Source organism: Neltuma alba, unplaced genomic scaffold, assembly GCF_004799145.2.
Source record: "Neltuma alba isolate B1F8T4 unplaced genomic scaffold, ASM479914v2 tig00010875_pilon, whole genome shotgun sequence".
NCBI classification, from domain to species: domain Eukaryota; kingdom Viridiplantae; phylum Streptophyta; class Magnoliopsida; order Fabales; family Fabaceae; genus Neltuma; species Neltuma alba.
In genome coordinates this window covers 1,308,035-1,368,982 of record NW_021635666.1, presented here as the reverse complement: position 1 = coordinate 1,368,982, position 60,948 = coordinate 1,308,035, and the positions used below count along the sequence as shown (strand labels likewise).

The 60,948-nt window shown below is 33.6% G+C and overlaps 3 protein-coding genes and 1 pseudogene across 7 annotated transcripts in view; 3 read left to right on the top strand and 1 right to left on the bottom strand.

The window, feature by feature from the left end:
• The first annotated feature begins 7,528 nt into the window (after positions 1-7,528).
• Positions 7,529-15,346, top strand: LOC114759646 (cysteine protease ATG4). Of its 4 annotated transcripts, XM_028948854.1 has the most exons (10): positions 7,531-7,750; positions 8,485-8,659; positions 8,753-9,004; positions 9,100-9,185; positions 9,335-9,385; positions 9,591-9,970; positions 11,431-11,569; positions 14,546-14,601; positions 14,681-14,751; positions 14,853-15,346. In XM_028948854.1, the coding sequence occupies exons 2-10, from the start codon at positions 8,542-8,544 to the stop codon at positions 15,071-15,073; spliced, it is 1,374 nt and encodes a 457-aa protein (XP_028804687.1). In that variant the 5' UTR covers positions 7,531-7,750; positions 8,485-8,541; the 3' UTR covers positions 15,074-15,346. The 4 variants fall into 4 exon arrangements, with proteins under 4 accessions (XP_028804686.1, XP_028804687.1, XP_028804688.1 ...); XM_028948853.1 differs by having other exon boundaries at positions 7,529-7,750; positions 8,485-9,004; XM_028948855.1 differs by lacking the exon at positions 7,531-7,750 and having other exon boundaries at positions 8,522-8,659; positions 8,763-9,004.
• A 17,312-nt stretch (positions 15,347-32,658) lies between these two features.
• Positions 32,659-38,957, top strand: LOC114759613 (heterogeneous nuclear ribonucleoprotein Q). 2 transcript variants are annotated; one of them, XM_028948824.1, is made up of 12 exons: positions 32,659-33,240; positions 34,056-34,624; positions 34,719-34,808; positions 34,913-35,152; positions 35,423-35,644; positions 36,737-37,019; positions 37,102-37,439; positions 37,566-37,675; positions 37,752-37,855; positions 37,968-38,044; positions 38,124-38,220; positions 38,331-38,957. In XM_028948824.1, exons 1-11 carry the CDS (start codon positions 32,928-32,930, stop codon positions 38,217-38,219), a joined length of 2,442 nt encoding a protein of 813 aa, XP_028804657.1. In that variant the 5' UTR covers positions 32,659-32,927; the 3' UTR covers position 38,220; positions 38,331-38,957. The 2 variants fall into 2 exon arrangements, with proteins under 2 accessions (XP_028804657.1, XP_028804656.1); XM_028948823.1 differs by having other exon boundaries at positions 38,400-38,673.
• Positions 38,958-47,111: 8,154 nt separating this feature from the next.
• Positions 47,112-50,616, top strand: LOC114759633 (tropinone reductase homolog At5g06060-like; annotated as a pseudogene).
• Positions 50,617-59,272: 8,656 nt separating this feature from the next.
• Positions 59,273-60,948, bottom strand: part of LOC114759632 (probable WRKY transcription factor 31) — a 2,407-nt gene continuing 731 nt past the window's right edge. The window contains exons 3-5 of the mRNA XM_028948837.1: positions 60,704-60,948; positions 60,485-60,598; positions 59,273-59,919 (exon numbers count right to left, since the gene is read on the bottom strand). The exon at positions 60,704-60,948 is cut by the window's right edge and continues 295 nt beyond it. Coding sequence (XP_028804670.1) covers positions 59,362-59,919; positions 60,485-60,598; positions 60,704-60,948 — 917 coding nt within the window. The 3' untranslated portion in view covers positions 59,273-59,361. The remainder of the gene's footprint in view (positions 59,920-60,484; positions 60,599-60,703) is intronic.

The following is a 60,948-nucleotide window of genomic DNA, read 5'->3' as shown; positions in this document are numbered from 1 at the left end:
TACATACATACATACTTGAGTATTATGTACTTACCATGGAAAAACATAACATCATAACATAACATATCATCTCAACCTTGCATAAACCAAAGTATACATGCATGGAGGCATCATGGCATAACGTCATAACACATAGCAATGAACATACAATGTATAGTAACTCTAACAAGCAATGGAATGCAAAAGCTACCTTGTTGGCTTTCCTTCCTCTTGAACTCTTTTCGCTAGACTAGATCTTTGCCTCTTTGTTGTGTATAGCCTATTAGGCAACCAATGACACAACATTAAGCATTACTTCAACTCCATAACTTAACATAACCCCTTAAACCCCTTTTTTCTTGACTTTTAGGGTTTATTTTTCTAGCTTTGATTCTTGAACTTTCTTGGGCCTTTCCTATATAATTTTTCATGTAGAATCCATTTACCATATTAGTGTTATGAAAATCCAATCCCTTCCCATTGAACTTGACTTGGCCGAACCATAGGGATAAATGGGTTCAAAATTTTCATTTCAATTTTTAATGCTACCAACATCCCTTTCTTGGTATATACCTACACTAAATCATCATTTAAACTCATTGGAAGCATCAAATTGAATTGAAACATATTCCCTCCTACATTTCTCAATTTGGCCGAACGATATATATAATTATAGGTAAAAGGATTCTCAACAAAACTAATCATGTAATCACTTAATCCTTAACCTTTAACCATGCTTAATTTTAACCATACTTCATCTAAACCATTCCCTATCATTTTGATAAAATTTGGGCAGCACTTCCCCTTAGGAAAATGACTTTCCATCATCATTAAAATAGCACAAAACCCACATATCATTATTATACTTGAAATAGGAGAGCTGTGGAAGCTTACCTTGCTTCCAAATGACTTTCTCTCACTAGAAATCTTCTCTTTCTCTCTCTAAATGAAAACTTGCAAGAGGTTTCCTACTTGAAAGGCTTCACACAAAATGAACATGTGGGAGGGGGTATTTATAGGCTTCCTTTTTCATTAATTCCACATTTGCCCTTCTTGCATAAGACTTAATCTTAGCCCTCCAATTTTTACCTCTTTCTACATGTACAAATCTTACGCTATGTGGCTTAATATGTTGACACTTGGATGGTGAGTCATTAGGGCTTATGTCATCTTTCTTATCCATTAAGATTAATTAGGCTTTAACTAAGGTTAACTCTCGTAATTCCTTGATTAACTTGGCTAATTACCCTTCTAGAAACTTTTGACTTTTTAAAGATAGATGGTTAAATCCTAGCCATCCAATGAACCATGTTTGCCACGTGTCACGATCCTACGGAAGATGATTTAACCATAATCATTTTACTTATCTCTAATTAAATTTTAATCTAACTTGATTTAGTATTTTCTTTTCCTTTTCCTTTTTATTTTTTCCCCCTTTCTTGGCCAATTTGGGCGTGACATGTGTCTTTGACATTCTGTCAGAAATTTTACCACCCCGGTTATCCTGACAGTCTGCTGTATCGTAATATAATATTGGTTTATTTTATATGATAGTTGAAAAATTCTAGTATCTTAGAATTCTTATATCAGATCACCATTAATTATATCTCAGTAAAGGGAACTTCCTTGATTAATTTCATAATGTTTCTCCCCATATAACTCTTTAAATTGCCGTTTCCGTAAAAATGAACAATCTACCAATATTAATTTAGCTTTAAATTCAATTAAATCTAACCTCCTCATCATTTAGGGTTGGAAATAATTTTATAAATCTCCATAATTCCTAAATGAATTTCCTTTAATTTTTCATAAATTTCTGAAATCTCTAGGTATTTTTAATAATTGATATTGGCCAATAAAAAGCACATATATGGCGCCACCTTAAAGGAGCAGAGGGGGAAAAATAGTTAACACTATTGACCAATATTCAACCTTATTGAGTCACATAGTAGAAATTTTGCTCTACCGATTAGATAGGGAACTGTCTAACACTTACCCATATTGCATTCTAACTTTTTTACTACCCATAAAATATCTTTTGGTGACTCATATGATGACACATCACCCTCATAAATGAAGCACATAGGAAAGAAGAAGAGAATTCAAGTTGAACTTGACTTCTTTAAAATATCTGAGATATTTTCTAACTTTGTCTCCTAATTAAGGGATATTAGTTATTTAACATTTGACTGGAGTATTTTATCCAATCCTAAACTCCAAATATACCATAAAATTCATTTAATTCTGTAGAAAATCTATGAATTTTCTCAGATCATAACTCAGACCATAAGTATTTCTTTTTAAATTTCCCATAACAAACCCATAAACTGCAATTCTGGCCTTAAAAAATATTAAAGCCATTTTGCTGGCCTTCTAAGATTGAGACTAATTTTATAAATTCTATAGCCTCTTAGATCATACATCCCCATTTTATCATAATTTTCTGAGGTTTCCTTATGACTCAAACAATTAAATCTACCTCTATACCTCAAACTGAGCCATAAACTTATAAATTCCTTTTAAGTCAAATCAAGGTCATTTTCGTCATTTCTCCTCATATACAGGCCTTAAAATGTCATTTTCTATTTTTTGGAATTTTCTAGAATTTTTAAGTATTACTTTCATTTTTACCCATTCCTGGCTCGAAACTTTCTAAAAATTACGGTTTTGCCCCTGGTCAAGTGAACCTCATAAATCACCCTATTATGGCCTCTATCATAACCTTTGGTCTGAACTAACCTTTTTTCTCATTTCTAGGCCTTAAGACTTCACTAGAGCCTCTAATTTTCTTTACATTTTAGTCCCTAGAACTTTCTCTATTTACAGTTTAGTCCCAGAAACCCTTCAATATTCCTTTTACATTTCTGGGACTCCTGCTCATAGAAATTTAGTAGCCTACCTATCTTAGGTTAATCCGTGTATTCTTAGGCCCAAAAACTTGGGGTGTGACAACAGCAAGATCAACTTTCATTATTTATGTGCTAATGACCAACTCAATCCTTTTCTCCGTATACCGCTCAAGAACCTATCAAAAGCAAAAAAGTAGAAACACAAAAAATATATGTAGAATCTAAAAATGATAAGTAATCGAGCAAAGATGAGTAATTTGGTAGCCAAGCAAGAAGCCAAACTTAAGATGAACAAGGATAGATAGCAAGAGCAAAATAGCACAATGCACTTCTTAGATCCCATCAAAATGATATTTAGAAGAGAAAACTTAGGGAAGACACACTCAAGAATAATTCATAGGTTTAGAATGAAATATGCATCAAGAAAAACAATGAAGCGAGCACCAGAGATCATGTATCATTCATGGCTTCATGGGTCTTAGATCTTCTTCCTTTTGTTGCCTCCCTCCTTTAAGAACTTCCTGAGCTTCTTTTCTATCGATGCCTTTGTCAAATTCCAAAAATTTTCATCTAGGAATAGAGGATCAAAAATTGGGATGAGAGTCAATGTAGGAACCAGATGATGAGATAAAACAAATTTTGATGTGGAATCCCAAAAAGGTCTGAGCTGCCATTTCTGTAATTATCGATCTAGGAAGAGCAAAATGGGAAAATTTAAGAAAAATTCCATAAAATCCCTGAAAAATGGAAAAAGTGTAGAGTAGAGGTTTTGGAAACTCGATTAAGGTGTGAAAGGTACAATTTCACTGAAAATGAATTATTATGGAATTTCCTGTAAATGGAGGTTTTTCGGGAAATTATTAGGAAAATGAAGGAAAATAATTATTTTAATGAGTTAGAGGCTTCAATAAATTTGGGAGATTGATGAAAAATTAATACAAATGTTTATTTGAATTTATAAAATTATTTTTAGGCTTTGAAAGCTCAGGAATTAATTTTAGAGAATTTATTTTCTCTCAGATTTACCGATAAAAGTCTAATCAGAGAAAATTCAAAATAAATTCCTAAAGGTGGTGAAATTTTCTGAAAATTTTCAGATCATATTATCATATTAAAAGGTGAATTATCATGGAGAGAAATAAATTTTTGGAGGTCTGAAAAATTTATGGAATGTTACTAGTGAATAGTAACCGATAAAGTTTCAAATTGGTTTGGAATAGTGATTTGGCTTGTGGGCCATATTTTTGGAACAATCTAAGCTATTTTTGGAGCCCAAAATATACCCATTAAAGGCCCAATTTCGTGCACTTTCCATATTCCACCATTTTTATTAAATAAAATACAAAATTAAAGGATATTTGTGTGGAAAAATCTAGAGAAATGCCACATGGTGAGATCACTTGATGGCTGCCAACACACCTCCTTATCTGTCATTTGGGCGTGCTAATTAGGGGGGAAAGTGGCATAATTTTTTATCTATAAATACCCTTTGAAAATACAAAGAAAATGTTAGAAAATTGGGAAAAATAAGGAGAAACTCTACCACTGTTCATCCAGCCCTGTTGCATAAAATTCTTGAGGATTTTTAGGCAAGAAATCATCCAACTTACTTCAAGGAAACACTAAGATATGTCCAAGCATCACTATCCTTAAGTTTTACATTACTTAAACAAGGATTTTTGCTTGGAAAAATACTGGAAAATTCTGAGAAATTCGGTTGAGATGTGTGATGCTTAGAGAAGGATAGAAACCTTAATAATCAAGTGGAATAAGGAAGATTAAGTGGTGTATGGATTTATTTTTGGATGAAATCAAAGTTAGGATTTAAAGGGAAATTTTCGGCCAGCACCGTTCATGCAGGAGCTGATGGATTTTGCTTGATTTGATGATTTTAATGGCTTTAAAACATGTTTTTGTGTAGGGATATGTTGTTAGAAAGTGTTTAAAATCATTGGAATCAAAAATAGAATTTTTAGAAGACTAAGGACCCTTATTTGGCCAAACCAGGTTCATAGGGAAGGAGTGTGATTTTCAAAAATCTAATTGCACCATTGGATTCCTCATGAAAAATTGTGTAGAATTGAGTCATGAGATGGTTGATTCTAAAGAAGGAATCAATTTGTTAAAAATCAAAGAAAAAGGGGGGAAATTGTAAGGTAGCTTTGAATTATAATTTGACTATTTATCTTGCTTGTTTGTTGTGATTGTTGTTGCTTGGATTGGAGGAACTTTGTAGTGACATTGATTGTTTGATTGACATTGGTTATGCTTTGACCAAATGCTTTATGATATGTCAATATGAATAATATGATGTTCTTCTCCTCGCATGATATTTGGTATGAATTCCTAGAAGTTGGGAATGATTTGGATTGCATGACATTTCACAATTAAACCTGCATTGATTTACATGATGATTATAATTTATATGCTACTAAGATTTCTTTGAAATCTCATTCCTCCTATGTTATTTTATGTCCTAATTAGGAAGTGGACCAAGTATGGATCAAGGGAAGGAATTGGCCTTGGCATGAAATGACTTTATGAATATTATATTATGTTAGAAACTTTTGCAATGTGTAATAAACCTTACATGAATTTTGTAATAAGTTATGGATGATGTTTTGATGTAAATTATATTTTTATCCCATGTTCCAATGTTAGAATTATACCTGAGGCATTGTGGAAAGAATGTGGTTGAAGGAAAAAGGGGAAATAAATCAAGAAAATGGTAATTAGGGGATAAAAATTTCCTAAAAAGTACCAAACTTGTAGCACATGAAATAATGAGCAATTGTTGGAGTTTGGACATGAAATTTTATAGACAAATAGATATCATTTTTAGCTTTAAAACAAATGGTAATTCATTAAATTTGGAGTTGTGTGCTAAGTTATGTCCTCCCAAAATTAGGCAAAAATACTGAAAATTCGAAAATTTATCAAATGAACAGTACACTTTGACGAATTTTCTGGAATTAGTGTGGATGGAATTGGACCTAATGATTATTTTTCCTCCATAGAACTCTTAGAAAGCTTCGTGTGGAAATTAGAACCACTTCGTTTTGATTTTTCTGGATTTAGTTATGAATTTTCAAAATTGGCCCATTTTCGGATAAACAGTATATGGATAAGATGAACAGTAAAATCCTGAATTTCAAACTTTTCATCCAGAAATGTTACGAAACGACTTACATTGGTTCCAATTGACGTATAATAGCTTATAAAGAGAGGTGTGACAGCCTTCTTTTTCAGCTTCTTCTCAGCAGTCTTTTATGATCTTAAAAGCGTGAAAGGTGATAAGCAGTAGAGCTTCGATGATGCTTGAATCTTAAAGGAGTAATAGGAATAGAAGAATCAAGAGCAATCTTACAATGGGGTCAGGTATCTTGCAGCATGAAAGACGAGATAGACGACAAGTAAAGAGGTACAGTGCTGCACTGATACCTTTAACCTTCTCCTCTACCTACAAACTTCAAAGGCAGTGGCTGGAAGGTAATGTAAGAGAACCAAGAAGCAAGAGTCCAAGAGCAAAGGAGAATTAAGAAATGGCAAATTCGTTGCTCTCTTGGATGTACTTTCGATTGGGCTTGGCTTGGCAGTAGGTGCGAGCTTTGACGACAACTAGATTAGTATCTGAAGGAGGATTTAATAGTGTGCTTCTACAGGGCCTTGCTTAACGGGGAATACACACAAGATTGAATCAAGAAGGCAGTGAAGACGAGAATGAAGCGATAAGAGACTTAGGGTTTCAAAGTCAGGCAACAACATCTTTAGGATGCTCCACAACAAGAACGAGAAGAGATATGCTTCTAGATTGGCCTTAATTATTTAAGGTTGAACAACTAGAAACAAAATCAACTCTAGACGAAACAAGAAATACAACTTGTCTTAACATATAATTCGGTCCCACAAAACAATTAACCAAATCTAGATTCTAATACCATGTAAACTATATTAATTGAAAAGAACACAATACTATGGAGAAAATATCTTCATTTACAATGTAGCCACAAGCTCATTATAAACTGAATTGATCCTAAAATGTTTGGGAGAGATATGCCCATGTTATCCTTTTTTCACAGTTGTAGTGGGGATGCACATTGCATAACAATAAGCACTCAAACCAAAGACCCTTTATAGGAAGCATCTATTAACTACCTAATGACACTTGTTATCTCTAACACTAGTAAAGTTTTTTTTTAAAAAAGATATTGTAACTTAAATAAATATTTATATTTATATTACTCCTCTAATCCTTATTGCCTTAATATAAGATCTAATTAGCTAATTTAAGGAGATTAAAGATGTTAGTTAAATTAGTTAATATGATTTTTTTTTAAAACACTTTAAATATCTTTCTTAATTCTCTCTCTCTTCTACTTGATTATTGTTGGAAAATATTAATAAGATTAATTTGAAAAAAAATTGATAAACATGTGAAATAAGTCTTATATATATAGGACTAAAATCAACTTGCTAATTAGATTTTATATTAAAAACCGGAGAAGTATTGTTCAAAATGGGTAGACAGAACTATATTTTCAAATTCTATCAACGAAATTCATGTGTTTGTATAATTTTATGTGTGCACAGAATTTTCTAAAAAGAAAAAGAGAATAGTTCATCCTCATAAGCCATAACTACTTAAAAAAACGGGGGGAAAAAAGAATTTAGAAGAGGCTCTTCTTCGATAGGGAAGAATAAAAAATCGGGAGATAGCTTGGAAGAGCAGGGATGGATAAAGTATTGACTGAAGCGTAAATTGGCGTAATTCACCTTCAAACTCAAACTTAGAAGAAATTGAGCGACGCAAGGAAAGAGAGAAATTGGAGCTGGAGAGTCCGAATTCTCGTTGCTCTGGTGAGGATCGGACTTGTATCTTCGCCGTTCCTTCCTCGTCTTAAGATCTTCGCTCAATAATTCCTGTGAGTCTCTTGTCCTACGATAGTCAGTTTGATTATCTGTTTCCCCTGTGAAATTTATCGTTTTTTGGGCTTCGTTGTTTTAAATTATACCCCCAGTTGTTTGGTTTATGCCTGAGAAACGTTTAATATGGGTCCGGTTTTGCAGATTTCCTTATGAGGTCTTTACGTCAACGCTAGGTGGTGTTGTGATTGTTGTCGTCATAGGAAATATTTTGGTTGCTTCAGAATTTGGATATAGTTTGGACAGTCCATGTTGTTCCTCTAGTGAAATTCTGATGAGTAATGCGTGGCATCCAATGAATTCGGGGGCCTTAAGTTTATTTCATGGGTAATAAGGTTCTGTTCTTGATAAAAATGGATCTGCGACAGGGGATTAGTAGTTTTGGCAAGAATCATGACTATGCTGGATAACTAGTGTATGATCCTTTTCAAAGAGAATAATAGTTTCCTTTTGGTCTTATCTTTTTCTCTTTTTTATTATGGTTACTTGTTATTGTTACATCAGGCAGGAAGAACTTTTTGACCGCTTATATTTTTCCCTCATTCAATCATGCCTAATGCCTATTTGATGTAGCTGTAAATGCAGCTCGTGTTATCTTCTACGGTAGTTCACAAGAAGATTTTGTTTTTGTTCTTAGATATTTCCTTATGATTTTAGATTACTAGTCTATAGTTATGGACATATGTTTCTGGAGTCAGGAATTTGTTTCATAGTTGTGCCTATTTACTGGCAGATATTGGCACAAGCTTTGTTTGCTTCATGAGCCAAATTGCTTCTCTGTGGCTTCATAATGGTAATGAAGGGTATCTGTGAGAAGATTGCTGCTGCTAAATGTTCTTCTAAAAGTTCAACAGAGACTTTGGATAATAACCAGGGGCCTGCTTGTTCACAAGCAGGGTCTATCGACAGTAAGTTTCCCAAGGCTTGGTCAAGCTTCTTTTCATCTCCTTTTACAATCTTTGAAACATATAGTGAGTCATCAGCTTCTGAAAAGAAAGCAGTTCATTCTAGACATAGTGGGTGGGCAGCTGCCGTGAAGAAAGTTGTTACTGTTGGCCCAATGAGGAGATTTCATGAGCGTGTCCTAGGGTCAAGCAGGACTGATATTTCAGCCTCAGATGGTGATATATGGCTCTTAGGTGTCTGCCATAAAATCTCACAGCATGAAACACCTGGGAATGTAGATACAGGCAATGGATTTGCAGCATTTGAACACGATTTTATGTCAAAAATCTTAATGACATATCGGAAAGGTGTGGTACCTCCATTTTTGGGAATTTTTTCGGATTACAGGCAATAGTTGACTGGAACATTCCTAAAAAGTTCTAAGATGCGTGCTTGCCTATAGGTTTTGATTCTATTGGGGATTCAAGGTATACTAGTGACGTAAGTTGGGGATGTATGATTCGAAGCAGTCAGATGCTTGTTGCTCAGGTATATACTATTTTCTTTTCACTCACAATTTTAAGTCTAGGTGTGTTGGGGCCAAAAAAAAAAAATTTAAGGTGACTGTCACCTGGTTCCAGGTGATTATCTTCATTTATATTTTAGACTGATGCTTTGATGTGTTTTCATTGTGCCAGGCATTACTTTTTCATAAATTAGGTAGATCATGGAGAAAACCTCTGCAAAAGGTCAGTGGCTGTCATGCAATGTAGCATTTCACTAAATTTACCTTTTTCCTTTCCTCCATCTTTCTTTTTTGTTGGTTTGATATATTATTTCATTCTAATTTAAATTTCCTTGTTTTCTGGTAAGTTGTGATTAAATAATTAATCTTGCTATAATAATTGACTTGATTCCACATGGGCTCATTGTGGTGTTTTTCATAACATGCAGCCACTGGATCGAGAATATCTCAACATTTTGCGTCTTTTTGGTGATTCTGAAGCATCTCCTTTTTCTATCCACAATCTTCTTCATGCTGGTAGAAGTTATGGCCTTGCTGTGGGGTCATGGGTGGGCCCATATGCCATGTGTCATGCATGGGAAGTTCTAGCCCGCAGTCAGAGGGATGCAAATGACACTGAAGAACAGCCACTTCCTATGGCTGTATATGTTGTTTCTGGAGATGAAGATGGGGAGCGGGGTGGAGCACCTGTTGTTTGCATTGAAGATGCCATCAAATGTTGCTGTGAGTTCTCAAGGGGCCATGCTGATTGGACACCCCTACTTTTATTGGTTCCTTTGGTTCTTGGACTTGATAAGGTTAATCCTAGGTGAGTAAACTTTACAAGTTTGTATTGTGCTGTATGATTTTCATTTGACTTTGGCCATTTAATGGGTTATTTAATTCATTTTGAAATATTAAAAGGGGCCATCATGTGGAAGTGATTCATTCATCTTCTCTATTAAAATTGTATAATCGAAGACTTGAGACTTTGCATAACATTCTACTATTGGTTTACTCTGAAATTGTGAACAACTATATTTTATTCTCCTTTGAACCCACTCCTTTATGTCTCCAGTGTTCGTCCAATGAATGTTGAATCACGGCCTACTGAAATCTGTCTAATAGAAAAGGAAAGGAAACGAGAATGTGATGAGAAATGAGTCTAGTACCCCTACATCAGAAAAAATAAGATGGGGTAGACACTGACCATACATACCAGACATTGCCTGAAAAAATTGCCTCATTTTTTGTGCAACCCTACTCCCTCCCCTTATTATGGCCAAACTTATAGCATTTATCTTGAACATTGGAGGAAAACAACTGTTGGGTGTTGACTGATATTTTGCATTCTGATGTAACATGTTACGTTAATAGAAGAAGAAAGAGACAGAAAGGAGGGAAAGGAAAGAGAAACATAGAGAACAGGGGAAGCTAGAGGGAAGAGAGAGAAAGATAGAAGGTAATAGATGGAAGAGAAAGAGAATGACAGAGAAAAAGAGGAAAAGAGATACAATCCATTAGGCCGATCACAATACAACACACTTACAAATGAGAGATAAGCCTATTTATATAGGCAAAGCCCAACGGCTACTAACTGCTTATTATTCTAACTAACTCTTGATTCTGTTCTTTATTTATTGCAATGTCATATCATAACATAATGAATTGTTCCTCTACCTCATGTTACTAGCCAAGATGGGTAGAGAGAAAGAAGGAAGGAAAGTCTTTATCATAATGTGAAATCAGAATCTGACTTAATAAACAAGAAATACTTTTACTAGAATATGAGCAAGAATCTTAAACTCATAATACTGATAAAGCCCAAGTAGAATCTCCCAATTTAAAATGGATATCAAAATCAACATGCCTATCTCTACTAGTTATTGCCTTATTTATAATTTATAATTATAACATAAAAATAGATATTTAATTGTAATTAAATAAATCAGAAAATAGACAACTATATCCTAACCACATTGACTGGGATAAACAAATCCTAATTGACATATTTATAGATAATATTTCACTCTTAATTGCAAGTGTAACTAAATCAATAACTCCCAAAAATATGCTAACAAACAGATCCACTAAGATTTCACCCTCTATCCCATGATCCCTTGTGAATATGGCGCTCTATTATTTTACTAATGAGTGAAAAGAGATAATAATTGGGAATCATAGTCAAAGACCATTGATGATGTGTAATTGGATTGTTAAGTTTAAGCTTAAAATTAGATTATATTCTTTAATTCCAAGCGCTGACAAGTTGAACATGTGAATTATTAGGTATATTCCATTATTGCACTCAACCTTTACGTTTCCCCAGAGCCTTGGAATATTGGGGGGCAAACCAGGTGCTTCAACATATATTATAGGTGTTCAGAATGAAAAGGCATTCTACCTTGACCCTCATGATGTTCAGCAGGTATGGCACGGAGACCGTGGAAATTGTTAACATATGGGTCATATGTTTGATTAATCAGTCATATATACTAAATGAATAATTTTTATTGTTAATGCTGCTTGCTTATCAGTCTTCCTGATATCTGAGTTAACAAAATTACAAAGCTGAAATCTTATTTGACGTTCTCTTTGGAGGAAATAGAAAAATTATTTTATCATTAGTCAGGTTCTTTTGGAAAGTTTCAGCATCTCGTGTATTCTGATGAAAACAGTCCCTGTAGTGTTGTTCAATTCAATGATAAAATCCCCTAGGGTGCAAGTCTAACGGAGGTAGCTTTCTACAAACAAAAAGAAATAGTCGCAGCACTGCTATACCCCTGTGTATTTGAGAGACACAGGCTTTCCCGACCAACTTGCCAAAATCGTTAATATGTCTCTCACACAACCATCCCTTACCGCTTACTTCTTCTAACTGTCATACACAAATGACCTTAATTGCCCTTGGACTTCTTCCCAACATGAACCAAATCAGGTTTACGCCCATCACATTTCTTCAGGATGCTGGTATATTTGTTTGGTGCCTCTTCCCGGATATCAGCATGTCATAACTCTGGAATTGCTCTGAATCTTATCACATTAAATTCTTGTGATTGACTCGTATATGCACAAGTTTTTGCTGATGAAATGAGGTCAAGTACATTTTATTCAAATGCATTCATTATATTTGTTTTCTGACATGATGATGACCATAATGTAGTTTAACAATTTTAGATATGAAATCTTTGTTTGCCTAACTAAATGTTCTGTATCAGTAACTTTGAACCATTTCTTGCCAGATGCCGTGTCAAATTGAATCAAGTCAACTATTCCTTCCTTGACATGAACTTTTTAATATTATTTATGGGCATTTTTGGTCTTTTAACACTGACACAGATGGAATGGTTCCCACCCATCAGTTGTGTTAATTATGTCACTCGATTCGAGCACTTGTGCTTGCTTGAATTCAGTCTGAATACGAAATTGTGCTGCCACCTATTTGGACTGATTTATTATTTTCAAATTCTTGCTGCAGAATATCTTAAACACTTGGACCATGTTTGGTATGAGGGAAGGAAAATTCAACAAAGGGAGAAGGAGAGGGAAATCTCTTTTAATTATTTGATATACAATAACTAAAATTCTAAAGGATTAGTGTTCCTCTCAAACAAGTGAAGTATGGAATCTGCTCTCCCTCTTCCTTTCCTTTCACATCCCTCAAAAATAGCTTCATCATACTAAACTTGACCTTAGGATCAAAAGGTAGTATCCCCACCAATATCTTCACCTAGTTTTGGTCTTTGGATGTAAACAAGAAGTGGAGATAATCTTTTTATGGCACTTCACCTCCCCACACATACCAACATAGATAGAGCCCTGAGATGAACCAGTATTTAGAAGGGAAGGGGAAAACATAAAAAGATGAACTAAAATGAGAAAACACTGATAAAAACATTAGTCATGTGGTGGATAAGGGAAAAAAAAAATTCAATCTCTTTGGTGGGTTGGCCCCTAATGGCTTAATCTCAACCATTGAAAAAATTCAAAGGCTGAGAAATGATGACTGCAGTGTTTTAAGCTGGATATTTTAAAATAATTATGTTTTCTCAATGAAAAGGGCAAGTACTAATGGCTTAAAGTTACAGAGCAACATTAAACTCGTGACCTCCCAGGCTCCCACTGGCTGGGGAGTTATGATGCCGTTAAGCCACAAGGCCGTTGGCTACAGTAATTATGTTTGCTCATGCAGTTTGGTAAAATTCTTAGAAATGTCCAAGTGAAGGTGGTTTATGTGCAGTGCCTTTTTTTTTTTCGCTTTCTAGGAAAATGGATTAGCAGCATACTAACCAACACCATTGTCTTGGCATGTAGCTAGTAACCCTACTGGTGGTCCATAGTAAATGTAGCTGTGCAAGAGCTGCCTCATATTAGACCGTATTAAACATTCAGCTGCTGTAAATTCTGTAAAATTGAATATTGACCAGCGCTATGCGACCAGCTAATGAAGTATGGTTCACATGAATGCCTACCAAAAAGTAAACGCAAAACCACCATAGTACTATTATGATCATATTTAGCAAATTATGCCCAGCGCGGTGTGCATGCAGAGGCCAACTCCTGCAAGGGCTAGCCATAGCCAGATAAATTTAGCTTATGGTGCCCAGAGCTTATTTCTCATCTATCAGGATTCAGCTTGTTAAGAAGATGGGCTTCAGTGTTTATTTTGTATGGGTCTACCTTGTTGGATCTTCTTCCATATGCCTCAGACATAATAGATGAAAAATATATATAATGCCAGGGCAAACATATTAAAATAAGTCTAAATTTAGATTGTGCAATCTGGATAATTTCTTTCCTCCATGGAGCCTTTAAGTGGTAAAATAATGCAATTGCTTCATTTTCAGAAACATATTGACATAGTGGTCCCGTAAAAGATAATGAGCATGCAAAAAACAAAAAAACAAAAAAAATAAATGGTGAACTCTGTATTTTCTACCTTCTTTATCTTCTTTTCCTGCATACTTTAGGGCCTGGTCAATCGTTTTCCCACTTTCTTCATCTCTGCCCCTATTTCATTAATGCTGGAATAATAATTTCTTTGAAAGAAACCCCCACTTTCATCATCTCTGCCCCTATTTCTTTAATGTTGGAACCATAATCTCTTTGAGACTCCCGCTTTTAACTTGAGCTGATCCACAATCAATACGCTTCTTATCATGGGGTTGGATTAGGTAAAATATTCAATGTGTTTAAGTTGCTAGCTGGATATGATCCTCATTATTGTTGTTTCAGTGGTGTTACTGGTGCCAAACTTTGTGGATGTGGCACCAAAAACTGATCTTTTAAACGCTACTGGTTGACAATCTAAATGCTGCATATGATTGATCATACTGTTTGTTGACATCGTTGGGGTGGTGTTTTTGCATTCACATCTGACCTAGCGTGTTTTGGTTATGGTCAGGTTGTAAATATCAATGGGGACGATCAGGAGGTTAATACTTCGTCGTACCACTGCAAGTAGGCCTGCAATCAGTATTTATCTTTGTTTTCCCACAGCTTGTTCATTCTTTGTCTCTAACATTCATATTCCTCCCAGTGGCATTAGGCACATACCACTGGAGTCAATTGACCCATCCCTGGCCATTGGATTTTACTGCCGTGATAAAGGTTTTCTGACTACTCTGGCTTAATTCCAAGAGTTCTTGCACGTTGGCTTATATCTAACCCTTTTCTTGCCTCCTTTTCTACTTGTCAATGGTGTTTCCCAGATGACTTCGACGATTTCTGTTTCCGGGCTTCTAAGCTGGCTGATGAATCGAACGGTGCACCATTGTTCACTGTGACTCCATCGCGACGTTCCTTGAGACAAGTCGCTGGCAGTGATGTATCAGTTGATAGTGGTAGACTCTACAATGATGATGCCACTGGAATGGAGCCTGTGGATGATGCTGGGGGCTGTGCCCATGAAGATGACTGGCAGCTCCTATAATGGTAGGTTACTGCGTGGGTTTGAAGTAAATGGGCAAAATGGTTAAATGACTCTCATTATTGTTTGAGATTGCAAGTTTGGTTGTGCCTGGGATTTCCACTTTATTAGGTCTTTGTAGAAAGTAAATCACTCATCATGATTCTTTAGCTTAAATTTTTTTATTTTGTCAAAATGTTGATATAGTTAACCAAGTATTTATTGTACATTTACATAGCCAGCTTATTCATGTTTGTTGCCTTCACTCCATAAAACGTTGCTCACATTGGGCTATAATTCTCTCTGTTCGTATGCCTTCAGATTTTAATCTTGCTGGTTTATTCTAGAAAATATCATCAGTATAAATATTAAAACCGAAAATTCAGAGTACTTTTCACTAACCAGCAAAAGGGTGACTCTTTTTCACAATTCTTATTTTGATGCAGTGCTCTTCATTACTTTTTTTTTTTTTTTAATTATTACATTCAAAGTACAAGTCACATGTAGACTATCCGCGTTATTTTCGTCAAATTCTAAAATTTATAATTGTACTATTCCGTCTCTTATTATAAGATATTTTTAACTAAATTGTGTGATTTAAGAAAACAGTTAAAATTAGTTAAAAGTAATTAATATGTAGTAAATATAATTGTTTTTCCAATGTGAAAGAGTAATAATGAGATAAATGAAGAAAAAGAATATATTAAATGTATTAAATTAGGGACAAAATAGATAATAATGTATTAAATGTTCAAACAAACTCAAAAGGGATCTTATAAAAAGGGACAAATTTATTCAAAAAAGTAGATCTTATAATAAGGGACGGAAGGAGTAATTCTTTCAAAGATTGTTGACAGTAAAATATAAAATTTATAACAAGCTGGGTAATTCACTAATTATGAAAGTATAATTTATTTTTCATCCTGTCTAATATGAGAAAACATATGTTCAAGTGACGTTGATATTAATTAATCGTTTTTAAAGAAATTCTAGCCTAATTGATCCGCAACTTTTGAGTTTGGTTATTCAGTTAAAAATTTTGGAGAGGAAGTCCCTCCTCTGCCCTCATTTTGGCCCTCTTAAAGGGAATAAAAAAAAAAAAAATTGACTTGTCTCTTACGATTTTTGTGATAAAATAAACTTCTCATTTGTTCCAGACATAATTTGAATTAAAAATGAAAATAAAAATTTCGTAATTATATTTTCATCATAATTTTTTGTTATATTTTGTGAATACCCATGTCAAAATCAAAATAAACTCCTCACACATTCTAGACACAAAGGAAAAATTAATTTAAATTTAAAATTAAAAATATAATTTCTCAACTGGTTTGGCCTCAGGATTTTCGTGATATTTCATTTTTAAAATATACATTATATTAATTAAAAATATAATATCATTATATCAGTTTTTATAAAAAAAAAAATTGTTGGGATGAGAATGAATTTTAATTATGCAATTTGAACTAAAGTGTAAAAAGAAAAATATACCAGGTCAAAGAAATTTTTTTAAAAAAAATATCCACATGGACTAATGTAAAGATAGAATGATAAATTAATCATTATCGTTCCGTCCCTCCTCCTCTCCTCCAACGAAAACCAAACATTATCTTCTAGGTTTTAGGCCTTTTTATCGATACCTGTATAGCAGAAAATATTATCAAAATGCTACATTCTTGAAAATATTTATCAGAAGCTATTTCTAAAATTGCTCATGGTTGGAACGAGTTTAATTTTATATAGAAATCATTCACAGCAAGAATAATTTTTATCTTGAGGCAAATGTATATAAAATTTTCTTTCAAGATTAGTCCTAATGCAGATAATATTTGTAACCAATAAGGATGCCGAGAGAAAAAATATAAATCTAAAAAGCAAATTAAACTGAAGTTTTATATTTAAAATTAAAAATAAATTAGTTGTCTAATTTTTATATTTAGGATTAAACCAAAAGTAATAATAAATGGCATTTTATTGCATGGGGGTTATGAATAGCAAGGAGTTTCTAGGATTGGGAGATTATTTTTCCTGGTTTACAATTACTAACATTTATTATCTTTCAATATTTTATTTACTAATTAGTTTATTAATTTCTCACTACCAATTTTTGGGGAACTAATGAGTTTAATTATGAAAAACAAAAAAACTTAGGTCAACTTTTTTATATCCATTATATCAAACTTTCCAATCATATGTAGTTATATTTGTTTCATGTGAATTTATGATTAAATGTTAATATTTCAAAAATAAAACACATAATTATATATGATTGGAACTTGACATAAATAAAGAACTTGATGTAAGTATTATCTATTAATTATAATGGAGTTTATCTATATGCCAAAACTTTGTTGAGTTTGGAGATGCGGCCCGCCATGAACTCATCCTATTCCTCCTTGTTTTTTAAGAAAAAATTATAATAAGGTCCCACTCAAAAGAATTAAATATAAAAAAATCTCTTAAAATTATCAAATTAATTTGAACTCCCAAGTAGAGATGGGAAAATAGGCCGGCCAGCTACAGGCTCGAGACCATGCGTGTCGGTCCTAAAAGGACCACCTCCTGGCCGGCTCACATTTTGCCAACCACCCAGCCAAGGCAACCTGCCAACCTCCTTTTTAAAAAAAAAAAAAATTTACACGTACATTTAAAAATTTTTAAATTAAATTATAAATTTTTATAGACTATATTCTTCTTATTCTTATATTTTCATATAATTATATAATTAAATTAATCTCAAAAGTTAAAATATAAATACATAATTCATTGTTAATAATTATTTTATTAGTATAAAAATAGTAAAACAATAAAGAAAATGAAAAATCAAATTTACAATTAAAGTATCTAACAAAATACAAAGTTTTATGTAACTTAAATGAAAATAATAAAACTTTTTCTTATTAAAATTAACATAAAAATTGTAAAAAAAATTTAAAAAAAAAAAAACAGGCTGGCGGGCTGTGAGTTGGTGAGTGCTGGCTGAAAAAGATGGTATCAAAATTGTCTCTATTTTTTTCAACCCAACCTGCCCTCTTATGGCGGGTTGAGCATTACCAGCTCAAGTCCTAAGGGACCTCATTACAAGATATTTTATTTATTAATTACTAAATTGCCTTTATTTTTTTAAAAATATGTATTGACAATTGAAAGAAGAGTCGTTAACAACTTAAGGTATAATAATTAACAACTATAGTGGTAGGTATTAACAACACATTTTCTCAATGCATGAGTTGTCAATACTTGCATTAAGAAAATGTGTTGTTAATACTCTCATGATAGTCATTAATCGTTACACTTTAAATTGTTAACGACTACTTTTTCAGTTATTAATGTATACTTTTTAAAAAAAACAAAGGTAATTTAGTAATTAAACAAATAAAATCTCTTCTAGTGGGGTCCCTTAGGACTTCACATTAATTTTATAATTTCAAGGAATCTTTTTATATTTAATTCTCTTAGGTGGGACCTTATTATAATTTTACCTTTAATTTTTTTTCAATAACCTTGCTCCTCTTTTTCCACTTCCTCTCTCTTTTTGTGTTAGATTGGTTCACTGAAGAGAGAATTAAAATTGGGAGAATCACTTTGAAGTCCTAAGTAAGAAAAATAATTACTAAATAATCTTAATAACAAGTAAAAAGTTATAATTTCTTACTCTAAAACTTATCATTACAGGCTGACTAGTAATCATTATGACTTTTTAATAATTATGTTTCTTCTCTAGGACTTTATTACATTTCTCCCACAAAGAACCATTTCAAATTTTCACTTGAAATGAAATGTAGATGTTAGATTTGCCACCAGATGACAATCATTCTTATTCACGAGTATTAACAAGTAAAGAAAGAAAAGTTCCTAACTTATCAAAAGTAATTCTAGACCAAACTATAAGAAATAGAATTGAAAAGAGATAAATAAAAGGAGAGTTTTATTTTAAGAGCAAAAAAGGAATATTGAAGAAGTTTATTTATATCAAAGGCAGCCTTTCGTACCAAAAAAAATTGCAAGCAGGAATCTGAGTTTAACATCAGTTTAGATGTTTGAATCTAGCAAAGCATAGCCCTCACACATCTTAGGAAAAAATCTGTATTGTGAAAGAAAAGCTTGGAGAGGGATCATAATAATAGATATAACTATGAAAGAAAACTGCGGATCAAAATTTTCTTTTAAGGAGAATGAGATGTATTGTGAACGATTTCAGTATAAAATTAAACACATTCCAACCGTGAACAATTTTATATGTAACATCCTAGTAAATATTTTCAACAATGTAGTATTTGGGTAATATTTTTTGTTCTGTTCATAGGCTCATAGCACATCATTCAAAAAGCCTTGTCCTCCCCTCCCTCCCCGCTCCTTGCTTACCCTTCCCCTCAAGCCAAACAAACCTTTGTCTCTAGAAATTACAATGATGATTGGTGAGCTTTATAAGCTTGAACGCCAAAGATACCCCTGAAAACTAAAACGAAAGAATTGATTTACATAGAATTTTTTTTAATGATAAAAATTCATATTGATAAAATTTCAAAATTATATTAGACCATCGTTAATAATAAAATTCGCATTTGGCAAGATTTCGTTGAAAAAGTGGGCCTAATAAATTTAAACAAATGGACTTAAGTTCTGCCTACAGGTAAACTCACGAAAGTTTGATTAAATTGATTACTAACGTTTAATTACTACATATGTGACTTTGTTTAAGAAAAACAAATAAATATAAAGGTTAATATGCAAAAAAAAATACCCATAAAATATTTTGTTAAGAGCTGCTGGCATCCTCAATTCAAGTATGATGTAATTTTATCCATTAATTATCAAAATTGTGCAAATTCCTCAACTTGTGAAAAGGTTAGACATCCGTCGAGTGAGAGTTGTAAATCCCACATAATATGCCACACGTAAATAGGTTATGGTCGAAAATATCCATAAACTTTTACATTTTTATGCATTGTCGCCTATCAACCCGAAAAAATGATACAAAAATCCTTAATCTAAAACAAAAGCATACGTTAACCATAAATGTTAGAGAGGTTGATATTTTATCTGATCTGAAGTGCAATATAAAAATACATATATTTGAAGTAATCCTAACTATCCAACCACAAACAATAATTTTGAGACGTTAAAACTCAAACCAGCTAAATATGGTACTTTACAACTTTTGGAATATTTAGAGCGACTCCAAACTTGAGCTTGTAACCTATAAAACTAGCCAATCACATTGCATTTGACAAACAAACACAATCATTCATCCCATGAGCATAAAAAGCTTACCGAATACAAATCCATCTTCCTGGTCCTCTGTGGTCTAAAGGTCACCTGTGAGGCTGTGACCACTATGTTGCACATTCGCACCAAGCTAATCAAAACACATGACAAACATCCAAAAGTTCAGGGAATGAGTATACTAATCTTCTTCCCCCTTCTCATACAACATCAACCACTAGAGGCACTACGGAGAAATATGAGCTACTGTGATAACTAAAAATACCATATGTTACATTCATTTACATACAGTCAATTATTCATAGCATATTTTAATCCTCTCTTTCTTAGTTGTTATGATTTATTTAGCACGTAATTGAGCTTCATTGTTGAGTATTTGATTTTATGAGCTTAATTGGAATTTACATAATCTTTGGATAATTTTTAGAAATTTATTTTGATCAATTTTCCCATATCTAAATATTATAAAATGTGTTATTGATTTTATTCTAATGATGAGCCTGGGAAAATAACATTAGTTTAGAGAACTTTCCCTTGGGTTACAAATAACGTCTGACTTGGTTTCTTACTTTGAAAAGTACTTTACACTTCCGGACCTTAAAACCTTTTGATTTTCAGTTTAGTTCCTAAAACTTTTCACTTTAGTCCCTACAAAACTTTTTACTTTTCTTGCAGTCCTTAACACACCACGCTTTTGATATTTACATTTTGGCTTTAGCCATCAAGGCAACTTTTTATATCTAGGTACTAGGTTCATCACATCAAATGGAGCTAAGTGGCTATTTGGATTAGCTTTTAGAAGCGATTTTACCATATACGAGTTAAGTATATAAGAGAAGTTTTGTCTCAACTTGCGTGATAACTTATTTTTAAGTGTTTTTAGGGGGTTACCATAAATAGTAAATTATGGAATTTCCACCGTCCTTCTAAATTCTTTTATATTTGCTTGAGAAGAATTTAAAATTTTGGTAAACAGTAATTTTAATAATTAGATGCACTTTATTGACTTTTTGCCTCAACTTTTTATCCCTTAAATTTTGGAAGAAATGTTGTAAAGTCTCAAGAAAAGAACATATTTATTAAAAAATCTTAATAACAATAGAGCAGCCTATAATAACAAATTCTAATATAGGAAATAATAATTTTTTTTACTTGTCATTAAGATTTATTGGTAGTTATTTTCTTTTTATAGGAATTCATTATAATTCTCACTTGAATTTTCATCAACCATAGATTTTAGGTTTTCACTAACTCTTCCCCTTGTATAGTTCTTAGACGTTTTCGCCTTTTAGCATTTTACTATTCACATGAGAAAATTATTTTACTTTTATTTTTGGGGTTTCAGTGAGCCTTTTCATGATCAATATTTCTTTTAACATTTTCACAAGCAACTAGCACCCATGCATGCCGTTACTAACATCTTAGTTGAGATAGAGCACTATAAATGCTAGAAGCTAGAATGCTGGTATACATAACTTCAATATGCTTGGTATAAGGAATTTGGAAGGAGAAGAGTGATTTTGCTCCTCTCCTTTTATTTGGCTTAATAAAACTTCAAGGAGGGGAAAGAAAACTGCCTACACTCCCGTCCTAATCCATAATAAGGGGGAATTTGGAGGCGATATATATATATATATATATTGTCCTATGGTGACTAAAATGATCTTTGCTTGTACTTTAGGTGCTCTGTGTTGTTTGTCAAGATGAATACATGAAAACACTAATAAATACCACTATCAAAAACTCAAAAAACATAAGAAGAGAAGGAAGAGAATGAATAAGCTCTGCTAGGGTTTGTGATTTTCGACTTTTAGAAGCATATTTGAGCTTTTAAATTTTTAAGTAAGTGATTCTAACTTGTTTTCTACTTTTTTTTCTTATTGATTTTTCATATTGGAAAGTTTTGTGACTCTAGGGTTATTTGAGATTTTAAATGTTTTGGGTTTATTGGAGTTATTTGGGTTAGATAAAATGTTTAATCAAGTTAGTATTTTTAGATTTGGATTTATATGTGATTTTGACGTTACGGTTTGTTGTTGGAAGAGGGGTTTGCTAAGATTTGACGATGTGGTGATCTAGATGGTGTTAGAAATAATTGGGTTTTGTTTATTGAAGTTAGATAAGAGTTTTAATTGGTTTAGATTGTTAATATTGATTGATTTGTAAAATTGGGTATGATGGAGGTGAAAGTTTCTAAGTGTAAATTAGAGAATTTTTATGGACCATTGAGGTGGAGGTTGTTTGATGATTTCTTTGAGTTGTTAGTATTAAGGAAACAATACTTTGACCTTGGATTGAAGATGGTGTGATTTGAAAGTCAACTAATGGTGTTGTTTGAGGCTGTGAGGCATTTGTGTAATGGGTTTGGTTTTTTTTACTTTGTTGAAAGCTTAATTGTTGTGTTTAATTGTGATCTACAATATAAAGTAGATTAGCTTGTGTTCAAGCTTGGTAGAGTGGTATCCTTGTGCCCAGCTAGTGCTAAGTTTGGAGTTGAGATAATCAGGGTTAATTTAGTTTATGTGAATGTTGTAAATTATAAGGTGTTTTCTCTACATTTCCTAGGTGAAGTTATAAATATGTTGATTTAAATATGTGTAGACTTGTAATGGTGTAGTGATATGTTATGTTTTGATATCAAATTGATGTTAATGTTATGAGTTTGTTGGGGAATATGTTTGTTATTAGAGTGACTCTTGATTTGATATATTTATTATAGGAATAAGGTACTTAAAGACTCCAGAAGTATCCACGTAAGAGTATCCAGCACCCGGAAGTTTTTTTTGTTGTTGTTCTTATATGCCCTAGAAGTTTATTTTTATAGCAAAAATACCCTCAACCGTTATCTGTCGTTAAGTTTAAGCATTAAATTATGCGGTTTGATTAGTGTCTTGAATAGTTAAACTTAATGGTAGATAATGATTGAGGACAAAATTGCTAGAAAATAAAACTTTCAAGGCATATAAAAGCCAAAAAAAAAAATTTCAGGTGCTACGTGCTCCTTCTTGAATACTTCTGGGATATTTTACCATCTCATCCTCTTATTATACTGTGATCATGCATTGCATTCATATATAGAGATTGATATTTATTATGTGGTGGATAATTGTTCTTGAAGCTCATAAAATATGCCTCTAATATTGTTCACAGTGTGTTGGCCCTATTATTAGGCCTATGTATAGTTCTTACTTTTCCCTAGCTCGAGATTGAGAATGAGTTCTTAGATAGACATCTCTTACACTATAATTTATTATCGGGTGGTGTAGGCATAAGATGAAGCCTATTGACTTAATGTGAGTGGGTGATCTTTGGGTGGGTTACTCAACACAGAAGGTGTGTTCTTATCATGGGGCTATAAGGAAGAGTATAGTGGATGTGATGTACATTATTGTTATGTTATTGTATACAAAGTTGTATATTTGATATCTTAAATAATTATGTATGGCACTACTTCACCATCTTTTATCCTGCTTATATATGTTGTAATTTAATTCTTGGTTACTAAAACTTAATTTTCTTTCCTTGTCGTCCTTAGCTAGAGGCATAGGCATGCATAACCTGTTATGTATCTTGTGGCTTGGGCTTGTGATAATTTTTATATTATCATCTTAGGACACATGCTTTTGTATTGACTTGTATACCCACTTTCATTATACCTTTGGATTACTGTATTTTAATAGAGTATTATTAGAATAGCCGAAAGCCATGTGCTTCTTTTGCATGTGACTATTTGTAGATCCACTCTCAACTTCTTTGAAAAACTTATCATATTGGGTTGTGATTAAAGGATTTACGAATAGGTAGGTAACTCGTAAGTTTTCTTGTGTGCAATGCAATGAGGCCTTTGTTATGCTCTTGAAATAAGTTAAACTCTTTATAATTATAATAACGTTCTCAATACTCTAGTCTAATTCTTTTTCTACTAAAGTTAATTTTTTTAAATTGTTTTGTGATTTATGTATGAAGAAAAGGTTTTTTCAAGTTTGAACACTTTCCTTGGTAAATAAGCATTCAGCATCCTAGAGTTCTTTTTTTTTTTTAATATCACTTAGTATCTTAAAATAATTTTTTTTAGTAACACTCAGTATTCTAGAAATTTTTTTGGTCCACTCATCCTCCTAGTATATTTTTTCAATAACACTCAGTATCTAGCATGCAACATGAAATATTTTTTTTTAGTAGTACCCAATATTTCAAACTAATTTTTTGTGCATCCAACCTCATTTCCCACATTCTCATCCTAATTTACAATTACAATTAGCATATTTACAACAATGCATAAGGAAATTTGTAATCCTATTTCTCATATTTTCATCCTAATTTACAACTACAGTTACAAAATTTAAAGCAACATATAAGAAAATTTATAACTCCTATTTTTCATATTCTCATCCTAATTTGCAACTACAATTAACAAATTCATAACAATACATGAGGAAATTTACAATAATATATAAGAGAATTAAGATGTAAAAAAGAGACCTAAGATTGTTATACAGACATACATACATACCTACATACTTACGTATATCAATTATATGTATAAGTCAGTGTGATGGGTTGGCGGCCATCAACTTTATGTGGTACCAAGGCATTATGGGTTTAACTTTCCTTATATGTTGTAAATTTTTTGTGTTGTTGTTGTTGTGTATGCAAAGGGGTGTGTCAAAAGTGAAGTCCCACATTGCCCAAGAGAGAGGGAGCTCAAGTGTATAAATACTATCACACTTTATTGGGCTTGTAAATGGGCTAGAGGAGAAGGAGGGTCTCGCGCACACAACAATAGCCCACCAGGAGGGAAACGCAGTTGAAAACTAGCGATTCCCCCCCTGCGCGTGAATTAGAACAGTACCGGGCACCTTTTGTAAATCACTTTTGCAAAATTAAACTATAAAATAGTGTTAGGAGAGCTTATCAGAAAACCCTTCTTTTGACCGTTTATTTTTGTAACAGCTGAAGGTTATTGAATGTTGGGAGTTTTCGAACCGTCATTGATTCTCCATTAATCCTCAAACCGTTTCTCATGGATTAATGCCTGGTAACGTCTGACATTTATTTCTTAAACGTACCCAACGTTCATAACCGACGGTATAATTACAGGTTAATGCAATAACGTATGAAACTGATAAGTTAATCGTGTTTATGATGGTGCCCAACGGTTAGGTCCCCGAGGCCTATATAAAGCGGTCCAGGACAGTGTGTTCTGCACCCCGCTCTTGAGCTTTCGAGCATCTGTTCCTCCTCTACATTTCCCTTCTTCCCTCTCTGTGTTTCTGTGGTGCTGGGTTACTGTATTTTTCTACTGCTCTGTCACCCTGTTTCCTGCAGGAAGGGTTCGTTTAATCCTGGGGAGTGCCGCACTCACATTTACCTACGGTTGCGGAATAACTCTTAAGGACAGTGTCTGCCGGCACGACTCGAACCTAGCTGATACACAACTCCAGTTTTCTCTACAATCTTAAGAGTTATTATGGAGTCCCGTAACGATGCTGCTGCTGGGAACACTGAACCTACTGTCAACGTAGCCCATGCTCCTGTCTTCACTGCAGTGCCACTACCCAAGCCATTCCCAGATGTCTCCAAGATTGACGTGTTTGACGGAAAGTACTTTAGACGGTGGCAGGAACGTGTGTACACTGTCCTTGACATGCATGGAGTCACTGCTGCTCTTACCCAACCTGAACCCCCCACTGATGCTGACCAGGCCCAGAAGAATGCTTGGGCAAATGCCAACAAGGTTTGCCGACATACACTCATTAGCACTTTATCTAATGACTTGTTCGATGTCTACTGTGTATACAAAGAGGCACACAAAATATGGGAGTCACTAATCGTGAAGTACACTGCTGAAGATGCTGGAAAGCAAAAGTTCGTGGTTGGAAACTTTTACAAATGGGAGATGGATGAAGAGAAGGATATAAAAATTCAAATCAATGAATACCATAAGCTACTGGAAGAGCTCCGAGCTGAGAAGATAAATTTACCAGATGAGTTCGTGGCCGGGGTCCTGATCGAGAAGCTGCCAAACTCATGGAATGACTATAAGCAACAACTGAAGCATAAGCAGAAGCAACTTTCATTATCAGACCTAATCACACACATCATCATTGAGGACACAAACCGGAAGGCAATTCAAACAGCTAGAGGAAAGGAGTTGGCAACAAAGGCAAATTTGGTAGAAGCAAAGCCTAATGATAAAAGGTACAACACTAAACCCAGAAATAAAAACTTTGATTACAAGCCTAATGATTCTAACCCCAAATTCAAGAAGAAAGGAGATTGCTTTGTGTGTGGAAAGCCAGGTCACCACGCAGCTCAGTGCAGGAAAAGGGCTGGTAAAAACAATAACCGTAAAGGCAGAAATCCTCCTAAGCCAAACGTAAATTTGGTGGAAGGAGATGATGATGAGATTATTGCTGTTGTCTCACAAGCCCTTGTGATCTCTGATATGAGGAAGTGGGTGGTAGACTCAGGTGCTACCAGGCACATCTGTGCGAATAAGGACATGTTCACCTCCTTTGAAGAAGGAGAAGACCATATTTATCTGGCTGATTCCCGAACCACAAAAGTTCTGGGAAAGGGAAAAGTTGTCCTGAAACTCACATCTGGAAAGACCTTAGCACTGAATGAAGTTCTGTACGTGCCTGATGTTAGAGCTAACCTGATTTCTGTGGCTCTGTTAGGGAAAGCTGGGGTTAAGGTGTCATTCGAATCTGATAAGATCGTAATGACAAAGAATAATGTTCTTGTTGGGAAAGGCTATTGTAATCAAGGATTGTTTGTATTGAACATTGCTGAAATGAATGGAAATGCTTCTTCTGCTTACTTGCCTGTGTTCTATGTTAATTCCTTTGATATGTGGCATGCTAGATTAGGACACATAAGTAAACCTTATATAAAAAGGCTTCATCATCTAGGACTAATATCAGGGATTAACAACAGTATTCCTAATAAATGTGAAGTGTGTGCAGAAACAAAACAAACTCAAAAATCACATTTTCCCACTCTTGTAAGTACCAGACAACCTTTGGGGAGAAGCCATTTTGTCTGCTTGTTTTCTACAAAATAGAATACCCCATAGGAAAACAAATAAAACTCCTTATGAATTATGGAAAGGCTTTGCACCTAGTCTTAATTACTTAAAAGTGTGGGGGTGCCTTGCAAAAGTGTTATTACCTGACCCTAAAAAGAGAAAAATAGGTTCTAGAACTGCTGATTGTTTATTTATCGGGTATGCTCAGCAAAGTACAGCCTATCATTTTTATGGTTTTAAAAAGTGATATTTTGGGTCAAAATACTATTATTGAAACTAAAGATGCAGAATTTTTTGAACATATTTTTCCTTTGAAAGCTGAGCGTATCCCTAGAATTGTTGAAATTCGTCTGAGCAAACCCAAATGAAAACGTAGTAGAAAGTTTACGGAGAGTAAAAGGCAAAGAAAGGAAACCTCCTTTGGAGATGATTTCTACACTTATTTAGTACAAGATGAACCTAGAAATTTTTATGAAGCGACCTCTTCTCCAGACGCACCTTTTTGGAAAGAAGCAATTCAGGCTGAAATTGATTCTTTAAAACAAAATAAAACTTGGGTCCTAGTTGACTTGCTCCCAGGAGCAAAACCAATTGGCTGTAAATGGGTTTTTAGGAAAAAATATTTTCCTGATGGTTCTATCGATAAGTACAAAGCGAGGCTAGTAGCCAAAGGTTTTACACAGAGAGAAAACATTGATTACTTTGATACCTTTTCCCCAGTGACAAGAATTTCTTCTATAAGAATTCTTATTGCTCTGGCCTCAATTCATAAACTCTTTATTCATCAAATGGATGTTAAAACAGCTTTTCTAAATGGTGATTTAGAAGAAGAGATTTACATGGTACAACCTGAAAGGTGCGTTGCCCCTGGGCAAGAAAACAAAGTCTATAAACTTGTGAAATCTTTGTATGGCCTAAAACAAGCGCCTGAACAGTGGCATGAAAAACTAGATCAAGTCTTAACTAATGGCGATTTCACTACTAACGAGGTAGAAAGGTGTGTTTATACCAAACTTGTGAATAATGACTGTGTGATTATCTGCTTATATGTGGATGACATGCTAATCTTTGGTACTTGTCCAGATGTTGTGCTTGAAACTAAAAGTTTTCTTGCTTCTAATTTTGATATGAAAGACCTGGGTGAGGCAAAGGTTATTTTGGGTGTTAAGATAACAAAACTGAAAACGGCATTTTATTATCTCAAGAGCACTATGTTGAAAAATTCTTAGAAAATTTGGATGTGATGATGATCCGTTGAGTACTCCTTATGACTCTAGTGTGAGGTTGTTTAAAAACAAAGGGGAACCAGTTGCTCAATCTAAATATGCACAGATTGCTGGGAGTCTGTTGCATTTAGCGAACTTTCACCAGGCCAGACATAGCATATGCTGTGTGTAGATTGAGCAGGTATACTCACTGTCCTAGCAGTGAACACTGGGTGGCCTTGGTAAGAGTATTGAGATACTTGAAAGGTACCATAAGCTATGGTATCCTCTATAGTGGATTTCCCGCTGTATTAGAAGGATACAGTGATGCTAACTGGATCTCAGATTCAGAGGAGACCAAATCCACTAGTGGTTATATATTCACCCTTGGCGGTGGTGCAATATCGTGGAGGTCAGCCAAACAAACAATTCTATCTAAATCCTCGAGGGATTCAGAACTAATTGCTATGGAGTTGGCTGGTACAGAGGCTGAGTGGTTGAAAAACTTCTTGGCCAATATCCCATTGGGAGAAAAACCACCACCATCAGTGTCTTTGCATTGCGATAACCAAGCTGCAATAGCTACAGTGAAAAACAAAACCTTCAATGGTAAAAGCAGACACATACGATTGAGACATAATATTCTAAGGCAGCTGCTGCTCAAAGATGGAGTAGTCTCAATCGATTTTGTGAGATCAGAAGTGAATCTGGCGGATCCATTTACGAAACCCCTAGGGAAGAAACAGATTATCGAAACATCGAGGGGATGGGGACTTAAGCCAACATGAAATTAACAACGATGGAAACCCAACCTTTGTGATTGGAGACCCATGAAAAGGTTCATATGGGAAAAACAAGTTGTCTGTTAGTTCTGCTAGCACTACTGTAAATTCATAGTCCCTTCCTAGGATATGAGAAAGTGCTAGAATGCATTTATTAGCGAGGCTGGGTGAAAACTCTTAATGATTTCACAATCCTACGGATGGTGTGCTCATTGCAGGTACACTTGATGAAATCACCTCTACGAATGTGGAGTGGGGCTGCTCCCATGAGATTGTGGCAAAATCTCTAGAGCATTCGTTAAGAATCGGGCACGCGCATGGCCGTCATAACGCGCAAAACCGCCGTAAACAGTAGAAATTGTGGGGGTATAATCTGACTCTTGATACCTCTAGCGCATACCAAGAGCTGTTGGTTCATAGAAGCAGGCTTCACTAACATCTCTATGTGCTAAGTATTATTGGTCTAGATCTGGTTCATAGTCCGAAAGACACTAGACTCGAAATGGTTATATCCATGTGTAACCCAGTTGTACGTGTTCCCTTTTGACACATGTGGGGGATTGTTGTGTATGCAAAGGGGTGTGTCAAAAGTGAAGTCCCACATTGCCCAAGAGAGAGGGAGCTCAAGTGTATAAATACTATCACACTTTATTGGGCTTGTAAATGGGCTAGAGGAGAAGGAGGGTCTCGCGCACACAACAACAGCCCACCAGGAGGGAAACGCAGTTGAAAACTAGCGATTTCCCCCCTGCGCGTGAATTAGAACAGTACCGGGCACCTTTTGTAAATCACTTTTGCAAAATTAAACTATAAAATAGTGTTAGGAGAGCTTATCAGAAAACCCTTCTTTTGACCGTTTATTTTTGTAACAGCTGAAGGTTATTGAATGTTGGGAGTTTTCGAACCGTCATTGATTCTCCATTAATCCTCAAACCGTTTCTCATGGATTAATGCCTGGTAACGTCTGACATTTATTTCTTAAACGTACCCAACGTTCATAACCGACGGTATAATTACAGGTTAATGCAATAACGTATGAAACTGATAAGTTAATCGTGTTTATGATGGTGCCCAACGGTTAGGTCCCCGAGGCCTATATAAAGCGGTCCAGGACCGTGTGTTCTGCACCCCGCTCTTGAGCTTTCGAGCATCTGTTCCTCCTCTACATTTCCCTTCTTCCCTCTCTGTGTTTCTGTGGTGCTGGGTTACTGTATTTTTCTACTGCTCTGTCACCCTGTTTCCTGCAGGAAGGGTTCGTTTAATCCTGGGGAGTGCTGCACTCACATTTACCTACGGTTGCGGAATAACTCTTAAGGACAGTGTCTGCCGGCACGACTCGGACCTAGCTGATACACAACTCCAGTTTTCTCTACAGTTGTAAATTTGGTAATTGTAGTTGTAAATTAGAATGAAAATATGTGAACTGAAAGCTCTACATTTCCTTATACGTTGTTGTAAATATGCTAATTGTAATGGTAAATTATGATGAGAATATGGAAAATGGAAGTGTAAATTTTCTAATGTATTGTTGTGAATTTAATAATTGTAATTGTAAATTATTTTCTAGTTAACACTTACCACAACTCCTGTAGCTGGAGGGCCGCTGGGAGATGAATTTTTTTTTGGTTGAATTCTTTTTTCTTTTAAAGAATAAGAACATCAATGTCTTTTCATTTATAAAATTAAAATTCATTTTGATTCTTGGGGTGTTATGAAATTTCAGATTTTTTTTTGGTGACAAATAGAAATTAATTGGCTTTTATGGGATCTAGTGAAATTTCTCCATACTGCTGTCAGATGGTCGTTTTTTTAGCCAACTTGGCTTAATGTTAATACTAATTCTAATTACAAGAAACCATCTGTAGTTTGCTTTTTTTTTAAAAAAAAAAGAATACAAATTTTAAAACTTGTCTCTTTTAAAAATAATAATTAGAGTGAAATATTCTGACTGTCCTTTTAGTTTGCATCAATTATGCAGACCTCTCCTCTATTTTATAAATTTTGAATTATAAATTTAAATAATTTATAAAATCTTTCAAACTTCTATCATTTAAACTTTACAATAAACAAAAACTATGTATTTGAAATATGTTTTTTACAATTTAAAAGAAATCAAAGTAAATAATTTCTAACGAATGTAATAAAAAATTAAAATTATAAAATCTTATCATTTAAATTAAAACTAATATTAGGAATTTTAAAAATACATGCATTAGAATTGTTTTTGATTTTATAAAGAAATTTTCTTAGAAAATATAATGTCTAAAAAATTATTAAGTTAAAAAGGGCATTTTGATAAAAAAAAATTAAAGTTAAAACTCAATGGTCAACTAATCATTTGAGTGGATGAAAATGAAATCTTATACTGTCTTAAATATAAGAGTTAGTTGACTAATTTGAATAGATTAAAAAAAGAAGTTAAGTTAGTTATTTGTAATAAATAGGTGTTGTCTTTCCTAAAATGTTCCTACTAATCAAGTGTATTGGCCAGAACTACTATTGTTACAAAGACTATTTTGAAAAAAATACATAAATATGAGAGGCAAAGTGGACTGTGGTCTTATATTTAAGACCAAAATAAAAGTCAAACGAGGTTTTATATTAAGGACCGAAAATAGTATATAAGAGGAAGGTTTATGTAACATATGTTTTAATTTTAAAGGAGGTTTATATATGTTTTCAAAATAGAGAGGAAGTTTCTGTAATTAAGGTAAAATAGAAAAATTTCAGTGTATTTTACTCTAATAATTATGAAAATCGTGCACGTCCAAGCCTTCCGATTTCCACCAGGAAAATCCCTCATTGACCAAAAAGCACAAGTAGACTCTAACCCGTAAATTCCACGCCTCTGAGCTGTGCGTTCCGCATTAAACCGCGTGTACCCCTCTTTTTCCAATTTTCCTTTTCACTCTCATACCCTGGCTTTCAAATATATGGATGAATAAATAAGTTTATTTTGATATAAATATAATATTTTAATTTATTTATTTTTTTTTTAATTTATGATTGTTTTAAGAATGCAATCCTATTGCAAATGGTTCAAAAAGTACATCACGAATTAAGAAAGTTTGAAATATATCTTTTTTCCAACTAATTAATTTAATTATTTTTTAATTACCGCAAGGGAGTAATCATTTAATTAATATTATGTATTTTAATTTTTAAATATTAATAATATTAAAATCAAATATTTAACTGAATATTACTGAGAAATTAACTATTACCAACACACATATATATCCTTGTATCGGAAAAAATATATCCTTTGGTTGGGAAAAAAAAAAAATCCCAATTAAACACCTTAAATTAACCATATTAAATACGACTGACTATATATATGGCCCTGAGCCTGTCTCGTTTTTACAGTGTTGTGAAGGGTTTTGTTTTTTTCTTCGTTCGATTTTCAGTCTCTAGGGTTTATTCCTGTTAGCCTTCTGATTCCCAATTTCCTGTCATTCTGCGTATTTAGCTGCTGACTTTTATTCCAGTTTTGTTTTTGGACGGTGTTGGTGTTGTCTTGGGGTTCTAATCTTGCAGTTCGTGGAATTGAGGATTAGTTTAGGGTTTCCCGATCCGTAGAGGTTTGAGAATTTGTGGTTCGGGTAGTTTGATTTCGAGTAAAGTTGTGAGCGATGCCACCGAGGACGGTGAAGAGAGGGGCTGCAGCGTCGGCCAGGAGAGGGGGGAGAGGTGGCAGAGGAACGCCTAATAAGGCTGCCCAGAATCAGCAGAATCTTGATTCTGTACAAGAGGTTGTGAAGCATGAAGAAAAGCAGGTCGTTGAGGACAAGCCCGTTGTCGAGGAGAAACCTGTTGTGGAGGAGAAACCCGTTGAGGAGAAGCAAGTAGGTATTGATATGAATCAGATGGCTTTTGATATAAACCAAGTCGCTTCAGAGGCTGAGGAAGCGAATCTTGTCACAAATGGGTCGGCTGCTGTGAAAAGTAAGCCTTTTTTTTTTAAATTATTATTTGATTATTATTTCTTTTTGCTTCAGCATTTGAGGATGATTTACTGGGAATTGATGAAAGGAGGCGTGTGCAATGATATTTCTAATTTGTGTTGGCTGGATTTCATGCGGGTGTTTTGTGACATGGAGTTTATGTTGACGTTAAAATCTGGTTTTCTTTCTTTTAAGTCAAGATATACCTCATTTGTTTACACATGAAATAATATACCGTTTCCCAAAAAAAAAAAAATTGCGTGCTTTTGTTTCACTGCCTGTTTGGTTGGTTCAATAGGAACGTCTGTTATTCACCATAAATTAACAATGTGACAAGGTTTTTAGGAAAATCAGGAAATTCATGTTCCCCCTACCTTATCTGTTATTTTCACTGTTGTTTTGAAATTACCAGATGGGAAATTTATTGTGCTCAAAAATCAACTTAGTAGATAGAGAACCTTTTACAGAAAGCATTTATTTAATAGTGTCCTAGAATAGAATCGACCATTCGTGCCTCTGTTGAACTTACTGCAACATTGGCTTGGAAGAGCTGTGGTATTGAGATCCATAATTTTCTTTGCCCTGTACCAAGTATGGGAGGTGGTTTTCTTGGCTTTAGTTCACTCACAGCTCATACACGTGTAATATTACATTTCATGCTACATTGATAAGACAATTTGGAAATTAATTTAACCATGAATGAAGGGATCATTTATGGGATGCAGACTTCCTTAATTTAATTAATATTATGATATGATGGGGGAAAGGATAAGTTTATTTTTACTTGGATTATATGATGCCTTTATTTGATGGCAGACGACGAAGAGGAGGTTAAGGAATCAATAGATGAATATGAAAAAGATGAACGCTTAGATCTGGAGGATAATGATCCGGAGTATGAAACTGAGGAGTATGGCGGAGTTGATTATGATGAGAAGGAAATTGAACAAGATGATGTTCAGGAGGTAGGAGATGAGATGGAGGAAGAACCTGATGAGAATTTAGGTGAAGAAGAGGGTGATATGGTTGAGGAGGAAGTGGAAGACGTTCATGAAGAGCTTGAGGGTGAAGAGGATGATGAGCATCGTGGGGAGGAGCATGAGCGTGAGCATGACCATGGGCAGAATGCTGATGTAGAAGAAGAGGAACACCATGAAGGTTTGAAAGAGAGGAGAAAGCGCAAGGAATTTGAAGTATTTGTTGGAGGCTTAGATAAAGATGCTACTGAAGATGATTTGAGGAAGGTTTTTAGCGCAGTTGGTGAGGTTACTGAAGTGAGGCTTATGATGAATCCTCAGACTGAAAAAAATAAGGGTTTTGCGTTCTTGCGATTTGCAACTGTGGAACAAGCTAAACGAGCTGTAACAGAGCTAAAAAATCCAGTGGTAATCTTTGATCTACTTATGGTTGGGTGGACTTTAGTTTTAACATTCTAAATTCTAAATTATATGTTGAGAATTCTGATCACTGCAATTTCAGATTAATGGCAAACAATGTGGGGTAACCCCCAGTCAGGACAGCGACACCCTCTTTCTGGGTAACATATGCAAGACATGGACAAAGGAAGCTGTAAGTATATGTTTGGGCTATGCCACATGAGGCCTGAGTTATATGTAACAGTAATAATAGTTGAGTGTGCTGTTTCTGACTGTAAATGGAAATTTTGATGCCAGTTAAAGGAGAAGTTGAAGCATTATGGAGTTGACAATGTGGAGGATCTGACTTTAGTAGAAGATAGTAATAATGAGGGAATGAACCGTGGATTTGCGTTTTTAGAATTTTCTTCTCGGTCAGATGCTATGGATGCCTTTAAGCGATTGCAGAAGAGAGATGTTGTGTTTGGAGTTGATAGGCCTGCAAAGGTTTCCTTTGCAGATTCCTTTATTGACCCAGGTGATGAGATTATGGCGCAGGTAATCTTTCGCATCTGAATTTATTGCTTGTTTTACCTGGGATGTTTTTATAGAGCTGGAGTTGTTCTTGATCTTGTTGAAGTATTTGGTTTTGCCTTAGATAATTTATAACTTTTTTTTTTTTTTTGGTTTGTTTGTGTTGTTGGTCGATACTTTCTATTATTTTAGCTCTTTACTCAAGGGTTGGGTGCTCAACATGCTGTAAACAACTTTTAGTGCTAAAGTGTTATTTCACCATCCATTTGCTGATTGAATGTATTAAGTTTACAGGTTAAAACTGTTTTTATTGATGGTCTGCCTCCCTCATGGGATGAGGATCGTGTACGGGGTCTTCTTAAGGGATATGGAGAGATTGAGAAGATTGAGCTTGCCAGAAACATGCCTTCTGCTAAGAGGAAGGACTTTGGATTTGTTACATTTGATACCCATGATGCTGCTGTGACATGTGCCAAAAGCATTAATAATTCTGAGATAGGTGAAGGAGACAGTAAGGTCAGTATTATGCGTTGGCTTCTTTTGAATCCATTCTGTATTGGCACTCTTTTTTTCTTGGTACTGCAATCTATTTTGGCTTTTAATGTAACTGATATGCAACTGTTAAACGTAATGCTTCCAACCATATTGAAAGTACAACATGGAATCATGTAATTGGCACTAGCGCAATTCCATTTCTGTGGCATTACATGACGAATGTATTACCTTGGTACGTTCCTTTTGCTCCACTGGTGCTGTAATTGTGAGGCGATAGAGCACCATGTGAAAATGGTTCATGGAAAATCTTTTATATTAAACCTTTGCTCCGTCTGTGCCCATTTTTTGGCTAGGCACGCAGGGGATTGGATAGGCAATTTTTGCACCTTCAATCAACCACCACCATTTTGTAGGGAGGTGGTGGACGATAAAAGGAGGTCAACCTAGACTTCGTTTCATAGTAATCTGGAGTCGATTAATGGACCCCCTGTTGCATTCAAGAAGACAAAAAACCTTTGCCCATTGTTAATTTGTTGAATACTTCGGGACAAAGTATGAAGCCTTCTATTCTCCAGGCTCATTTCTCTCGTTGCCTCTGTTATTCTTTCTTCTTTTTTCCTCCTGTTGTTTCCATCTCTCCTCTCTGTTCTTTATTTGTTTTTCCTCCTAATGTCGGGTCTTCTTTTCTCACAAGGGTTTATGCCCTATCTTATTCCACCTTTTTCCCTCTATGGTTTTGCCTTTGTCCTGTTCCTTTATTTTTTCCTTGTTTATTTGACTGTTTTTAGTCATTCATTCAGCAAATAGTTTTGTACTAGAGATGAAATCGGAGAGCCTTATAACCCGAATAATCAGATTAGTTTGATCCCTGAAGAAACCTGAGAGAAAGGAGCCATTATACTGAAATTGTTTGAACAAGTTGTGTTCTTAGTGTCTTTTTTCCTCTCTCATCTAAATAAAAGTAACTTTTTTATATATATTTTTGGATTTACTATTCTGTGGCTCTTTTTTTAAATAAATGTTTCTGTCCTCGGTGTTGCCTGTGGCTTTGCTGTGGACTGCATGCTAATGCACACTATGCACCATTAACAATATACTACCATGTTCATGCAGGCAAAAGTTAGGGCAAGATTATCAAGACCGCTTCAGAGAGGCCATGGAAAACATGGCGGTCGTGGGGACTTTCGGTCTGGTCGTGCTTCTGGAAGAGTCACAAGGCCTTCATGGAGTCGTCCAGCACCTCGTGGTTTACCTGCCCGTGGGGTAAGGGGCATTAGTAGTCGTGTTCCTCCAGTCAGGCCTGTTAGTGTGAGAGATAGACGTCCAGCAATGCCAATGACAGTAAGAGCTAGGCCAATGGCTCCTCCGGCTCGATCCTATGACAGGAGACCTGCTGGTAAGTATTTCACTAAGTCATATAACAGTCTTTGCATTGGTTATTCTTGCTTTTTAAGCAATATTTCATCTTGTTTTGTTAGTTCCTGCATACCCAAAAGGTAGCATGAAGAGAGATTATGGTCGGCGTGAAGATTTGCCACCACCAAGAAGTAGAGTAGCTGTAGATTATAGCCCTCGGGTGGCCTCTGAGAGACGTCCTTCTTACAGGGATTATCCTGCCCGAGGCCCTACCTACTCTGACCTCCCGAGAAGTACTTCATCTCGTGTGGCACCTAGGAGGGGTTATGTGGATGATGGCTATGGTCAAAGGTTTGAGAGGCCGCCTCCTCCTCCTCCTCCTCCTCATCCAAGTTACCGTGAAGGACGCCCTCGTGACTATGATACTCTCTCTGGCTCAAAACGCCAATATGCTGCCATAGTAAGTGTCTTTCCTTTTGTGGTGAAATGAGTGTGAATTCTATGAATATGTCTATAGCACCTTTTGTAAGTTTCATTTAGTTCCATTGATGGTAGATTAAAATTACATGTTTATTTTTTCCCCTAGGATGATGTTCCACCACGATATGCAGACAGTGGTGCTCGCCAATCTAGAGCCCGATTGGACTATGACTATGGTGGTAGTACTTCACAATATGGAGATGCTTATGGGGATAGGTGGGTTTTCTTTTTATATTTCTTGTTTGACTGTTCTTCCATAATGTTAACACACTGTTTACATTTTGTTTTATAGACTTGGAAGATCTAGTGTGGGCTATAGTGGTGGCCGGAGTTCTATGTCAAGTCAAGACTCACATGGGATGTATAGCAGTCGTCAAGGCATGAGTTACAGTGGAGGTTGGTTTGTTCAAATAATGTTTGACACTTTTCAACATCAGAATGCTGTCTTTATGCTGGTCTTGCTAAGATTTTATTGTTAGTTCTTACCTCATTGTCTGCGACGACTCAGGTTCTTTTGGCAGCAGCGATGTTGGTGGTATGTACTCCTCCAGTTATGGTGGTGATTACATGCCTCGTGGAAATGATGTATGTTTCTATCTTGTTTCAATTGCTGTTACTGTTGCACATGGCCGTTCATTAATTACATATCTCTGTAATGCTGTAGGTTGGTGGTGGCTCATACTCATCACTATATCCTGGCAGAGGTGTGGGTGGTAGTGGCAGTTACATGGGTGGTAGTGGGTCTGGGTCTTATTATTAAGGCAAGTACATAGTTATAACTCTGACATTCCATTGACCTACATAAATCTACTTTTATTAGATGATCTATTTTTAGTAAGAAATTTCATTATCCTCAACATGGCATCTCTAGATATTTATCCAAAGGGATGACTGGTGAAGGTTGCGCACTGTGGTCACAAGTGAATTTGTCTATGAACAGATATGATATAATAAAGTGGCTGCTTTAGGATGTTGACTATTGAAGCATATGCACAATATGGTGCCTACTTTATGGAGACAAAGGAACATGGCTAATTATTAGCCTCTTGGGAATATCTCAAATGCCAGGGGTTATATCTGTTCGAACTATCATGGTCCTTCTCTGGATGAGATTTTCTTGTCAGTCGGTTCTTAAATTGTGATGTAAGGACTCAGTTATTTAGAGATGAAAAGTTCTCAGTATGTGACGTGTAACTTGAACCTCCTTTTATCTATATAAGAATTCCTTATGGGTGGACAATTATGGCACTGCTGCAACATCATCTAATCATTCGGACGGCGATGCAATCTGGAGTTGTTACATTATATGGTTAAGGACTGTGGACTTTTTACATCTTTCCAAATCCATCTAAAAGTTGGCTCTCAGTTGACATCACAAAAAGAGCTGTTTAGTTTTTTTGGATCATTTATTTCTTCATGTCATGATCATGCACAGAAGTGAACTAACCAGCACATTTTAGAGCTACCGTTGGTAATATTAAGAGCGCTATTTGAGCAATGACTGAAGTGAGATTAATTCACTGGGACACTTGTACCATTGGTGTATCATAAAAAGCCTGATGCACTGTTGAGTTTATTGCAGGAATCATTTTTAAATTCCCAAGTTTTTTTGCCTAGGGAGAGAACGTGCTGAAGCTAAAGAAGCATTTATACTATCAAGTGTTTTACTTAGTTCCCTCGTAATTTTCATTTGTAGCAATGCAATAATTCCCAAGTACATGGTTGCTCGCACCTTGCATAAACAATGCTATATAATTGGATAATGCAACGTTGGGGCGGTTGTATGGGAGCATAAAAGGGATTGAATTTCATCTGATTCACTTGCTACTGTTTGTGTTTTGAGAATATTGAAGTCGGCACTCTATGTTCCAGATTATGACCTGATGGATTTTGTAGAGCCCTTGCCCCAAAACCTAGAGCCTGAGAAATTAGGGAGGATTCTTTACTCGAGTGAGGACTTAAGAGGACTTTGTCTGTATCTATACTTCTGTTGAATACTCAGGTTGGGTGGTTTACTTGGTTGAAGTTGTGGATACTTAATCCTTTCTGAATGATGTTTCTGGTGGCGCTGGAATAAGTTGAGAATCCGAACACCCTCTCTGGTTTTCCTACATGTTACAGTGTGTTGTTGATTGGGACTTCAGGGGCTGCTAGGACTCTAGGAAACATATTTTTATGCTGATTTGCAGTATTACTGAAAATTTAGCTATTTAGGGTTTCATTGATTGTTCCCGGGCAAGTCAACACTTCAAACTTTTGGTTAGCATTTCTAGATTCTAGAAGTAGATGGTCTCTGAGGATGTCCGTTGTGCTTGTGGATAATTCTTAGGTTTCTTGGGAACCGAAGTGTTTGTGCGCTGAACTGACTCAATTGTTCAACTGTTTTAGTTTCTTGTCTATTTGTTGTTTTATGCGCTGCAGGGTGCTGTCCTGAAGTTCTTGTGCTGGGTGAAGCCAGTTTTTGCATCATGTTCATTTTTCTAGTCTCTTGATCATGATTTTTTACTCTAATTTTTCCTTTGTAAATAGTTTTATTATTTAGAAGCTTTTGATGTGTGATATTGTAATACTGGTAATTCAACTGCTCGATGAAAGGGGCAGTCGTTCATTAGAAGGAAACAATAATGTTCAGATTTGTGTACGGAGATTTAACATTTTTCCCAACTCAGTTTTGGAAGAAGAAACAAGGTAAGATGCAAATTGATAATTCTGTCCACTACGGCTACTCTCTATCTCCCTCTCCCCCCCCCCCCCACCTTTTCTCTCTATATGTATGTATTTATCAAGGAACAAAAAACCGGACCGGAACTAAACCGGTTAATATAGTGGTTTAAGGGTTAGTGGGTCAGATCGGATTCAACCGGGATCAGACCGGTAATTATTAAAATAGTTAATTTAATTAAAATGAATAAAAATATATGAAATTTTTTCTTTTTTTCTTTTTTTTATTCTATTTTATCTTTTCTTCTTTTCTCTTTACCTATTAAAATCCTTTTTTTTTATTTATCCCTTTCTTCTCTTTCCACGTGATACTACTGCCATTTCCCACCATAACACGCATAAGTCATAATAAGTCAGCTTTTTCTTTCCTTCTCTCTCTCTTCTCCTTCAACAATGGACACGGCAGACTTGCTTGTTGAAAACACTCATCATTACTCTCTCTTTCTCAATTGCTTTCTGCCTCTCTCATGCTCTTTTCTGGTGTCATTTTTCTTTCTTTATACATATCTCATCCCCCGCCATTGTCTTCCGGCTTCCTCTTCACCGTCTAGTCTCCCACGAGTAGAATCAAAGAAGCATGCACGCAGCAGACTTCCAAACAAATTTCTGAGTCTCTCTCCATGATTTTCTTTGCTCTTACCATATATCTCAGCAGTGTCCAGTATTTAGTTTTACAGCTTCTTCGACCAACATCAGACGCTTCATGGCTTCTCCGGCAACTGGTGAGAGTGGAAAAGAAGTGATTAAAAAAAAAGGAATCGGTGACCCTTTGACCCAACAATTTTCCCGGTTTGTACCGATTTTTTCCGTCCATGCCGGTTCTTTCCGATGATTGCAAGACCGGTTCATAAGCTAAACTAGACCGGACCAGGAACCGGTTCACCGGTTTTCGGTCTGAACCGGCCGGTCCGATCCGGTTTTTTGAACCTTGGTATTTATATATATGAAAATGTTTTATTTTCGCTCTGTAGTCACGCGTGGTAGGGCTTTCAGTCTTGGACGATGATTTAAGTGCGCAGGCGTCGTTTTTGGTGGGGCCTCTAGCCTTTGTCTTTAAATATCAATCCGGTTTTCTATAGTATAAACGTTGCGTGTGTACGTTGTTCAAGTGTTTTTTTGGGGTTTCAAGAGAGAAATGCAAAATGATATGAATAACACATCTTAAGCCAAAGGAGGAAAAGGTAAATAAGATCCTAATTAATCTGGTAAAGGTCTGTTTATCAGTGTTGCCATAGGAAATGGGATTAAGGTAAGATAGGAAGTGGATGATATTGTTGATGCCATTAATAGAAGATTTTTTTTTTTTTGTTTGGCCAAAAGCCATTAATAGAAGATTGAGGCCTCAATGTTCACAGCTGAGTGAATTTCGCCCGAGCATTAAAATACGTGAAAAAGCCTTGATATCTTGAGATAGAAGGCCAGAATGGCCGATCCAAAAGTATAGAGGCTCAAAGACAAACAGAAGCGTGCACATAAGAAAGAGCCTGCAAAGGAAGGTCACAGATACGGATATGCGCAAAGCAGTAGGTAAAAGGTCCAAGTTTCGAACGGATTACACCCCATTGATTGTAGTCTCCGTTCGAAGTATTAAAAATAAGAAATAAGAATTGAGATTAAAATTGAAAAGATCTATTAATATAACATTTAGTATGAGAGATTACTTGTTAGATGATATTAGATATACCCATGAATATGGTATTGAGGAATATTATAGGAGAAAATCTCACTTTCATGAGTTTGCCTAATCCCATGCAACAAACAGTGGTATTGAGGAATACTATAGGAGAAAATCCCACTTTCATGGGTTTGCCTAATCCCATGCAACAAACAATTATTCATGCTAGATACTTTTTAATGATTTTTCTCAATTGTAATCCCAATCTCTATTCTTTATTTTTAATGCTTCATATCAAACGGGATCGTAATTTCTCGGGTATGCCAATTCTGAGGAGGATAGAGAACTGAAGATTTCATGAATGACCATCGAGGGGGAGAACTTGCCTTGATGCAATACAAGGCTTGGATTGAACCAAATGGTATTATGTAGGATAATGATTCCTTTAAGCACAGTATTGTGATTGTCCTTATGGGTGATTAACGAGAATGATCTTAAGCCAACGCAAAGACTGATCCAAATTCAGATGAGGCAGATAGACATTGAAACATCCAAACCAAATGGCTTGAGCAGAGGGGCATTCATTCAAAGAAAACGTCAGCTAAAGTTTCATCAGTTGTGAAACTGACTAGGAATGCATTGAGATGATGGAATTGAAGCACATCTGATGAGGGTAAGGTAAAGCCTTATTGAGCAGTTTCCAAGTCAGAAGCAAATATTTAAAGGGCAAAGAGATTGACCAGACCAAGATCTCCAGAACGGATGAGCAACCATATCATATCCATATAGATCCTTAAGGAAGTGCTTGAAATATGAGCAGACCAGCAGAGTTTATCGAGGCCCCCAGGGAAGGAAATATGAGCACTTAGCAATTGATTGGCAATGTCTTGGGAGTAAAGAGAGATGACCAGATGGGAATTCCATTGAATGGGCTGCCATGAAGACGGAGCATGCAATAAGAAGTCAGAAACCATATGAAGGTCTGAAAGCAAATTGGACCCTGATCGCACAGGGCACCAAAAGGGGTGGTTAATGGGGATCAATGAGCCATCTCCTCCAACTCGCCATGTTGAATTTGCTGGTCCTAAAAGGAATGAACTTAAGAACAAAGTATTAAAAATGGGGTCAGACATTAAACCAGTCAAGTCAGTTAAAGGTTACTGGCTTAAATCGGATTTGACTCCTCTTAGATAATAAAATTAAAAATTTAGAATGAAAAGTAACATAAATAATTTATTATTCTAGTTTAATTTTTAATTTGATTCTAAATATAAGACTCCAATCTATATGTCTCCTGTATATATCCATTTTTTTCAAAGTAGTTGTTTTAATAATTGTATAGGTTAAAAATTATATCAAATGGTAATTCTAGCTAATATATTTTAATTAGCAAGAATATTTTAGAATAGGTAACATCTATTTACTGTAAATAATTAATTTTTTTTAATTTATTCAAATTAGTTAATTAATTCTTACATTAAGAATAAAAAATAGTATAATAGTTGGAGTAAGAAGATTCAAGTTTGAGTATATATGATATTTTTGATAATTATGGATATTATTTATTATTATATTATTTTTTAATTTTTAATTGAATTATATAATTTTGATAGGCTCATTATTCAGTAAGCCCAAAAAAGAGTTTTATTATTGAAAAGATGATAGATGAATAAATTATTAGTGCCAGTTACTAGTTTGAATTAATTTAAATAATTTTTTATTATTTTCTTAAATAAAGAAAATTATAGGATGTGGTGAGAGAGAATATATGTATCTTTAAATCTATATTTTAGTGTTAACATACTCTAATCTTTCTTGTCCTAATTATATAAACCTCCATTCTATTTTGAAAACATATACTTAAGTCCAACCCTTAACTTCATTAAGAATATTCTAAAAAGATACTCTTTTAATTAAAATTTATGATGAAAATTTTCTTATTTACTAATTTATCCATCATAACAAAATCCCTAAATTTTGGCTAAAACTATTTTGAAGAATTTATGATTTTTTACCTTAATTTTAGTTTTTTATAAACATTTTATTTTTTATTTTTACAAATAATTACTTGTTTAATGTTTTTATCATATCAAGACAAAAAATAAAATAAAGTTTTTAATGTAAACATAAAAAATTAAACAGAAATTTGATTAATTCTTTAAATAAATATACAATTGATCAAATAAGATATAAATGTTTGCAGCAAAATTTTTGTTTAAAAATTTTAAATTATAAATTTAAATGATTTATATAATATTCTAAACTCACATAATTTATATTATATGATAAAAAAATTCATTTAAAATATTTTCTAGCTATTTAAAAGAAGCTTAAATAAATAAGTTTCAATATGTCATATGTCGGGAAGAATTAAAATTATATAATTTCATAATATAATCAAAATTAATATATTTTATAACATATTAAAAAGTTTGAAAATACATGTATTATAATTATTTTTTGGTGTGTCAAAAATTATTTGTTTAATAGATATGACAATTAGACTTAACGGTTTGGATGGATAAAATGAAATCTCAAACATATAATAGAGGTTTGTATAACATATATTTTAATTTCAATAGATATTTATATATTTTTTCAAAATAGACGGATGTTCCTGTAATATAGGTAAAACATATGGGTAATCAATTTATTTTACTCTTTTAAATAATTACAATTTTGAAGATCTTTCCTCATAAATATTGTTGCCACTAATTCCCTCTCTCTAATTTTTTTCTTATTATTATTACTACTACTATTACTCAGTCTTATCTTTATTATATGCTTTAAATAATTATTTTGCAGATAATAAGTAATTAGTTAAAATTAGTTAAAAATACTACCTCCGGTCCTAATTATAAGAACCAGTTGACTAATTTGAGGAGATTAAAGAAGTAAGTTGAGTTAGTTATTTGTTCTAAATAGATGTTATCTTTCTTAAAATATCCTTGCTAATCAAGTGTATTGACTAAAACTCTTATTATTAGAAGGGATACTTTGAAAAAAAATGTATAAATATGAGAGACAAAGTGGATTGGAGTCTTATATTTAGGACTAAAATAAAAGTCAAACAGGTCATTATATTAAGGACCAGAGGTAGTAATAGATAGGTTGGAAATAGACTTTTATTTCTAAATATGCCCTTAAAATAAATGAGAAAAAATGTGTGAAAAATAGGATAAAAGAAATAAATTAAGGGTAACATTGAAAATATACATTAAATGTTAAGATAAAACATAAATTAAAACTTATAAACTGGACCGCATTCCTTCCCAAATTTAAAGCGTATAAATAGGACTGGAGGGAGTATTATAAAGCATTTTTTCCCTATTTTTTCCACTATAGCTATGAGCTATATGGATCTAATTTTAGCGTTTCGATTTTATTTATATATTTTGAAAGAAAATTATAATAATGATAATCTGCACCATTAAAACTTAATGGCGGTAAAAGTAGTAGAGGAGGGGTGTAGGGACCAAGAGGAAAAGGGCAAAAGAGAGAAGCTGCTTGCATAGATTTGATAAGATATACTACTTCTAATCTTAAATACAAGATATAATCTATAGTATAATATGCATTACGACAAAACAAAACAAATTTTATACTTGAGGTGGGAGATATTACAAGGCTCTATGCTTTGCAAAGAGAGCATGAAGGTGGCAGATACAAATGGGGAAGGTGGCAGGTAAAGTGGACGGAATAGTGGAGCAGGTGATGGTGGCCGATGAGGATAGAAGGGATGAATTCTAGAGGGAGCAAAACAACGTGAAGCAAGTTTAATTATTTTAATTTTAATATAAAAAAGTTATTATAGTTTTTTTTTTTGCCAACATAAGAATATAAATATTACTATAAGTTTATGATATTCTTTCCCATCTATGTCATCAGATTATTTTAAGAAGCAACCCAAAGTATAGTTGCTTCTCAAAATAATTAAAAACCTTTTTTCCGTATTCCGAATATCTTTGAAAGCTTAAACAAATCTAAGAAAATTTCACAAATCTATTGCGGTCCAATCTAAACAAATTCTTTGTTCCTTTAAATTTAGAATCGGAAAAACGGGCCAACATGTCGGGTTAGCCTATTTAGACTCAAAAATTGTAAAAACTGGGCTTGAAATTTGTTTTAAAAAATGAAACACAGACTTAAAAAGGCTGGTTCTGTAAGGTTAAAGGCTTAAACGGGCTAATCTTATAAGACCAAGAGTCGGTCCATTTAGGTGCTTTTATAATTTCTTTTATCTTTTAATTTTTTATGTAATATTAATATTATTAACTTTTTTACATTGTTAATGATACTTCAAATGTTTAGTTATTATTATCATTTTGAAATTAAAGTTCACAAAATGGTTTGATTGATTTAGTTTTAGACAATAATTTGTTTAATTAATAACTAGAATGCAAAATTTAAAAGTAAAATTTTGATGAAGAAGAAAAGCTTAATATTTTTGCCATTAAAAAAAAGCATATTTATAAAGAAGAACAATTGATGATAGTATTTGTCTATTGTACATTTGTACTTTTGATGAAATTTTTGAATGTTGTTATTTTGTTAGTAGATGTTTTAGATATTTATGGATGTTTAAATATAATAATATTTGGTGTTTGTTACTTAATTTTATTCATACCTATGTCTTTTCTTAAACTGATCAAAAGCTTGAAGGCTGGCCCTATGCCTGCTAGCTTAAAAGCTGAATCTAGTAAAATGAGTTATTTTTAAAATTTTAACTATATAGGATCGACCCGTTTAAACTCGTCATTTAAATTTATTCTTGGTTCAATTTTAGACTTTTAAGTTTTGAACCATTCGTTAGAGTAAAATAGTTGATGTTTTTATTAAATTATTGGATGAAAACCAAACTTAAAAACCGAAAATTGTACCAATTCAAGATCTATTTCACTTCAATTGCATTCCAAAAATTTAACGGGTGAAAGAATTCGAGGCATTACTCATGAGTCAAGAACAATACTTCAATTAAGTTGTCGATAGATTTATTAATTATGAACTCATCCACAAAAGCTCGCAGACCCATCAAATTTCATTGCTTCGTTATCATCGATCAAATCAATAATATGTTCCCTGCAGATTTGAAGATTTTGTTTATATTATTGTTGTGACGGCCAGGTCCAGCTCTGGGGAATGTCTTGTTCCATTTGTCAGATTTCCTGATATCATCAAATCCGAAGCAAGCATTTGGAACCACACATCTCTTGGCGGATTTATATGAAGGACAAAATTCGATGTTCTTGTTGAGGAAGTCAAGTGGTAGGTTCTTCCCATTCCAAGGATACCAGAAAGTATCACTTCGCGACGAAAATGGGTGAAGGCGAAGCGAAGGTCATCTTCAAAGACAGAAGATGGTCCCTCACTGGAATGACCGCTCTAGTCACAGGAGGAACCCGAGGCATAGGGTTTGTCTTCTTCTCTTGATAACTCTACTGGCCTTTTCCCTCATTCATTAAATGAACCATGCCATATTCTGAATTTCAACTTTTTTTATATACTTTTCTGAATTTCAACTTTCATTCAATTCAACACAGCTCCAGAAGTTTTTTTTATTTATGCTAATTTGTCTTGTAGTAATATTATCCTTACCCTTAAATAACTGCTGCGATTTTAAACTTTTGAAGTGAATTTGGACTAAGAAACTTTTTCTTCCGACTAAACTTTCAGAGCAAATTTATATTTTAATCATGTTTTTATTTTGACGTGGGTTTTTTTTCCCTAAATACTGATTCGTGTTTATTGATTTGTTGAATTAGGCGTGCTGTAGCAGAAGAATTAGCAGAATTTGGGGCATCTGTGCATATATGTTCGCGTAAACAAGAAGATATTGACAGATGTCTAAAAGAGTGGGAAAGCAGAGGATTTAGAGCAACTGGATCAGTTTGTGATGTTCAATTTCGCGACCAACGTGAGAAATTGAAACTGTTGCCTCAATCTTTCATGGAAAGCTCAACATCCTAGTAAGACTCTCTCTCTCACAAAATCCAAGTGATTTTTGAGGAATTGGAGCCAAAAGAATAGTTACCCACGTCGACTTTTTTTTCTTTTTTTAAATGACTTCAATTCTTTTCTTGAGGTGTCAATTTTTCAAAGCAATTTATAGAACGCGGAGGCAATTATTTTCTAGTTATATTGCATGCGGGTAATTTATAGAATTCTATTTTAAAAATAATTAACATGTATACACACATACGTGTGTGTATAAAATCACGGTTTTCCACTCAAAAAGTAGACAAAATTGGCTTCATAAGAAAAGATGGTTTTAGCTGAAAAACCATGGTTTTGACACAATTAAGCAATTATTGGATTTTATGAGGTGTTTGGATGGATTTCTCTTTAAAACCACGATTTCTAGCCATATGTTATATTACGGATGTAATTGCTTCACGTCATTTGTTGCACTAAGTGAGATGACCCTATTTTGCAACTTGCAATTAATGATGTGGGGTGACAATAACTTCTAGATCAAAACAGATGGATGGGATTTCCCCAGCTAGATTGGACAGGATACTACGAACCGCATGAAATCCAATTCCACCAAACATGGCTTGCAGTTGTGTGCTAGAAAAAGAAACCCCCCCCCCCCTTTCTTAAGTACCAGTACAAGATAATTAAAACATACAATTACTTGGACAAAATCAATAGCTAACAAGTGACATATTTCTTTGTGAAATGGTCATGTTTTAGCTAGCGTCATGCTTTTTTTTTTTTTTTTAACTTAGATAAACAATGCTGGGACAAATATACCCAAGGAAGCAACAGATTATACTGCTGATGTTATATCCACAATAATGAAAACTAATTTTGAGTCTGCTTACCATCTGAGCCAACTCGCACACCCTCTTCTAAAAGCCTCGGAATATGGTGCCATAGTAAATATCTCCTCCATTTGTGGTGTCAGAGCTTTACCTCAGGTTTCAGTCTACGCAGCATCTAAAGGTATATTTCTCTTTTCTCACAATATAGTCAGAGAGAGAGAGAGAGAGTTGGTATATTGAGTTGTGGACTCAAAGCATAGTCACATTATCTTGTATTTCTCTCTTTGAATATATGGATGGATGAATGTAGGGTATTCAATTTACTTTTCTAATAAGACATAATATTTGATAATGATATGGCATGATAAGCTTTTGTAAATTTGAATCATGGCCAATAACGTAGCTGATGAAATATCTGCATAATTGTGTTCATCAGGAGCCATGAATCAAGTGACAAAGAACCTAGCATTGGAATGGGCAAAGGATAATATTCGCGTAAATGCAGTGGCACCTGGGCCTATAATGACCTCACTTTTGGAGGCTGGTGTGGTATGTTACCATAAGCTTATGTGAAATCCCTGTTCGTTGCTCCTTAGTCGCTTTTGAAATGAACTGAAAGAGAACTGAGTTTTCTGCATCATTATTGCTGCCATATCTAATGCCTCCCAAACTCATAATCATGACTTGTTGATCACCCGCTTTGGATTGCTTCTTTTTTAAACCAATACATTTTTCATGATTGCATCTCTTCCTACAGTGAGGAAATGGTGGATCCCCTGACTTACAACCCAATGAGCCTAGCTTAGTATTCTTTGACTACCTTAATGTACCTCTTTTTGAGGATCTCAAACTCCCTTGCCTAACTAAGAATTTGATTGTGTGTGTCGAGTGCTGTTCTATCATTGTCATAACTCATTTTTAAGTTGGCGCTAAACCTGGATTTTGTCTGAAAGTTCAAAGCACTATTGGCAAAAGATGAAGGAAGGTTACCAAAGCCATAATCATCACCAATCTCTAAAAATGATTTCATTAATCTTAAAAATGGACTCAAGCGCCGGAAGAAAAAGAAAACAAACTCAGCATTCTCTCTCCAGCAAAAAAGTAAAAACATTCTCTCACTCACCTCATGTGGACCCCACTTTTTTGGATGACTTGTGGTGGAGAAGGCAAAAGCAATAAAATGGAGCTTTGAAAAAAAAAGTTACTTTTAGAGCATAAGCCCATTTAGTCCCAAAACCCATCCAACATGTATTCTAAGCTTAAAGTTATTTTTTCCAACTTTTGGCAGTGGGAAAGTCAGTTTGGGAGTCACCATTGTAATCCCAAACACACTCTAAGGTGTTTAAGATTTTAGCATCAAAGATTCTTAACAGAAATGATTTTGCTCCTGTGCAACCAGATAACCACCCTTTTGCTGACAATAATGAATCAACAACTAATGCGAAAAATGGCCTTGCTTAAGTGTAGTGGATTAACTATATATATAACAAACACAATTTCTAGAAAAATCTCATAATCCAATTGTTTTGTTTGTCAATAATACGTCCATATCATTGTGCATGTTTCATGGGTTCTTACTTGTCATATAAATTCTTGCACACTGCTATATCTAACTGCTCATAATCTTGTCATTAGTACCTTTTGTCATCTTTTCGTTCTTTTCTTTTCCTACACAGAAAATAATTTTACTAAGTGAGACATAATATCTTATCTTCACACAGAAAGAAGATGATGCAGCACTACTAAATAGCATATTGTCTCAACTTCCTATCAGTCGCGTAGGAGAGCCAAAAGAGATTTCGGCACTAGTTGCTTTTCTTGCCTTCCTGCTGCTTCATACATCACTGGGCAAATAATATATGCCGATGGAGGCTTCAGAGTTTAAATAGTTTTGTTTGGACTGTTATAAAGTTAGAGAAAGAAATAAAAGTCCTCTATCAATGCTATCTGAAATTTCTCTCTCTCTTTCTTTTTTAAATCCACAGTGAAATGATATATCCCTTTACCTCTATGAAACAATATCATGTGGATAATGTATCTTATGCAAGTCTTTATGCCACAAATGTTAATGGAGATCGACTTCACTTTGTTTCACATCTTTTTCCATTTAAATCGATATTTGAAAATGGGTTCAAAGTAGAAGATTCGCTGTTTACCAAGGAAGAAGAAATTGTCCAAAAATACGATATATCGAACTTGGGTTGAGTTGCCCTCTGTAAACAGATCCTATGACTGTTTAAATGTAAACAGAAATTTGAAAAAAAAAAACAAAGAAATATTTTATTAAAGAGAGAGATATGTTTGTCCATTGAAAAGGTAAAATTGTTTTCTTTTTCGCCGGGGAGAGGAGAGGCTTGTCATTCTCTGCATATTTTCTGACTTCGATTTACTCACGATACTGCTCGGACCCAATTTATAAAGCACTAAAAAAATCTTAAACTTTAAGGAAAATTTTTTTTAACATTTTTTCTCTCCTCCCCTCATAAACCTCCCCTCCAAAATTAGGAGAATTTGGAGGGAAAAGGTAATATTTTGATTTGTATTGACTAATTTGTCTATATTATTTTCTAATAATCCCATGTTACCCTTCACTACCGAATTGTATGTGATTTGGTATATTTATGGATTCAATCATGCCTCTCTTTCCTCATTTATATGCTACCAAATAAAAAAAAAAGTTGTTATTTAATTTCCTAACGCAAATCAAGCATTCAAAACAAAAACATACAAATAAATCATCTATATCGTATTTGAAAAAGTTATTTGACTACTCGTATCGACAACATAGAGAAAAATAAAAGCTGGAAAAAACTTACTCAAATTAAACATATTTACTTCATTAGACTAAATTTTGGATATAAATACAATTATAGTTATTAGATATATAGTAGCTATTAATTATGTATTATCATTATATTTATTTAATTTTGCTAATTATAAAAAGTTGATCTCATATATTAAATATTATTTATAATTATATTTCATTAATTACTCTATAAAGTTTGTAAAAATCAACTTAAATAATATAAGGGCAAAGTTGTCCATACAAGATATTTTGCCTCCCCTCCCTTCCTAAACCAAACAAGGTAACATCAAAATTCCTTCCCTCCCTCCCCTCGTATTAATCCAAACACGGTAATGTTAAAATCCCTCCCCTTCTTTTCATCTCATTTCCCTCTATTAAAATCATTCCCCTCACATCCCTTCTGTTAAGCCAAACACACCCTTACTCTCTCTCTTCCCTCTCTCTTTTTTCTCCCCCTCTCATGCTATCGGCCACTCACTCCCTCCTTAATATAGATGGATTGAAGAAGCGTGGGTTCTGATGATCAACTGCAGGGAACTTCTTGTGTGATTTTTGTCTTGAATATATTGGGTTGAATACTCAAATATATAGCATGAACTCTGAAAATATCAATAGGATAAAACGACTTTGAACATATTTCAAATATATTCAGATATTTATACATATATCACACGGACAAAGTAAGGCTTTTGACTTGGTTAACATTTAAGATTTCATACGAGTTAAATACTCGCACCTAGAAAGTGTTAAACCATATGAATCAATTAAATGACATTTTGAAACAACTTGAAGATTAATGAATATTTGAAAAATAATTTAAGAAAGCATAATTAATATAAGCTTTAAATAATTAATTTTCTTACAAAATAAATAATTCTCCTAATTTTTCTCATCAAAACAAGAGATCAGTTATTCCAACACTAACAATGTCCTGGTGGTTAAATCATTGCACATTAGTAGCTATTATTGCAAAACTGCTTCAAATGCATAATTTGGTTGTTATTTTGAAACGCTACAAAAACACTTTTTTTTTTGGGAAGTGAATGAGACTTATCAAAGCTGATACACAATATTTGTGCTAATTAAATGAGATTTGATTAACTATCAACTTACAAAATCATCATAAGAGGATGGAAAGTATGGATATTGCTCCTTGGTTGGATTCTATTCCTTCAAAACCTCATTGATAAACTTATAAAATTTTAGTAATTTAAAACTGTTATAAATATTATATATATGTGGATGTCCATAACCCCCAACTCTTAGGATTCTTCATAGGATTCTTGATCTTTGAATGTCTTAAACCCATAACCCCCAAATGAATAACTTTAGAGGAGTTTTTCATGTTTATTGTCATTATTCCCTTTTTCATTTCTTTGTAACTCTTGAATTAGACTTTTATGGTTGGGGGCCTATAAATAGAAGCCACATACAAGGCATTTGTACCCATATATGTATATGAGAAATACTCCTTATTTTCTCTCCCAATTCTTGTCTTGCTATCCTCTTTCTACTCTCTAACTCTCTTATTTTTATAACACGTTATCAGCACAAGTTTGCTCTGAAGATTTGAGGTATGAGCATTTTGTAAATTAATATATTCTTATAGTATATGATAATACTTTATACTAAACTTCTCCTTACCCAATTATTCTTTCTACTATCATCGTCTAATCTTTACTTCACTTTCTATTTATCTTATTTTTTCTTTAATTATATATGTTGTTCTTTTAATTATTTATTAATTAATTTTTATATTTATTATGTTGTTCTTTTATGTTATTTATTATTTTATTCTTTTTATACATTTTAATTCTATTATCTCCCATTGTGATATTGTGTTATTTATTTTATTTATTTTTCCATACTTCTTGTTCTATTGTTGGTTTACATATATCTGTTTGGTTTATATTATGTCATTTTATATCTATCGCAGTATTATATATATATATGATTATATAATGTTATTTATATTTGATTATGAATTTTAATTTATTTAATTTATTTCATTACAATATTATTTAATTTCATTTTATTAAATGGCTAGAAGCCATATGTGATTAGATGACCAGAAGTCATATCACTTTTGCAATTGTTCTTTTGTGAAAGAACAATATGGATGCTTTTAAATGGAATGACAAGAAAAATCTATGGCACTTTGATGATTTATAGTGACAAATATCAAAGCCCTGAAAGCTACATGGTGACAAGTATTGAAGCCCTGAAGGCTACATTGTGACAAGTATCAAAGCCCTGAAGGCTAATAGTTCAAACATCAAATGGCATAAAAGAGCTTTATTTGAAAGATTTTTACTATAGTCCTGAAGACTAATATTTGAATAAATTGATTATGTGCTACTGAAAGTAAGGAACATGTCTATGAGAGTGATAAAGAGCATGCCCACATTGTACCGTTGGAATTAATAATTAAAGGGCAATAATATTTGGTTTTAGCTATTAAACCATAATTGAGGAGATATTGATACCTCTATAGTCAAAAACAATTATGAGTAAATATCAATATGACCAGAAGTCATATAGACAAATATATGTACCAATCTATTGAAAGTAAATGTTAAAATTGGTTATGAAATCAAAAGATCAAGAGATATTATGAAAAGTATGAAAATGTAGTTATAATGCCCAAGGTAATGTCTTATAGAGAAATATGTTCAAATTAGTCAAAGTTGAAAAATATAATCATTAGCCCAGAAGGCTATATCCAAAAGGTTATATAATATTATTTTAAATTTCTTGTGATTGATTGGTAGAAATATATTATTATAAGTATTTGATATTAAGATATTGATAAACATTAAAGTAGTTATTGGTCACTTTGAAATGTTAATTTATTGTGCCAATTTACTTGCATATTTATGAATATGAATTGTGAATATAATTTATTTTCATATCAATAGAATAGCCAAAAAAAAATGGTCATATTATGATATTGGTACTTTATTGTGCTATTTGTGCGCAAATTAAAGAGATGATATATTGTTCATATTTTGTTTATTTATATGCTATTTGTATGATCTTAGTTTGAATGATTTATTGTGATTTATTGACAATAAATTTTATTGTGAGCATTTGAAATTGTTTTGAGTTTAACTAAACAAGAAATTAGTTGAGAAAGAAAAGTTAAGTATTCATACAATGTGTAAGTAATTTTTCAAAAGATATATTTTGAGTATTACAAATTAAATAAATAATATATATTAATGTTAAGAAGTTTTGACAATAAGTTCAATTTTACACTTTATTCTCAGAAAGTTTATTTTAAAAGATATTCTATATTTGTGTTCTTTTTAATTATATGAGTTTGTTTATGAGAATAAATTAAGCATGTGCAAATGATAATTATAGTTTAAAAAATTATGATTATTGGATTAATTCAAACATTATTTAATTCTTTAAGTTCATACATTTTGAAAAAGTATAAAAGAAAATTGTATATCTACAATTAAATTAGTTTTTGCTGTGACATTTGAGAGAAAAAATCATATATTTATGTCACATTTGAATTGAGAAAATGGAAATTTATTTAACTTTATGAGAAAATTTATTATAAATAGTTGATATTAATTTCGATTGGTTGGACAAAATCATCTTTGCAGTATGTGTAAATTCTATATATATTACAAGTTAAACTTATGATACTTATAACTATTTATTATTATGTATTACGATATTATTAAGATGAATTTGTCTCCTTATTCTTCTCAAATTACTTAGTTCCTGAAGAATTATGTGTAAAAATATTTATAGTTCCTGAAGAACTAATACATATTTTCTTTATGGGCAGATAAAGAATTAATGGTAAAAAAAATATGATCCATTGATCTACATTAGAACTTCGGTTTCGAAAGAGTCAGAAAAGTAATAGCCTAATCGAATTAAAATCCATAATTATATATGAACTAGGAAGTACTTGGACTTCCAAGTGATAGAGGTTATTAGCCTATTATATGCTAGTCACTGTTTTTGAAATACATGAATAAGGAAAACATGTTTTTATGACTCACACTTGAGGGGGAGACTGTTGAAATACAAGTGTGAGTTGATGTTAGATAGAGTTTTACTTGAAACTTGTTACAGTAAACCAGAAGTTTACTCGCCCAATTAATGTATAGTTGGGGTGGCTTGTCTGATTATCATAAATAATATATATGATGTAACAAATTATTGATGATTATGTATCGACATTCATTGAAGAACCAGAAGATTCTTCATGAATAGCCAACATATTATATGATCCAAGAATTCATATGCTGCTTATTCTCAATGAGAAATTGATTACATTGATATCACTAGTTATGATGTAAAATGGATCTCTACATTTCTGGAAATATATCAAATTCAGATATATGGGCCCATACCAATAGCATGTAAACCATACAAGTATTTAATAAATTTGATAGATGCATCTATAAGATGGTTACATGTATTATTATTAATTTGCAACCTGAAGTTTGCAAAATTATTTGAGTAATCATTATGTTGAGTGCACAAGTTCCAGACTATGAGATCCAGAAAATTTCTATTGAAAAAGATTGTGAATTTATATCCCAGAATTTCAGTGATCAACATGCATTTGTTAGAAAAATAATTGAAAAGTCTACTTAACAGAACGATCTGGCAAATTATTAGCCTCCATGAATGGCTAGATCAATACTTTTGAGAACAAGATCTTCATCTCAGGGTTGGCTTGTTTAGTTTGATATGTTGCAACATTTATGCAAATCAAGCCAATAAAATTCTCCCAATGAAATTGGCTTTTGGTCAGGAGCCAAATACTTTCCATCTTAAAAGTTTGAATGTGCAATGCTTATGTCTATTGATCCACCACAATATACATATAGATGGATATAAAAAATTGGAATGAATGTTGGGTAAGAACCTCCTTCTTCTTGTTTGTATCTAAAAGAAACAAAAGGATGTTTCTAAAAGAAGCAAATGAATTGAGGAGACTCATACTGCATGATTAATTGATTGTCATTCGACAAAATTTTCCCAACATGAGGGGGAGAAATTGAGTAGCTGGAAAGATAACATATAGAATGCATTATTATTATCAAGTATAGATCCTCAGATATATGATAGTATGAACCAGAAGTTCATCAAAGAATGCATCCATGAGATATTACAAAATATGTGCCAGATGCTATTACTGACCTAAGTGAGTATTACTAAATCTCATATTCCAGCTGAAAATGCTCCAATTAGTATAAATAAAAGTGAGACATGCCTGAAGCATGAGAGATTAATCGGTTCCAATATAATTATATTGAACAAAAGGAGCATGAAATTTAAAAGTTATATTAAGGAGGCATGTGCTCTAGAAGAGTACTGAGACATAACTAGTTGAAAAAAAAAAAGCCCCAGAAGAGGTTCAGGTACCTGAAAAGTAATGAAGAGATCTCAATAAGTTATGTCACAAGGGGAAAATGGAACCAAAAAGATAAAGTTGTCGACAACGTTTTTGATAATAATATCACGTGATTTTAAAGAGGATCTTATATGAAAATAGAAATTTGGCCAAAAGCAAAAGGAAAAGAGAAAAGATGCAATGGAAATATAATTATTATTTTAATATGTGAAAATTATGGACCTGCAGTCCAAACACATCAAATACAAAGTTATTATGTGACATATGAATATTTTTGTGAAAATAAAGAATTTCACAAAGGTCTAGTGATTATGATTAGGCATAGTATTTTATGGTGGATGCAATAATTTTTGCATATATTACTAGTCTAGCAGTATATCAAAAACGAAATATGCGTCTGTTAGATATCGTTATAGCCTATGCATGTGGCTCACTAAATAATGAGGTTTACATGAGAATTCTTGAGGGATTTAAAATGCCAGAAGCATTTATATAGAAGAAAATCATCCAATATTTAAAATATTATGTTGAATAAGATAATCTGAGTATACATATCTGGCTTAAAAAATGTATTAGAAAATAAATAATTTGTATCTTACTTGACCCATAAATCAAGTTATTGAATGCATCAATGATTGCAAAATGATTGATTTTGTTATGATAATTTTGTCTGCAAAATATATTCAACTAAATAGACTAGAAGTCCCATATATTTATTCTATAATAATATTTACATATATTGTCAATATTACGTGTTATAATTTTATTGGTAAAATAAGTTTCTGCAGGTATGCATGTAAATAACGAAATTAAGATTGGATATATAGTTCTATAAAACTATTATATGATATCATTTTGTTCAAATTAAATTAATCATGCTGATGCAAGATATATTATGGTGTTTTTTTAGAATAACCTTTCTTTGCAGTTTTCTTAGTGCAAGTGAAGAATATATTGATAATTCCACATATCTAGAAGATATGTTAGAGGAATACATTTCAATATAAGCTGATGATGATATACTATGCATAGTTCGACTAAAAAGAAGATATGCTTGAAAAAGCATTGGACGACTTGAGAAACTAGTATATTTTATTATGATAAAATGATATAGAGTTATGCTGTTGACAGGGGGAGCAAAGATCATGTTGTACTCTTTTCCTTAACCAAGGTTTTGTCCCACAGGGTTTTCCTGGTTGAGATTTTAATGAGGCAGCCTTAATATATATTGTGTACTCTTTTTCCTTCACTAGGTTTTTGTCCCACTGGGTTTTTCCTAGTAAGGTTTTAATGAGGCACAATATTTGTTATGGACATCCAAGGGGGAGTGTTATAAATATTGTATATATGTGGATGTCCATAACCCCCAACTCTTAGGATTCTTCATAGGATTCTTGATCTTTGAATGTCTTAAACCCATAACCCCCCAATGAAAACTTTAGAGGAGTTTTTCATGTTTATTGTCATTATTCCCTTATTCATTTCTTTGTAACTCTTGGATTAGACTTTTATGGTTGGGGGCCTATAAATAGAAGCCACATACAAGGCATTTGTACCCATATATGTATATGAGAAATACTCCTTTTTTTCTCTCCCAATTCTTGTCTTGCTATCCTCTTTCTACTCTCTAACTCTCTTATTTTTATAACAAAAAAAAGATTTATAAATTAATTGTCATTCCTAGGGATCAGGAGGAGTAATCGATATTGGATTTTTTCATTAGGATTATTCCTTATTCTTGTCTCTTATATGCCTATTTTATGATAAATAATTCAACCAAAATCAGTGTGTTAATATAGTTTTATTTCATATGAGAAGTAAATGGAATGGGGAGTTCAGTAATTAACTCGATTGTTAGCATTAAAAAAAAGTAATTAACTTGATTGACGTGTCACATGGGTTAGAAAGAGCAAATTAAAGACAACCCTGATTTATATATTAGGGGCATTTATAGAGTGACATGCTCTTCAACCACTCTCCTTAGGCGATTTCTTTGACCCTTTTTCTGTCCCTTTTTTTATTGTCGTTTAATTCCCATTATTGTAGTTACTTTTTCCCTTACTTTATCATTTTTCTTTTCTTTTTTTATTCTACCCTCTTTCTTGTTTTCGAAACATCTTGCACAACATGCCAACAATCTTCCACCAATTTTCATATACTACATTAAAAAAAAATGCAGGATCAAACAATGATCTGCTAGTCCTAATTACATTTTTTATCACACTAAAAATAACGAAAAATTGAATATAGGTCGATAATGTCAAAATAAGGATGATGATGATGATGATAGACAAGAATCAACTCAAGATGATGATGATGATAGACAAGAATCAACTCAAGTTTTTTAGTAGTAATAGAAAAGAATCAACTCAAGCTTTTGACCTTGACTCGAGAAAAAGAAATTAAATTAATCTAATCCAGTCACCTCCTTGAAAAATTTAAATCATTGTTATTACCACTCCTAACATTGCCAACTATTGTCACTGTAAATATTCACTACAAAAAAAAAAAAGGGAATCAGCAATGGAATTAGCAATGAAATTTGCAAATTACACCGCAAAAAAGACCATCACTAATTTATTAAAACATCAGAAATTCGTCACTAAACTAACTGGAAAAGGAAATTTCTTCATCAATTTGCTGTGTTGTGTTGCAATTATTATTTGGCAAAGCAGAACCCATAATAGAAGTAATAGCCGCTGTTAAAGCTGTTGTGAAGTTAGGGTCAGCTGCTATAGCAGCACTCAATTGTAAAGGGTCTTTGTTATTTATTTGAAGCCCTGAAAAGTTTGATTGATTGCTGCTACGAAATGCTTGAGCCAAAACCTGAGTAAAATCAAGAGGCGTATTATTTGAGAAAGGCATTTGAAATTGGGTAGAAGGTTGTGTAGTTGGAGGAATAGTTAAGTCCAATGTAATAGTTGGAAATGGAGCTGAGGCTGAGAGAGTTGCCATGTTACTTGAAGAACAAGGCAACAATGTCGTCCTTGCCAAGAAGCTTGCATTCCTTAGACTATCATTGCTTGACATTGATCCTGAAAGTGATGTCCTTATTGCTGCTGCTGTTGTTTGTGCCATCGCCATTGCTGCCGGAGGCAATGCGTGGTTATGACTTCCTTCATATGTTGTTACCAAGATTGTTCGATCCTCTGCACACCTTTGCACCTATAATTTGGTCCATCGTATTCGTTTACATTTTTGGACAAAAATATATTAAAAATATATGTTTTGTTTTTATTTATTACAGTTAGACCTTTCTAGTGTAAGTGACGAATTCAGGTTAATAAAATAGGGTTCTGTCTTGTTTTACAAGGAAAATATGAGTTCGAATCAAATAAGAGTTTCAAGAAGTAAATTATAAAATGCATAGTCATAACTGAGAGACTCATACATTGAAGACTATCAGTTTTTAAGATAATATGCAACAAATTTCTTATAAGCATGAAGAATCAATAACAAGAATCAGTTATGAGTCGAGTAATTGTAGGAGGAAAAGATCCACTTGTTTTAATTTGATTGGAAACTTTTTAATAATCATATACCCTTGTTTTGTTATATATGATTTTATTTTATTTATTTAGAAAAATGCTGAAATAAATTTGCTCCCATTTAGTTTATTTTAAATTTTAGACCCGTTATTAATTCATTTTTGAATTCGTCCCTGGATTTTTAAAAACTGATGAGTTGATCGAGAACTTGAAATAGCATAATGAAGGATATGAATAAATACCTGTTTCTTTACTGGACAACCTGCAGCCATGGTGCAGCGATAATAAGCTCTTGGGCATGGATTTCCTTTGGCCATCTTCTGCCCATATTTTCTCCATTGACAGCCATCAGTAATCTGATTATCACATTATTTAATCAGCTTACTAAATTCACAAATAATTAAAGACAATTAGCAAGTTCATAGTAAAATAATCCAGACATGATGCTATACTTGACACACCATAGGTGCTTCTGATTGAACTCTAACTGCGACTCTTGCCTTCCTCATAATGGCTTCCAGCTGATCATCAACATTTGTGGGAGGACTATACTTTTGATTAATATTCCCATCAGTTTCTTCTTCACTACTTTCAAATTCTCTGTTGAATTCCTTCTTATCATCAGAACCAATAATTCTGGCGCTACATTCCACTGACAGGGGTGATCTTGATCTGTCACTACTTCTCCTTACAGACGATGAAAGCG

Coding starts and splice junctions, on each gene's coding strand:
- LOC114759613 (XM_028948824.1), top strand. CDS start 32,928: ATGCCACCGAGGACGGTGAAGAGAGGGGCTGCAGCGTCGGCCAGGAGA. Junction 34,625..34,718: donor CAGAGCTAAAAAATCCAGTG/GTAATCTTTGAT, acceptor CTGCAATTTCAG/ATTAATGGCAAACAATGTGG. Junction 35,153..35,422: donor GTGATGAGATTATGGCGCAG/GTAATCTTTCGC, acceptor TTAAGTTTACAG/GTTAAAACTGTTTTTATTGA.
- LOC114759646 (XM_028948853.1), top strand. CDS start 8,542: ATGGTAATGAAGGGTATCTGTGAGAAGATTGCTGCTGCTAAATGTTCT. Junction 9,186..9,334: donor GTCAGATGCTTGTTGCTCAG/GTATATACTATT, acceptor TCATTGTGCCAG/GCATTACTTTTTCATAAATT. Junction 14,752..14,852: donor ATTTTACTGCCGTGATAAAG/GTTTTCTGACTA, acceptor GGTGTTTCCCAG/ATGACTTCGACGATTTCTGT.